Here is a 72,089-nt window from a genome sequence, read left to right on the forward strand (position 1 = left end):
CGGTGTAGATATTTCCATGTTCATCCAGAATGCTGTGTAGATATATCCATCTTCATGCAGATGGCGGTGAAGATATTTCCATGTTCATACAGATAGCGGTGTAGATATTTCCATGTTCATACAGAAAGCGGTGTAGATATTTCCATGTTCAAACAGATAGCGGTGTATGTATTTCCATGTTCATACAGTTAGCGATGTATATATTTCCATTTTCAAGCAGATAGCGGTGTATATACTTCCATGTTCAAACAGTTAGCGGTGTAGATATTTCCATGTTCATAAAGATATCGGTGTACATATTTCCATCTTTATACAGATAGCGGTGAAAATGTAGGCATGTTTACACAGATAGCGGTGTAGATATTTCCATGTTCATCCAGATGGCTGTGTAGATATATCCATGTTCATATAGATGGCGGTGAAAATATTTCCATGTTCATACAGGTAGCGGTGTAGGTATTTCCATGTTCATACAGATAGCGGTGTAGATATTTCCATGTTCATACAGATAGCGATGTAGATATTTCCATGTTCATCCAGATGGCTGTGTAGATATTTCCATGTTCATACAGATAGCGTTGTAGATATTTCCATGTTCATACAGATAGCGGTGTAGATATTTCCATGTTCATACAGATGGCGGTGTAGATATTTCCATTTTCATACAGATAGCGGTGTAGTTATTTCCATGTGTAAAGAGATACCTGTGTAGATATTTCCAAGTATATGCAGATAGCTGTGTAGCAATTTCCATTTTCTTGCAGACAACGGTGTATATATTTCCCTGTTCAAACCGATAGCGGTGTTGATATTTCCATGTTCATACAGATAGCGGTGTAGATATTTCCATGTTCATACAGATATCGGTGTAGATATTTCCATGTTCATACAGATAGCGTTGCTGATATTTCCATGTTTTTACAGGTAGCGGTGAAGATATTTCCATGTTTATACTGATAGCGGTGTAGATATTTCCATGTTTATACAGATAGCGGTGTAGATATTTCCATGTTTATACAGATAGCGGTGTAGATATCTCCATCTTAATACAGATGGCGGTGTAGATATTTATATGTTCATACAGATGGCGGTTCATATATTTCCATTTTCATACAGATGGCGGTGTAGATATTTCCATGTTCATACAGATAGCGGTGTAGTTATTTCCATGTGTAAAGAGATAGCTGTGTAGATATTTCCATGTATATGCAGATAGCTGTGTAGATATTTCAATTCTCATGCAGATAGCGGTGTATATATTTCCCTGTTCAAACAGTTAGCGGTGTTGATATTTCCATGTTCAGAAAGATAGCGGTGTAGATATTTCCATGTTTATACAGATAGCGGTGAAGATGTATGCATGTTTACACAGATAGCGGTGTAGATATTTCCATGTTCATCCAGAAGGCTGTGTAGATATATCCATGTTCATACAGATAGCGGTGTAGATATTTCCATGTTCATACAGATAGCGGTGCAGATATTTCCATGTTCATCCAGATGGCTGTGTAGATATATTCATGTTCATACTGATGACGGTGAAGATATTTCCATGTTCATACAGAAAGCGGTGTAGATATTTCCATGTTCAAACAGATAGCGGTGTATGTATTTCCATGTTCATACAGATAGCGGTGTAGATATTTCCATTTTCAAGCAGATAGCGGTGTATATATTTCCAAGTTCAAACAGTTAGCGGTGTAGATATTTCCATGTTCATAAAGATAGCGGTGTAGATATTTCCATGTTTATACAGATAGCGGTGTAAATGTATGCATGTTTACACAGATAGCAGTGTAGATATTTCCATGTTCATCCAGATGGCTGTGTAGATATATCCATGTTCATACAGATGGCGGTGAAGATATTTCCATGTTCATACATATAGCGGTGTAGATATTTCCATGTTCGTACAGATAGTGGTGTAGATATTTCCATGTTCATACAGATAGCGGTGTTTGTATTTCCATGTTCATACAGATAGCGGTGTAGATATTTCCATGTTCATCCAGATGGCTGTGTACGTATTTCCATGTTCATACAGATAGCGGCGTAGATATTTCCATGTTCATACAGATAGCGGTGTAGATATTTCCATGTTCATCCAGATGGCTGCGTAGATATATCCATGTTCATACTGATGGCGGTGAAGATATTTCCATGTACATAAAGATAGCGGTGTAGATATTTCCATGTTCATACAGATAGCCGTGTAGATATTGCCATGTACATACCGATAGCGGTGCTGATACTTCCATGTTTATACAGGTAGCGGTGTACATATTTCCGTGTTTATAAAGATGGCTGTGTAGATATATCCATGTTCATACAGATGGCGGTGTAGATATTTCCATGTTCATACAGATAGCAGTGTAGATATTTCCATGTTCATCCAGATGGCTGTGTAGATATATCCATGTTCATACAGATGGTGGAGAAGATATTTCCATGTTCATACAGATGGCGGTGTAGATATTTCCATGTTCATACAGATAGGGGTGTAGATATTTCCATGTTCATACAGATAGCGGTGTAGATACTTCCATGTTCATACAGATAGCGGTGTATGTATTTCCATGTTCATACAGGTAGCGGTGTAGATATTTCCATTTTTATGCAGAAAGCGGTGTGTATATTTCCTTGTTCAAACAGTTAGCGGTTTAGATATTTCCATGTTCATAAAGATAGCGGTGTAGATATTTCCATGTTTATACAGATAGCGGTGAAGATGTATGCATGTTTACACAGATAGCCGTGTACATATTTCCATGTTCATCCAGATGGCTGTGTAGATATATCCATGTTCATACAGGTGGCGGTGAAGATATTTCCATGTTCATACAGATAGCGGTTTAGATATTTCCATGTTCATAAAGATAGCGGTGTAGATATTTCAATGTTTATACAGATAGCGGTGAAAATGTATGCATGTTTACACAGATAGCGGTGTAGATATTTCCATGTTCATCCAGAATGCTGTGTAGATATATCCATCTTCATGCAGATGGCGGTGAAGATATTTCCATGTTCATACAGATAGCGGTGTAGATATTTCCATGTTCATACAGAAAGCGGTGTAGATATTTCCATGTTCAAACAGATAGCGGTGTATGTATTTCCATGTTCATACAGTTAGCGATGTATATATTTCCATTTTCAAGCAGATAGCGGTGTATATACTTCCATGTTCAAACAGTTAGCGGTGTAGATATTTCCATGTTCATAAAGATATCGGTGTACATATTTCCATCTTTATACAGATAGCGGTGAAAATGTAGGCATGTTTACACAGATAGCGGTGTAGATATTTCCATGTTCATCCAGATGGCTGTGTAGATATATCCATGTTCATATAGATGGCGGTGAAAATATTTCCATGTTCATACAGGTAGCGGTGTAGGTATTTCCATGTTCATACAGATAGCGGTGTAGATATTTCCATGTTCATACAGATAGCGATGTAGATATTTCCATGTTCATCCAGATGGCTGTGTAGATATTTCCATGTTCATACAGATAGCGTTGTAGATATTTCCATGTTCATACAGATAGCGGTGTAGATATTTCCATGTTCATACAGATGGCGGTGTAGATATTTCCATTTTCATACAGATAGCGGTGTAGTTATTTCCATGTGTAAAGAGATACCTGTGTAGATATTTCCAAGTATATGCAGATAGCTGTGTAGCAATTTCCATTTTCTTGCAGACAACGGTGTATATATTTCCCTGTTCAAACCGATAGCGGTGTTGATATTTCCATGTTCATACAGATAGCGGTGTAGATATTTCCATGTTCATACAGATATCGGTGTAGATATTTCCATGTTCATACAGATAGCGTTGCTGATATTTCCATGTTTTTACAGGTAGCGGTGAAGATATTTCCATGTTTATACTGATAGCGGTGTAGATATTTCCATGTTTATACAGATAGCGGTGTAGATATTTCCATGTTTATACAGATAGCGGTGTAGATATCTCCATCTTAATACAGATGGCGGTGTAGATATTTATATGTTCATACAGATGGCGGTTCATATATTTCCATTTTCATACAGATGGCGGTGTAGATATTTCCATGTTCATACAGATAGCGGTGTAGTTATTTCCATGTGTAAAGAGATAGCTGTGTAGATATTTCCATGTATATGCAGATAGCTGTGTAGATATTTCAATTCTCATGCAGATAGCGGTGTATATATTTCCCTGTTCAAACAGTTAGCGGTGTTGATATTTCCATGTTCAGAAAGATAGCGGTGTAGATATTTCCATGTTTATACAGATAGCGGTGAAGATGTATGCATGTTTACACAGATAGCGGTGTAGATATTTCCATGTTCATCCAGAAGGCTGTGTAGATATATCCATGTTCATACAGATAGCGGTGTAGATATTTCCATGTTCATACAGATAGCGGTGCAGATATTTCCATGTTCATCCAGATGGCTGTGTAGATATATTCATGTTCATACTGATGACGGTGAAGATATTTCCATGTTCATACAGAAAGCGGTGTAGATATTTCCATGTTCAAACAGATAGCGGTGTATGTATTTCCATGTTCATACAGATAGCGGTGTAGATATTTCCATTTTCAAGCAGATAGCGGTGTATATGTTTCCAAGTTCAAACAGTTAGCGGTGTAGATATTTCCATGTTCATAAAGATAGCGGTGTAGATATTTCCATGTTTATACAGATAGTGGTGTAAATGTATGCATGTTTACACAGATAGCGGTGTAGATATTTCCATGTTCATCCAGATGGCTGTGTAGATATATCCATGTTCATACAGATGGCGGTGAAGATATTTCCATGTTCATACATATAGCGGTGTAGATATTTCCATGTTCGTACAGATAGTGGTGTAGATATTTGCATGTTCATACAGATAGCGGTGTTTGTATTTCCATGTTCATACAGATAGCGGTGTAGATATTTCCATGTTCATCCAGATGGCTGTGTAGGTATTTCCATGTTCATACAGATAGCGGCGTAGATATTTCCATGTTCATACAGATAGCGGTGTAGATATTTCCATGTTCATCCAGATGGCTGCGTAGATATATCCATGTTCATACTGATGGCGGTGAAGATATTTCCATGTACATAAAGATAGCGGTGTAGATATTTCCATGTTCATACAGATGGCCGTGTAGATATTGCCATGTACATACCGATAGCGGTGCTGATACTTCCATGTTTATACAGGTAGCGGTGTACATATTTCCGTGTTTATAAAGATGGCTGTGTAGATATATCCATGTTCATACAGATGGCGGTGTAGATATTTCCATGTTCATACAGATAGCGGTTTAGATATTTCCATGTTCATCCAGATGGCTGTGCAGATATATCCATGTTCATACAGATGGCGGAGAAGATATTTCCATGTTCATACAGATGGCGGTGTAGATATTTCCATGTTCATACAGATAGCGGTGTAGGTATTTCCATGTTCATACAGATAGCGGTGTAGATATTTCCATGTTCATACAGATAGCGGTGTATGTATTTCCATGTTCATACAGATAGCGGTGTAGATATTTCCATTTTCATGCAGATAGCGGTGTATATATTTCCCTGTTCAAACAGTTATTGGTTTAGATATTTCCATGTTCATAAAGACAGCGGTGTAGATATTTCCATGTTTATACAGATAGCGGTGAAGATGTATGCATGTTTACACAGATTGCCGTGTACATATTTCCATGTTCATCCAGACGGCTGTGTAGATATATCCATGTTCATACAGATGGCGGTGAAGATATTTCCATGTTCATACAGATAGCGGTGTAGATATTTCCATGTTCATACAGATAGCGGTGCTGATATTTCCATGTTCATACAGGTAGCGGTGTAGATATTTCCATGTTGATACAGATAGCGGTGTAGATATCTCCATCTTAATACAGATGGCGGTGTAGATATTTATATGTTCATACAGATGGCGGTGCAGATATTTCCATGTTCATACAGATGGCGGTGTAGATATTTCCATGTTCATACAGATGGCGGTGTAGTTATTTCCATGTGTAAAGAGATACCTGTGTAGATATTTCCATGTATATGCAGATAGCTGTGTAGCAATTTCCATTTTCATGCAGACAGCGGTGTATATATTTCCCTGTTCAAACAGATAGCGGTGTAGATATTTCCATGTTCATACAGATAGCGGTGTAGATATTTCCATGTTCATACTGATTGCGGTGTAGATATTTCCATGTTCATACAGATAGCGGTGCTGAAATTTCCATGTTTATACAGGTAGCGGTGAAGCTATTTCCATGTTTATACTGATAGCGGTGTAGATATTTCCATGTTTATACAGATAGCGGTGTAGATATTTCCATGTTTATACAGATAGCGGTGTAGATATCTCCATTTTAATACAGATGGCGGTGTAGATATTTATATGTTCATACAGATGGCAGTTCAGAGATTTCCATTTTCATACAGATGGCGGTGTAGATATTTCCATGTTCATACAGATAGCGGTGTAGTTATTTCCATGTGTAGAGAGATAGCTGTGTAGATATTTCCATGTATATGCAGATAGCTGTGTAGATATTTCCATTTTCATGCAGATAGCGGTGTATATATTTCCCTGTTCAAACAGTTAGCGGTGTAGATATTTCCATGTTCAGAAAGATAGCGGTGTAGATACTTCCATGTTTATACAGATAGCGGTGAAGATATATGCATGTTTACACAGATAGCGGTGTAGATATTTCCATGTTCATCCAGATGGCTGTGTAGATATATCCATGTTCATACAGATAGCGGTGTAGATATTTCCATGTTCATACAGATAGCAGTGCAGATATTTCCATGTTCATCCAGATGGCTGTGTAGATATATCCATGTTCATACAGATGGCGGTGAAGATATTTCCATGTTCATACAGATAGCGTTGTAGATATTTCCATGTTCATAAAGAAAGCGGTGTAGATATTTCCATGTTCAAACAGATAGCGGTGTATGTATTTCCATGTTCATACAGATAGCGGTGTAGATATTTCCATTTTCAAGCAGATAGCGGTGTATATATTTCCATGTTCAAACAGTTAGCGGTGTAGATATTTCCATGTTCATAAAGATAGCGGTGTAGTTATTTCCATGTTTATACAGATAGCGGTGAAAATGTATGCATGTTTACACAGATAGCGGTGTAGATATTTCCATGTTCATCCAGATGGCTGTGTAGATATATCCATGTTCACACAGATGGCGGTGAAGATATATCCATGTTCATACAGATAGCGGTGTAGATATTTCCATGTTCATACAGATAGCGGGGTAGATATTTCCATGTTCATACAGACAGCGGTGTATGTATTTCCATGTTCATACAGATAGCGGTGTAGATATTTCCATGTTAATCCAGATGGCTGTGTAGATATTTCCATGTTCATACAGATAGCGGTGTAGATATTTCCATGCTCATACAGATAGCGGTGTAGATATTTCCATGTTCATCCAGATGGCTGAGTAGATATATCCATGTTCATACAGATGGCGGTGAAGATATTTCCATGTACATACAGATAGCGGTGTAGATATTTCCATGTTCATACAGATAGCCGTGTAGATATTGCCATGCTCATACCGATAGCCGTGCTGAAACTTCCATGTTTATACAGGTGGCGGTGTACATATTTCCGTGTTTATACAGATGGCTGTGTAGATATATCCATGTTCATACAGATGGCGGTGTAGATATTTCCATGTTCATACAGATAGCGGTTTAGATATTTCCATGTTCATCCAGATGGCTGTGTAGATATATCCATGTTCATACAGATGGTGGAGAAGATATTTCCATGTTCATACAGATGGCGGTGTAGATATTTCCATGTTCATACAGATAGCGGTGTAGATATTTCCATCTTCATTCAGATAGCGGTGTAGATATTTCCATGTTCATACAGATAGCGGTGTATGTATTTCCATGTTCATACAGATAGCGGTGTAGATATTTCCATTTTTATGCAGATAGCGGTGTATATATTTCCCTGTTCAAACAGTTAGCGGTTTAGATATTTCCATGTTCATAAAGGTAGCGGTGAAGATATTTCCATGTTTATACAGATAGCGGTGAAAATATATGCATGTTTACACAGATAGCGGTGTAGATATTTCCATGTTCATCCAGAATGCTGTGTAGATATATCCATCTTCATACAGATGGCGGCGAAGATATTTCCATGTTCATACAGATAGCGGTGTAGATATTTCCATGTTCATACAGAAAGCGGTGTAGATATTTCCATGTTCAAACAGATAGCGGTGTATGTATTTCCATGTTCATACAGTTAGCGGTGTATATATTTCCATTTTCAAGCAGATAGCGGTGTATATACTTCCATGTTCAAACACTTAGCGGTGTAGATATTTCCATGTTCATAAAGATAGCGGTGTAGATATTTCCATGTTTATACAGATAGCGGTGAAAATGTAGGCATGTTTACACAGATAGCGGTGTAGATATTTCCATGTTCATCCAGATGGCTGTGTAGATATATCCATGTTCATATAGATGGCGGTGAAAATATTTCCATGTTCATACAGATAGCGGTGTAGATATTTCCATGTTCATACAGATAGCGGTGTAGATATTTCCATGTTCATACAGATAGCGGTGTATGTATTTCCATGTTCACACAGTTAGCGGTGTATATATTTCCATTTTCAAGCAGATAGCGGTGTATATACTTCCATGTTCAAACAGTTAGCGGTGTAGATATTTCCATGTTCATAAAGATAGCGGTGTAGATATTTCCATGTTTATACAGATAGCGGTGAAAATGTAGGCATGTTTACACAGATAGCGGTGTAGATATTTCCATGTTCATCCAGATGGCTGTGTAGATATATCCATGTTCATATAGATGGCGGTGAAAATATTTCCATGTTCATACAGATAGCGGTGTAGATATTTCCATGTTCATACAGATAGCGGTGTAGATATTTCCATGTTCATACAGATAGCGGTGTAGATATTTCCATGTTCATCCAGATGGCTGTGTAGATATTTCCATGTTCATACAGATAGCGGTGTAGATATTTCCATGTTCATACAGATAGCGGTGTAGATATTTCCATGTTCATACAGATGGCGGTTTAGATATTTCCATTTTCATACAGATAGCTGTGTAGTTATTTCCATGTGTAAAGAGATACCTGTGTAGATATTTCCATGTATATGCAGATTGCTTTGTAGCAATTTCCATTTTCATGCAGACAGCGGTGTATATATTTCCTTGTTCAAACCGATAGCGGTGTAGATATTTCCATGTTGATACAGATAGCGGTGTAGATATTTCCATGTTCATACAGATTGCGGTGTAGATATTTCCATGTTCATACAGATAGCGGTGCTGATATTTCCATGTTTTTACAGGTAGCGGTGAAGATATTTCCATGTTTATACAGATAGCGGTGTAGATATTTCCATGTTTATACAGATAGCGGTGTAGATATTTCCATGTTTATACAGATAGCGGTGTAGATATCTTCATTTTAATACAGATGGCGGTGTAGATATTTATATGTTCATACAGATGGCGGTTCAGATATTTCCATTTTCATACAGATTGCGGTGTAGATATTTCCATGTTCATACAGATAGCGGTGTAGTTATTTCCATGCGTAAAGTGATAGCTGTGTAGATATTTCCATGTATATGCAGATAGCTGTGTAGATATTTCCATTTTCATGCAGATAGCGGTGTATATATTTCCATGTTCAAACAGATAGCGGTGTAGATATTTACATGTTCATACAGATAGCGGTGTATGTATTTCCATGTTCATACAGATAGCGGTGTAGATATTTCCAAGTTAATCCAGATGGCTGTGTGGATATTTCCATGTTAATGCAGATAGCGGTGTAGATATTTCCATGTTCATACAGATAGCGGTGTAGATATTTCCATGTTCATCCAGATGGCTGCGTAGATATATCCATGTTCATACAGATGGCGGTGAAGACATTTCCATGTTCATACAGATAGCGGTGTAGATATTTCCATGTTCATACAGATAGCGGTGTAGATATTTCCATGTTCATACAGACAGCGGTGTATGTATTTCCATGTTCATACAGATAGCGGTGTAGATATTTCCAAGTTAATCCAGATGGCTGTGTGGATATTTCCATGTTAATGCAGATAGCAGTGTAGATATTTCCATGTTCATACAGATAGCGGTGTAGATATTTCCATGTTCATCCAGATGGCTGCGTAGATATATCCATGTTCATACAGATGGCGGAGAAGATATTTCCACGTACATACAGATAGCGGTGTAGATATTTCCATGTTCGTACAGATAGCCGTGTAGATATGGCCATGTTCATACCGATAGCGGTGCTGATACTTCCATGTTTATACAGGTAGCGGTGTACATATTTCCGTGTTTATACAGATGGCTGTGTAGATATATCCATGTTCATACAGATGGTGGTGTAGATATTTCCATGTTCATACAGATAGCGGTTTAGATATTTCCATGTTCATCCAGATGGCTGTGTAGATATATCCATGTTCATACAGATGGCGGAGAAGATATTTCCATGTTCATACAGATGGCGGTGTAGATATTTCCATGTTCATACAGATAGCGGTGTAGGTATTTCCATGTTCATACAGATAGCGGTGTAGATATTTCCATGTTCATACAGATAGCGGTGTATGTATTTCCATGTTCATACAGATAGCGGTGTAGATATTTCCATTTTTATGCAGATAGCAGTGTATATATTTCCCTGTTCAAACAGTTATCGGTTTAGATATTTCCATGTTCATAAAGATAGCGGTGTAGATATTTCCATGTTTATACAGATAGCGGTGAAGAAGTATGCATGTTTACACAGATAGCCATGTACATATTTCCATGTTCATCCAGATGGCTGTGTAGATATATCCATGTTCATACAGATGGCGGTGAAGATACTTCCATGTTCATACAGATAGCGGTGTAGATATTTCCATGTTCATACAGATAGCGGTGCTGATATTTCCATGTTCATACATGTAGCAGTGTAGATATTTGCATGTTTATACAGATAGCGGTGTAGATATTTCCATGTTTATACACATGGCTGTGTAGATATATCCATGTTCATACAGATGGTGGAGAAGATATTTCCATGTTCATACAGATGGCGGTGTAGATATTTCCATGTTCATACAGATAGCAGTGTAGATATTTCCATGTTCATCCAGATGTCTGTGTAGATATATCCATGTTCATACAGATGGTGGAGAAGATATTTCCATGTTCATACAGATGGCGGTGTAGATATTTCCATGTTCATACAGATAGGGGTGTAGATATTTCCATGTTCATACAGATAGCGGTGTAGATATTTCCATGTTCATACAGATAGCGGTGTATGTATTTCCATGTTCATACAGATAGCGGTGTAGATATTTCCATTTTTATGCAGAAAGCGGTGTATATATTTCCCTGTTCAAACAGTTAGCAGTTTAGATATTTCCATGTTCATAAAGATAGCGGTGTAGATATTTCCATGTTTATACAGATAGCGGTGAAGATGTATGCATGTTTACACAGATAGCCGTGTACATATTTCCATGTTCATCCAGATGGCTGTGTAGATATATCCATGTTCATACAGATGGCGGTGAAGATATTTCCATGTTCATACAGATAGCGGTTTAGATATTTCCATGTTCATAAAGATAGCGGAGTAGATATTTCAATGTTTATACAGATAGCGGTGAAAATGTATGCATGTTTACACAGATAGCGGTGTAGATATTTCCATGTTCATCCAGAATGCTGTATAGATATATCCATCTTCATGCAGATGGCGGTGAAGATATTTCCATGTTCATACAGATAGCGGTGTAGATATTTCCATGTTCATACAGAAAGCGGTGTAGATATTTCCATGTTCAAACAGATAGCGGTGTATGTATTTCCATGTTCATACAGTTAGCGATGTATATATTTCCATTTTCAAGCAGATAGCGGTGTATATACTTCCATGTTCAAACAGTTAGCGGTGTAGATATTTCCATGTTCATAAAGATATCGATGTACATATTTCCATGTTTATACAGATAGCGGTGAAAATGTAGGCATGTTTACACAGATAGCGGTGTAGATATTTCCATGTTCATCCAGATGGCTGTGTAGATATATCCATGTTCATATAGATGGCGGTGAAAATATTTCCATGTTCATACAGGTAGCGGTGTAGGTATTTCCATGTTCATACAGATAGCGTTGTAGATATTTCCATGTTCATACAGATAGCGGTGTAGATATTTCCATGTTCATACTGATAGCGGTGTAGTTATTTCCATGTGTAAAGAGATACCTGTGTAGATATTTCCAAGTATATGCAGATAGCTGCGTAGCAATTTCCATTTTCATGCAGACAACGGTGTATATATTTCCCTGTTCAAACCGATAGCGGTGTTGATATTTCCATGTTCATACAGATAGCGGTGTAGATATTTCCATGTTCATACAGATATCGGGGTAGATATTTCCATGTTCATACAGATAGCGGTGCTGATATTTCCATGTTTTTACAGGTAGCGGTGAAGGTATTTCCATGTTTATACTGATAGCGGTGTAGATATTTCCATGTTTATACAGATAGCGGTGTAGATATTTCCATGTTTATACAGATAGCGGTGTAGATATTTCCATGTTTATACAGATAGCGGTGTAGATATCTCCATCTTAATACAGATGGCGGTGTAGATATTTATATGTTCATACAGATGGCGGTTCAGATATTTCCATTTTCATACAGATGGCGGTGTAGATATTTCCATGTTCATACAGATAGCGGTGTAGTTATTTCCATGTGTAAAGAGATAGCTGTGTAGATATTTCCATGTATATGCAGATAGCTGTGTAGATATTTCAATTCTCATGCAGATAGCGGTGTATATATTTCCCTGTTCAAACAGTTAGCGGTGTTGATATTTCCATGTTCAGAAAGATAGCGGTGTAGATATTTCCATGTTTATACAGATAGCGGTGAAGATGTATGCATGTTTACACAGATAGCGGTGTAGATATTTCCATGTTCATCCAGAAGGCTGTGTAGATATATCCATGTTCATACAGATAGCGGTGTAGATATTTCCATGTTCATACAGATAGCGGTGCAGATATTTCCATGTTCATCCAGATGGCTGTGTAGATATATTCATGTTCATACTGATGACGGTGAAGATATTTCCATGTTCATACAGAAAGCGGTGTAGATATTTCCATGTTCAAACAGATAGCGGTGTATGTATTTCCATGTTCATACAGATAGCGGTGTAGATATTTCCATTTTCAAGCAGATAGCGGTTTATATATTTCCAAGTTCAAACAGGTAGCGGTGTAGATATTTCCATGTTCATAAAGATAGCGGTGTAGATATTTCCATGTTTATACAGATAGCGGTGTAAATGTATGCATTTTTACACAGATAGCGGTGTAGATATTTCCATGTTCATCCAGATGGCTGTGTAGATATATCCATGTTCATACAGATGGCGGTGAAGATATTTCCATGTTCATACAGATAGCGGTGTAGATATTTCCATGTTCATACAGATAGCGGTGTAGATATTTCCATGTTCATACAGATAGCGGTGTTTGTATTTCCATGTTCATACAGATAGCGGTGTAGATATTTCCATGTTCATACAGATGGCTGTGTAGGTATTTCCATGTTCATACAGATGGCGGTGAAGATATTTCCATGTTCATACAGATAGCGGTGTAGATATTTCCATGTTCATACAGATAGCGGTGTAGATATTTCCATGTTCATACAGATAGCGGTGTTTGTATTTCCATGTTCATACAGATAGCGGTGTAGATATTTCCATGTTCATCCAGATGGCTGCGTAGATATATCCATGTTCATACTGATGGCGGTGAAGATATTTCCATGTACATACAGATAGCGGTGTAGATATTTCCATGTTCATACAGATAGCCGTGTAGATATTGCCATGTACATACTGATAGCGGTGCTGATACTTCCATGTTTATACAGGTAGCGGTGTACATATTTCCGTGTTTATAAAGATGGCTGTGTAGATATATCCATGTTCATACAGATGGCGGTGTAGATATTTCCATGTTCATACAGATAGCGGTTTAGATATTTCCATGTTCATCCAGATGGCTGTGCAGATATATCCATGTTCATACAGATGGCGGAGAAGATATTTCCATGTTCATACAGATGGCGGTGTAGATATTTCCATGTTCATACAGATAGCGGTGTAGGTATTTCCATGTTCATACAGATAGCGGTGTAGATATTTCCATGTTCATACAGATAGCGGTGTATGTATTTCCATGTTCATACAGATAGCGGTGTAGATATTTCCATTTTCATGCAGATAGTGGTGTATATATTTCCCTGTTCAAACAGTTATCGGTTTAGATATTTCCATGTTCATAAAGACAGCGGTGTAGATATTTCCATGTTTATACAGATAGCGGTGAAGATGTATGCATGTTTACACAGATTGCCGTGTACATATTTCCATGTTCATCCAGATGGCTGTGTAGATATATCCATGTTCATACAGATGGCGGTGAAGATATTTCCATGTTCATACAGATAGCGGTGTAGATATTTCCATGTTCATACAGATAGCGGTGCTGATATTTCCATGTTCATACAGGTAGCGGTGTAGATATTTCCATGTTTATACAGATAGCGGTGTAGATATTTCCATGTTGATACAGATAGCGGTGTAGATATCTCCATCTTAATACAGATGGCGGTGTAGATATTTATATGTTCATACAGATGGCGGTGCAGATATTTCCATGTTCATACAGATGGCGGTGTAGATGTTTCCATGTTCATACAGATAGCGGTGTAGTTATTTCCATGTGTAAAGAGATACCTGTGTAGATATTTCCATGTATATGCAGATAGCTGTGTAGCAATTTCCATTTTCATGCAGACAGCGGTGTATATATTTCACTGTTCAAACAGATAGCGGTGTAGATATTTCCATGTTCATCCAGATGGCTGTGTAGATATATCCATGTTCATACAGATGGCGTAGAAGATATTTCCATGTTCATACAGATGGCGGTGTAGATATTTCCATGTTCATGCAGATAGCGGTGTAGATATTTCCATGTTCATACAGATAGCGGTGTATGTATTTCCATGTTCATACAGATAGCAGTGTTGATATTTCCATTTTCATGCAGATCGCGGTGTATATATTTCCCTGTTCAAACAGTTATCGGTTTAGATATTTCCATGTTCATAAAGATAGCGGTGTAGATATTTCCATGTTTATACAGATAGCGGTGAAGATGTATGCATGTTTACACAGATAGCCGTGTACGTATTTCCATGATCATCCAGATGGCTGTGTAGATATATCCATGTTCATACAGATGGCGGTGAAGATATTTTCATGCTCATACATATAGCGGTGTAGATATTTCCATGTTCATACAGGTAGCGGTGTAGATATTTCCATGTTCACACAGATAGCGGTGCTGATATTTCCATGTTTATTCAGATAGCGGTGTAGATATTTCCATGTTGATACAGATAGCGGTGTAGATATCTCCATCTTAATACAGATGGCGGTGTAGATATTTATATGTTCATACAGATGGCCGTGCAGATATTTCCATGTTCATACAGATGGCGGTGTAGATATTTCCATGTTCATACAGATAGCGGTGTGGATATTTCCATGTTCATACAGATAGCGGTGTTTGTATTTCCATGTTCATATAGATAGCGGTGTAGATATTTCCATGTTCATCCAGATGGCTGTGTAGGTATTTCCATGTTCTTACAGATAGCGGTGTAGATATTTCCATGTTCATACAGATAGCGGTGTAGATATTTCCATGTTCATCCAGATGGCTGCGTAGGTATATCCATGTTCATACAGATGGCGGTGAAGATATTTCCATGTACATACAGATAGCGGTGTAGATATTTCCATGTTCATACAGATAGCCGTGTAGATATTGCCATGTACATACCGATAGCGGTGCTGATACTTCCATGTTTATACAGGTAGCGGTGTACATATTTCCGTGATTATAAAGATGGCTGTGTAGATATATCCATGTTCATACAGATGGCGGTGTTGATATTTCCATGTCCATACAGATAGCGGTTTAGATATTTCCATGTTCATCCAGATGGCTGTGAAGATATATCCATGTTCATACAGATGGCGGAGAAGATATTTCCATGTTCATACAGATGGCGGTGTAGATATATCCATGTTCACACAGATAGCGGTGTAGGTATTTCCATGTTCATACAGATAGCGGTGTAGATATTTCCATGTTCATACAGATAGCGGTGTATGTATTTCCATGTTCATACAGATAGCGGTGTAGATATTTCCATTTTCATGCAGATAGCGGTGTATATATTTCCCTGTTCAAACAGTTATCGGTTTAGATATTTCCATGTTCATAAAGATAGCGGTGTAGATATTTCCATGTTTATAAAGATAGCGGTGAACATGTATGCATGTTTACACAGATAGAAGTGTACATATTTCCATGTTCATCCAGATGGCTGTGTAGATATATCCATGTTCATACAGATGGCGGGGAAGATATTTCCATGTTCATACAGATAGCGGTGTAGATATTTCCATGTTCATACAGATAGCGGTGCTGATATTTCCATGTTCATACAGGTAGCGGTGTAGATATTTCCATGTTTATACAGATAGCGGTGTAGATATTTCCATGTTTATACAGACAGCGGTGTAGATATTTCCATGTTGATACAGATAGCGGTGTAGATATCTCCATCTTAACACAGATGGCGGTGTATTTATTTATATGTTCATACAGATGGCGGTGCAGATATTTCCATGTTCATACAGATGGCGGTGTAGATATTTCCAAGTTCATACAGATAGCGGTGTAGTTATTTCCATGTTTAAAGAGATACCTGTGTAGATATTTCCATGTATATGCAGATAGCTGTGTAGCAATTTCCATTTTCATGCAGACAGCGGTGTATATATTTCCCTGTTCAAACAGATAGCGGTGTAGATATTTCCATGTTCATGCAGATAGCGGTGTAGATATTTCCATGTTCATACAGATTGCGGTGTAGATATTTCCATGTTCATACAGATAGCGGTGCTGAAATTTCCATGTTTATACAGGTAGCGGTGAAGTTTTTCCATGTTTATACAGATAGCGGTGTAGATATTTCCATGTTTATACAGAAAGCGGTGTAGATATTTCCATGTTTATACAGATAGCGGTGTAGATATCTCCATTTTAATACAGATGGCGGTGTCGATATTTATATGTTCATACAGATGGCGGTTCAGAGATTTCCATTTTCATACAGATGGCGGTGTAGATATTTCCATGTTCATACAGATAGCGGTGTAGTTATTTCCATGTGTAGAGAGATAGCTGTGTAGATATTTCCATGTATATGCAGATAGCTGTGTAGATATTTCCATTTTCATGCAGATAGCTGTGTATATATTTCCCTGTTCAAACAGTTAGCGGTGTAGATATTTCCATGTTCATACAGATAGCGGTGTTGATATTTCTATGTTTATATAGATAGCGGTGAAGATGTATGCGTGTTTACACAGATAGCGGTGTAGATATTTCCATGTTCATCCAGATGGCTGTGTAGATATAACCATGTTCATACAGATAGCGGTGTAGATATTTCCATGTTCATACAGATAGCGGTGTAGATATTTCCATGTTCATCCAGATGGCTGTGTAGATATATCCATGTTCATACAGATGGCGGTGAAGATATTTCCATGTTCCTACAGATAGCGTTGTAGATATTTCCATGTTCATAAAGAAAGCGGTGTAGATATTTCCATGTTCAAACAGATAGCGGTGTATGTATTTCCATGTTCATACAGATAGCGGTGTAGATATTTCCATTTTCAAGCAGATAGCGGTGTATATATTTCCATGTTCAAACAGTTAGCGGTGTAGATATTTCCATGTTCATAAAGATAGCGGTGTAGATATTTCCATGTTTATACAGATAGCGGTGAAAATGTATGCATGTTTACACAGATAGCGGTGTAGATATTTCCATGTTCATCCAGAATGCTGTGTAGATATATCCATGTTCATACAGATGGCGGTGAAGATATTTCCATGTTCATACAGATAGCGGTGTAGATATTTCCATGTTCATACAGATAGCGGTGTAGATATTTCCATGTTCATACAGACAGCGGTGTATGTATTTCCATGTTCATACAGATAGCGGTGTAGATATTTCCATGTTAATCCAGATGGCTGTGTAGTTATTTCCATGTTCATACAGATAGCGGTGTAGATATTTCCATGTTCATACAGATAGCGGTGTAGATATTTCCATGTTCATCCAGATGGCTGAGTAGATATATCCATGTTCATACAGATGGCGGTGAAGATATTTCCATGTACATACAGATAGCGGTGTAGATATTTCCAGGTTCATCCAGATGGCTGTGTAGATATATCCATGTTCATACAGATGGCGGTGAAGATATTTCCATGTTCATACAGATAGCGGTGTATGTATTTCCATGTTCATACAGATAGCGGTGTAGATATTTCCATGTTCATCCAGATGGCTGTGTAGATATTTCCATGTTCATACAGATAGCGGAGTAGATATTTCCATGTTCATACAGATAGCGGTGTAGATATTTCCATGTTCATCCAGATGGCTGCGTAGATATATCCATGTTCATACAGATGGCGGTGAAGATATTTCCATGTACAGACAGATAGCGGTGTAGATATTGCCATGTACATACCGATAGCGGTGCTGATACTTCCATGTTTATACAGGTAGCGGTGTACATATTTCCGTGTTTATAAAGATGGCTGTGTAGATATATCCATCTTCATACAGATGGCGGTGTAGATATTTCCATGTTCATACAGATAGCGGTTTAGATATTCCCATGTTCATCCAGATGGCTGTGTAGATATATCCATGTTCATACAGATGGCGTAGAAGATATTTCCATGTTCATACAGATGGCGGTGTAGATATTTCCATGTTCATGCAGATAGCGGTGTAGATATTTCCATGTTCATACAGATAACGGTGTATGTATTTCCATGTTCATACAGATAGCAGTGTTGATATTTCCATTTTCATGCAGATAGCGGTGTATATATTTCCCTGTTCAAACAGTTATCGGTTTAGATATTTCCATGTTCATAAAGATAGCGGTGTAGATATTTCCATGTTTATAAAGATAGCGGTGAAGATGTATGCATGTTTACACAGATAGCCGTGTACGTATTTCCATGATCATCCAGATGGCTGTGTAGATATATTCATGTTCATACAGATGGCGGTGAAGATATTTTCATGCTCATACATATAGCGGTGTAGATATTTCCATGTTCATACAGGTAGCGGTGTAGATATTTCCATGTTCACACAGATAGCGGTGCTGATATTTCCATGTTTATTCAGATAGCGGTGTAGATATTTCCATGTTGATACAGATAGCGGTGTAGATATCTCCATCTTAATACAGATGGCGGTGTAGATATTTATATGTTCATACAGATGGCCGTGCAGATATTTCCATGTTCATACAGATGGCGGTGTAGATATTTCCATGTTCATACAGATAGCGGTGTGGATATTTCCATGTTCATACAGATAGCGGTGTTTGTATTTCCATGTTCATATAGATAGCGGTGTAGATATTTCCATGTTCATCCAGATGGCTGTGTAGGTATTTCCATGTTCTTACAGATAGCGGTGTAGATATTTCCATGTTCATACAGATAGCGGTGTAGATATTTCCATGTTCATCCAGATGGCTGCGTAGGTATATCCATGTTCATACAGATGGCGGTGAAGATATTTCCATGTACATACAGATAGCGGTGTAGATATTTCCATGTTCATACAGATAGCCGTGTAGATATTGCCATGTACATACCGATAGCGGTGCTGATACTTCCATGTTTATACAGGTAGCGGTGTACATATTTCCGTGATTATAAAGATGGCTGTGTAGATATATCCATGTTCATACAGATGGCGGTGATGATATTTCCATGTTCATACAGATAGCGGTTTAGATATTTCCATGTTCATCCAGATGGCTGTGAAGATATATCCATGTTCATACAGATGGCGGAGAAGATATTTCCATGTTCATACAGATGGCGGTGTAGATATATCCATGTTCATACAGATAGCGGTGTAGGTATTTCCATGTTCATGCAGATAGCGGTGTAGATATTTCCATGTTCATACAGATAGCGGTGTATGTATTTCCATGTTCATACAGATAGCGGTGTAGATATTTCCATTTTCATGCAGATAGCGGTGTATATATTTCCCTGTTCAAACAGTTATCGGTTTAGATATTTCCATGTTCATAAAGATAGCGGTGTAGATATTTCCATGTTTATAAAGATAGCGGTGAACATGTATGCATGTTTACACAGATAGAAGTGTACATATTTCCATGTTCATCCAGATGGCTGTGTAGATATATCCATGTTCATACAGATGGCGGGGAAGATATTTCCATGTTCATACAGATAGCGGTGTAGATATTTCCATGTTCATACAGATAGCGGTGCTGATATTTCCATGTTCATACAGGTAGCGGTGTAGATATTTCCATGTTTATACAGATAGCGGTGTAGATATTTCCATGTTTATACAGATAGCGGAGTAGATATTTCCATGTTGATACAGATAGCGGTGTAGATATCTCCATCTTAACACAGATGGCGGTGTATTTATTTATATGTTCATACAGATGGCGGTGCAGATATTTCCATGTTCATACAGATGGCGGTGTAGATATTTCCAAGTTCATACAGATAGCGGTGTAGTTATTTCCATGTGTAAAGAGATACCTGTGTAGATATTTCCATGTATATGCAGATAGCTGTGTAGCAATTTCCATTTTCATGCAGACAGCGGTGTATATATTTCCCTGTTCAAACAGATAGCGGTGTAGATATTTCCATGTTCATGCAGATAGCGGTGTAGATATTTCCATGTTCATACAGATTGCGGTGTAGATATTTCCATGTTCATACAGATAGCGGTGCTGAAATTTCCATGTTTATACAGGTAGCGGTGAAGTTTTTCCATGTTTATACAGATAGCGGTGTAGATATTTCCATGTTTATACAGAAAGCGGTGTAGATATTTCCATGTTTATACAGATAGCGGTGTAGATATCTCCATTTTAATACAGATGGCGGTGTCGATATTTATATGTTCATACAGATGGCGGTTCAGAGATTTCCATTTTCATACAGATGGCGGTGTAGATATTTCCATGTTCATACAGATAGCGGTGTAGTTATTTCCATGTGTAGAGAGATAGCTGTGTAGATATTTCCATGTATATGCAGATAGCTGTGTAGATATTTCCATTTTCATGCAGATAGCTGTGTATATATTTCCCTGTTCAAACAGTTAGCGGTGTAGATATTTCCATGTTCATACAGATAGCGGTGTTGATATTTCCATGTTTATATAGATAGCGGTGAAGATGTATGCGTGTTTACACAGATAGCGGTGTAGATATTTCCATGTTCATCCAGATGGCTGTGTAGATATATCCATGTTCATACAGATAGCGGTGTAGATATTTCCATGTTCATACAGATAGCGGTGTAGATATTTCCATGTTCATCCAGATGGCTGTGTAGATATATCCATGTTCATACAGATGGCGGTGAAGATATTTCCATGTTCCTACAGATAGCGTTGTAGATATTTCCATGTTCATAAAGAAAGCGGTGTAGATATTTCCATGTTCAAACAGATAGCGGTGTATGTATTTCCATGTTCATACAGATAGCGGTGTAGATATTTCCATTTTCAAGCAGATAGCGGTGTATATATTTCCATGTTCAAACAGTTAGCGGTGTAGATATTTCCATGTTCATAAAGATAGCGGTGTAGATATTTCCATGTTTATACAGATAGCGGTGAAAATGTATGCATGTTTACACAGATAGCGGTGTAGATATTTCCATGTTCATCCAGATGGCTGTGTAGATATATCCATGTTCATACAGATGGCGGTGAAGATATTTCCATGTTCATACAGATAGCGGTGTAGATATTTCCATGTTCATACAGATAGCGGTGTAGATATTTCCATGTTCATACAGACAGCGGTGTATGTATTTCCATGTTCATACAGATAGCGGTGTAGATATTTCCATGTTAATCCTGATGGCTGTGTAGATATTTCCATGTTCATACAGATAGCGGTGTAGATATTTCCATGTTCATACAGATAGCGGTGTAGATATTTCCATGTTCATCCAGATGGCTGAGTAGATATATCCATGTTCATACAGATGGCGGTGAAGATATTTCCATGTACATACAGATAGCGGTGTAGATATTTCCATGTTCATACAGATAGCCGTGTAGATATTGCCATGTTCATACCGATGGCCATGCTGAAACTTCCATGTTTATACAGGTAGCTTTGTACATATTTCCGTGCTTATACAGATGGCTGTGTAGATATATCCATGTTCATACAGATGGCGGTGTAGATATTTCCATGTTCATACAGATAGCAGTTTAGATATTTCCATGTTCATCCAGATGGCTGTGTAGATATATCCATGTTCATACAGATGGTGGAGAAGATATTTCCATGTTCATACAGATGGCGGTGTAGATATTTCCATGTTCATACAGATAGCGGTGTAGATATTTCCATGTTCATACAGATAGCGGTGTAGATATTTCCATGTTCATACAGATAGCGGTGTATATATTTCCATGTTCATACAGATAGCGGTGTAGATATTTCCATTTTTATGCAGATTGCGGTGTATATATTTCCCTGTTCAGTTAGCGGTTTAGATATTTCCATGTTCATACAGATAGCGGTGTAGATATTTCCATGTTTATACAGATAGCGGTGAAGATGTATGCATGTTTACGCAGATAGCCGTGTACATATTTCCATGTTCATCCAGATGGCTGTGTAGATATATCCATGTTCAAACAGATGGCGGTGAAGATATTTCCATGTTCATACAGATAGCGGTGTAGATATTTCCATGTTCATACAGATAGCGGTGCTGATATTTCCATGTTCATACAGGTAGCCGTGTAGATATTTCCATGTTGATACAGATAGCAGTGTAGATATCTCCATCTTAATACAGATGGTGGTGTAGATATTTATATGTTCATACAGATGGCGGTGCAGATATTTCCATGTTCATACAGATGGCGGTGTAGATATTTCCATGTTCATACAGATAGCGGTGTAGTTATTTCCATGTATAAAGAGATACCTGTGTAGATATTTCCATGTATATTCAGATAGCTGTGTAGCAATTTCCATTTTCATGCAGACAGCGGTGTATATATTTCCCTGTTCAAACAGATAGCGGTGTAGATATTTCCATGTTCATACAAATAGCGGTGTAGATATTTCCATGTTCATACAGATTGCGGTGTAGATATTTCCATGTTCATACAGATAGCGGTGCTGAAATTTCCATGTTTATACAGGTAGCGGTGAAGCTATTTCCATGTTTATACAGATAGCGGTGTAGATATTTCCATGTTTATACAGATAGCGGTGTAGATATTTCCGTTTATACAGATAGCGGTGTAGATATCTCCATTTTAATACAGATGGCGGTGTAGATATTTATATGTTCATACAGATGGCGGTTAAGAGATTTCCATTTTCATACAGATGGCGGTGTATATATTACCATGTTCATACAGATAGCGGTGTAGTTATTTCCATGTGTAGAGAGATAGCTGTGTGGATATTTCCATGTAGATGCAGATAGCTGTGTAGATATTTCCATTTTCATGCAGATAGCAGTGTAGATATTTCCATGTTCATCTAGCTGGCTGTGTAGATATATCCATGTTCATACAGATGGCGGAGAAGATATTTCCATGTTCATACAGATGGCGGTGTAGATATTTCCATGTTCATACAGATAGCGGTGTAGATATTTCCATGTTCATACAGATAGCGGTGTAGATATTTCCATGTTCATACAGATAGCGGTGTATGTATTTCCATGTTCATACAGATAGCGGTGTAGATATTTCCATTTTTATGCAGATAGCGGTGTATATATTTCCCTGTTCAAACAGTTAGCGGTTTAGATATTTCCATGTTCATAAAGATAGCGGTGTAGATATTTCCATGTTTATACAGATAGCAGTGAAAATGTAGGCATGTTTACACAGATAGCGGTGTACATATTTCCATGTTCATCCAGATGGCTGTGTAGATATATCCATGTACATATAGATGGCGGTGAAAGTATTTCCATGTTCATACAGATAGCGGTGTAGATATTTCCATGTTCATACAGATAGCGGTGTATGTATTTCCATGTTCATACAGATAGCGGTGTAGATATTTCCAAGCTAATCCAGATGGCTGTGTAGATATTTCCATGTTAATACAGATAGCGGTGTAGATATTTCCATGTTCATACAGATAGCGGTGTAGATATTTCCATGTTCATCCAGATGGCTGCGTAGATATATCCATGTTCATACAGATGGCGGAGACGATATTTCCATGTAAATACAGATAGCGGTGTAGATATTTCCATGTTCATACAGATAGCCGTGTAGATATTGCCATGTTCATACCGATAGCGGTGCTGATACTTCCATGTTTATACAGGTAGAGGTGTACATATTTCCGTGTTTATACAGATGGCTGTGTAGATATATCCATGTTCATACAGATGGCGGTGTAGATATTTCCATGTTCATACAGATATCGGTTTAGATATTTCCATGTTAATCCAGATGGCTGTGTAGATATATCCATGTTCATACAGATGGCGGAGAAGATATTTCCATGTTCATATAGATGGCGGTGTAGATATTTCCATGTTCATACAGATAGCGGTGTAGGTATTTCCATGTTCATACAGATAGCGGTGTAGATATTTCCATGTTCATACAGATAGCGGTGTATGTATTTCCATGTTCATACAGATAGCGGTGTAGATATTTCCATTTTCATGTAGATAGCTGTGTATATATTTCCATGTTCAAACAGTTAGCGGTGTAGATATTTCCATGTTCATACAGATAGCGGTGTAGATATTTCCATGTTTATACAGATAGCGGTGAAGATGTATGCATATTTACACAGATAGCGGTGTAGATATTTCCATGTTCATAAAGATAGCGGTGTAGATATTTCCATCTTTATACAGACAGCGGTGAAGATGTATGCATGTTTACACAGATAGCGGTGTAGATATTTCCATGTTCATCCAGATGGCTGTGTAGATATATCCATGTTCATACAGATAGCGGTGTAGATATTTCCATGTTCATACAGATAGCGGTGCAGATATTTCCAAGTTCATCCAGATGGCTGTGTAGATATATCCATGTTCATACAGATATCGGTGAAGATATTTCCATGTTCATACAGATGGCGGTGTAGATATTTCCATGTTCATACAGATAGCGGTCTAGATATTTCCATGTTCATACAGATAGCGGTGTATGTATTTCCATGTTCATACAGATAGCGGTGTAGATATTTCCATTTTCATGCACATAGCGGTGTATATATTTCCCTGTTCAGTTAGCGGTGTAGATATTTCCATGTTCATACAGATAGCGGTGTAGGTACTTCCATGTTCATACAGATAGCGGTGTAGATATTTCCATGTTCATACAGATAGCGGTGTAGATATTTCCATGTTCGTACAGATAGCGGTGTAGATATTTCCATGTTCATCCAGATGGCTGTGTAGATATATCCATGTTCATACAGATGGCGGAGAAGATATTTCCATGTTCTTACAGATGGCGGTGTAAATATTTCCATGTTCATTCAGATAGCGGTGTAGATATTTCCATGTTCATACAGATAGCGGTGTAGATATTTCCATGTTCACACAGATAGCGTTGTATGTATTTCCATCTTCATACAGATAGCGGTGTAGATATTTCCATTTTCATGCAGATCGCGGTGTATATATTTCCCTGTTCAAACAGTTAGCGGTTTAGATATTTCCATGTTCATAAAGATAGCGGTGTAGATATTTCCATGTTTATAAAGATAGCGGTGAAGATGTATGCATGTTTACACAGATAGCGGTGTAGATATTTCCATGTTCATACAGATAGCGGTGCAGATATTTCCATGTTCATACAGATAGCGGTGTTGATATTTGCATGTTCATACAGATAGCGGAGCTGATATTTCCGTGTTCATACAGGTAGCGGTGTTGATATTTCCATGTTTATACAGATAGCGGTGTAGATATATCCATGTTCATACAGATGGCGGTGTAGATATTTCCATGTTCATGCAGATAGCGGTTTAGATATTTCCATGTTCATCCAGATGGCTGTGTAGATATATCCATGTTCAAACAGATGGCGGAGAAGATATTTCCATGTTCATACAGATGGCGGTGTAGATATTTCCATGTTCATACAGATAGCGTTGTAGATATTTCCATGTTCATACAGATAGCGGTGTAGATATTTCCATGTTCATACAGATAGCGGTGTATGTATTTCCATATTCATACAGATAGCGGCGTAGATATTTCCATTTTCATGCAGATAGCGGTGTATATATTTCCTGTTCAACCAGTTAGCGGTTTAGATATTTCCATGTTCATAAAGATAGCGGTGTAGATATTTCCATGTTTATACTGATTGCGGTGAAGATGTATGAATGTTTACACAGATAGCGGTGTAGATATTTCCATGTTCATCCAGAAGGCTGTGTAGATATATCCATGTTCATTCAGATGGCGGTGAAGATATTTCCATGTTCATACAGATAGCGGTGTAGATATTTCCATGTTCATACAGATAGCGGTGTAGATATTTCCATGTTCATCCAGATGGCTGTGTAGATATATCCATGTTCATACAGGTAGCGGTGTAGATATTTCCATGTTTATACAGATAGCGGTGTAGATATATCCATGTTCATACAGTTGGCGGTGTAGATATTTCCATGTTCATGCAGATAGCGGTTTAGATATTTCCATGTTCATCCAGATGGCTGTGTAGATATATCCATGTTCAAACAGATGGCGGAGAAGTTATTTCCATGTTCATACAGATGGCGGTGTAGATATTTCCATGTTCATACAGATAGCGGTGTAGATATTTCCATGTTCATACAGGTAGCGGTGTAGATATTTCCATGTTCATACAGATAGCGGTGTATGTATTTCCATATTCATACAGATAGCGGTGTAGATATTTCCATTTTCATGCAGATAGCGGTGTATATATTTCCTGTTCAAACAGTTAGCGGTTTAGATATTTCCATGTTCATAAAGATAGCGGTGTAGATATTTCCATGTTTACACAGATAGCGGTGTAGATATTTCCATGTTCATCCAGAAGGCTGTGTAGATATATCCATGTTCATACAGACGGCGGTGAAGATATTTCCATTTTCATACAGGTGGCGGTGTAGATATTTCCATGTTCATACAGATAGCTGTGTAGTTATTTCCATGTGTAAAGAGATAGCTGTGTAGATATTTCCATGTATATGCAGATAGCTGTGTAGATATTTCCATTTTCAGGCAGATAGCGGTGTATATATTTCCCTGTTCAAACAGTTAGCGGTGTAGATATTTCCATGTTCAGAAAGATAGCGGTGTAGATATTTCCATATTTATACAGATAGCGGTGAATATGTATGCATGTTTACACAGATAGCGGTGTAGATATTTCCATGTTCATCCAGATGGCTGTGTAGATATATCCATGTTCATACAGATAGCGGTGTAGATATTTCCATGTTCATACAGATAGCGGTGCGGATATTTCCATGTTCATCCAGATGGCTGTGTAGATATATCCATGTTCATACAGATGGCGGAGAAGATATTTCCATGTTCTTACAGATGGCGGTGTAAATATTTCCATGTTCATTCAGATAGCGGTGTAGATATTTCCATGTTCATACAGATAGCGGTGTAGATATTTCCATGTTCACACAGATAGCGTTGTATGTATTTCCATCTTCATACAGATAGCGGTGTAGATATTTCCATTTTCATGCAGATCGCGGTGTATATATTTCCCTGTTCAAACAGTTAGCGGTTTAGATATTTCCATGTTCATAAAGATAGCGGTGTAGATATTTCCATGTTTATAAAGATAGCGGTGAAGATGTATGCATGTTTACACAGATAGCGGTGTAGATATTTCCATGTTCATACAGATAGCGGTGCAGATATTTCCATGTTCATACAGATAGCGGTGTTGATATTTGCATGTTCATACAGATAGCGGAGCTGATATTTCCGTGTTCATACAGGTAGCGGTGTTGATATTTCCATGTTTATACAGATAGCGGTGTAGATATATCCATGTTCATACAGATGGCGGTGTAGATATTTCCATGTTCATGCAGATAGCGGTTTAGATATTTCCATGTTCATCCAGATGGCTGTGTAGATATATCCATGTTCAAACAGATGGCGGAGAAGATATTTCCATGTTCATACAGATGGCGGTGTAGATATTTCCATGTTCATACAGATAGCGTTGTAGATATTTCCATGTTCATACAGATAGCGGTGTAGATATTTCCATGTTCATACAGATAGCGGTGTATGTATTTCCATATTCATACAGATAGCGGCGTAGATATTTCCATTTTCATGCAGATAGCGGTGTATATATTTCCTGTTCAACCAGTTAGCGGTTTAGATATTTCCATGTTCATAAAGATAGCGGTGTAGATATTTCCATGTTTATACTGATTGCGGTGAAGATGTATGAATGTTTACACAGATAGCGGTGTAGATATTTCCATGTTCATCCAGAAGGCTGTGTAGATATATCCATGTTCATTCAGATGGCGGTGAAGATATTTCCATGTTCATACAGATAGCGGTGTAGATATTTCCATGTTCATACAGATAGCGGTGTAGATATTTCCATGTTCATCCAGATGGCTGTGTAGATATATCCATGTTCATACAGGTAGCGGTGTAGATATTTCCATGTTTATACAGATAGCGGTGTAGATATATCCATGTTCATACAGTTGGCGGTGTAGATATTTCCATGTTCATGCAGATAGCGGTTTAGATATTTCCATGTTCATCCAGATGGCTGTGTAGATATATCCATGTTCAAACAGATGGCGGAGAAGATATTTCCATGTTCATACAGATGGCGGTGTAGATATTTCCATGTTCATACAGATAGCGGTGTAGATATTTCCATGTTCATACAGGTAGCGGTGTAGATATTTCCATGTTCATACAGATAGCGGTGTATGTATTTCCATATTCATACAGATAGCGGTGTAGATATTTCCATTTTCATGCAGATAGCGGTGTATATATTTCCTGTTCAAACAGTTAGCGGTTTAGATATTTCCATGTTCATAAAGATAGCGGTGTAGATATTTCCATGTTTACACAGATAGCGGTGTAGATATTTCCATGTTCATCCAGAAGGCTGTGTAGATATATCCATGTTCATACAGACGGCGGTGAAGATATTTCCATTTTCATACAGGTGGCGGTGTAGATATTTCCATGTTCATACAGATAGCGGTGTAGTTATTTCCATGTGTAAAGAGATAGCTGTGTAGATATTTCCATGTATATGCAGATAGCTGTGTAGATATTTCCATTTTCAGGCAGATAGCGGTGTATATATTTCCCTGTTCAAACAGTTAGCGGTGTAGATATTTCCATGTTCAGAAAGATAGCGGTGTAGATATTTCCATATTTATACAGATAGCGGTGAAGATGTATGCATGTTTACACAGATAGCGGTGTAGATATTTCCATGTTCATCCAGATGGCTGTGTAGATATATCCATGTTCATACAGATAGCGGTGTAGATATTTCCATGTTCATACAGATAGCGGTGCGGATATTTCCATGTTCATCCAGATGGCTGTGTAGATATATCCATGTTCATACAGATGGCGGTGAAGATATTTCCATGTTCATACAGATAGCGGTGTAGATATTTCCATGTTCATACAGAAAGCGGTGTAGATATTTCCATGTTCAAACAGATAGCGGTGTATGCATTTCCATGTTCATACAGATAGCGGTGTAGATATTTCCATTTTCAAGCAGATAGCGGTGTATATATTTCCATGTTCAAACAGTTTGCGGTGTAGATATTTCCATGTTCATAAAGATAGCGGTGTAGATATTTCCATGTTTATACAGATAGCGGTGAAATTGTATGCATGTTTACACAGATAGCGGTGTAGATATTTCCAGGTTCATCCAGATGGCTGTGTAGATATATCCATGTTCATACAGATGGCGGTGAAGATATTTCCATGTTCATACAGATAGCGGTGTATGTATTTCCATGTTTATACAGATAGCGGTGAAGATGTATGCATGTTTACTCAGATAGCGGTGTAGATATTTCCATGTTCTTCCAGATGGCTGTGTAGATATATCCATGTTCATACAGATAGCGGTGTAGATATTTCCATGTTCATACAGATAGCGGTGCAGATATTTCCATGTTCATCCAGATGGCTGTGTAGATATATCCATGTTCATACAGATGGCGGTGAAGATATTTCCATGTTCCTACAGATAGCGTTGTAGATATTTCCATGTTCATAAAGAAAGCGGTGTAGATATTTCCATGTTCAAACAGATAGCGGTGTATGTATTTCCATGTTCATACAGATAGCGGTGTAGATATTTCCATTTTCAAGCAGATAGCGGTGTATATATTTCCATGTTCAAACAGTTAGCGGTGTAGATATTTCCATGCTCATAAAGATAGCGGTGTAGAAATTTCCATGTTTATACAGATAGCGGTGAAAATGTATGCATGTTTACACAGATAGCGGTGTAGATATTTCCATGTTCATCCAGATGGCTGTGTAGATATATCCATGTTCATACAGATGGCGGTGAAGATATTTCCATGTTCATACAGATAGCGGTGTAGATATTTCCATGTTCATACAGATAGCGGTGTAGATATTTCCATGTTCATACAGACAGCGGTGTGTGTATTTCCATGTTCATACAGATAGCGGTGTAGATATTTCCATGTTAATCCAGATGGCTGTGTAGATATTTCCATGTTCATACAGATAGCGGTGTAGATATTTCCATGTTCATACAGATAGCGGTGTAGATATTTCCATGTTCATCCAGATGGCTGAGTAGATATATCCATGTTCATACAGATGGCGGTGAAGATATTTCCATGTACATACAGATAGCGGTGTAGATATTTCCATGTTCATACAGATAGCCGTGTAGATATTGCCATGTTCATACCGATAGCCGTGCTGAAACTTCCATGTTTATACAGGTAGCGGTGTACATATTTCCGTGCTTATACAGATGGCTGTGTAGATATATCCATGTTCATACAGATGGCGGTGCAGATATTTCCATGTTCATACAGATAGCAGTTTAGATATTTCCATGTTCATCCAGATGGCTGTGTAGATATATCCATGTTCATACAGATGGAGGAGAAGATATTTCCATGTTCATACAGATGACGGTGTAGATATTTCCATGTTCATACAGATAGCGGTGTAGATATTTCCATGTTCATACAGATAGCGGTGTAGATATTTCCATGTTCATACAGATAGCGGTGTATGTATTTCCATGTTCATACAGATAGCGGTGTAGATATTTCCCTCTTTATGCAGATAGCGGTGTATATATTTCCCTGTTCAAACAGTTAGCGGTTTAGATATTTCCATGTTCATAAAGATAGCGGTGTAGATATTTCCATGTTTATACAGATAGCGGTGAAGATGTATGCATGTTTACGCAGATAGCCGTGTACATATTTCCATGTTCATCCAGATGGCTGTGTAGATATATCCATGTTCATACAGATGGCGGTGAAGATATTTCCATGTTCATACAGATAGCGTTTTATATATTTCCATGTTCATACAGATAGCGGTGCTGATATTTCCATGTTCATACAGGTAGCGGTGTAGATATTTCCATGTTGATACAGATAGCGGTGTAGATATCTCCATCTTAATACAGATGGCGGTGTAGATATTTATATGTTCATACAGATGGCGGTGCAGATATTTCCATGTTCATACAGATGGCGGTGTAGATATTTCCATGTTCACACAGATAGCGGTGTAGTTATTTCCATGTGTAAAGAGATACCTGTGTAGATATTTCCATGTATATGCATATAGCTGTGTAGCAATTTCCATTTTCATGCAGACAGCGGTGTATATATTTCCCTGTTCAAACAGATAGCGGTGTAGATATTCCCATGTTCATACAGATAGCGGTGTAGATATTTCCATGTTCTTTCAGATTGCGGTGTAGATATTTCCATGTTCATACAGATAGCGGTGCTGAAATTTCCAAGTTTATACAGGTAGCAGTGAAGCTATTTCCATGTTTATACAGATAGCGGTGTAGATATTTACATGTTTATACAGATAGCGGTGTAGATATTTCCATGTTTATACAGATAGCTGTGTAGATATCTCCATTTTAATACAGATGGCGGTGTCGATATTTATATGTTCATACAGATGGCGGTTCAGAGATTTCCATATTCATACAGATGGCGGTGTAGATATTTCCATGTTCATACAGATAGCGGTGTAGTTATTTCCATGTGTAGAGAGATAGCTGTGTAGATATTTCCATTTATATGCAGATAGCTGTGTAGATATTTCCATTTTCATGCAGATAGCAGTGTATATATTTCCCCGTTCAAACAGTTAGCGGTGTAGATATTTCCATGTTCAGAAAGATAGCGGTGTAGATATTTCCATGTTTATACAGATAGCGGTGAAGATGTATGCATGTTTACACAGTTAGCGGTGTAGATATTTCCATGTTCATCCAGATGGCTGTGTAGATATATCCATGTTCATACAGATAGCGGTGTAGATATTTCCATGTTCATACAGATAGCGGTGCAGATATTTCCATGATCATCCAGATGGCTGTGTAGTTATATCCATGTTCATACAGATGGCGGTGAAGATATTTCCATGTTCATACAGATAGCATTGTAGATATTTCCATATTCATAAAGAAAGCGGTGTAGATATTTCCATGTTCAAACAGATAGCGGTGTATGTATTTCCATGTTCATACAGATAGCGGTGTAGATATTTCCATTTTCAAGCAGATAGCGGTGTATATATTTCCATGTTCAAACAGTTAGCGGTGTAGATATTTCCATGTTCATAAAGATAGCGGTGTAGTTATTTCCATGTTTATACAGATAGCGGTGAAAATGTATGCATGTTTACACAGATAGCGGTGTAGATATTTCCATGTTCATCCAGATGGCTGTGTAGATATATCCATGTTCATACAGATGGCGGTGAAGATATTTCCATGTTCATACAGATAGCGGTGTAGATATTTCCATGTTCATACAGATAGCGGTGTAGATATTTCCATGTTCATACAGACAGCGGTGTATGTATTTACATGTTCATACAGTTAGCGGTGTATATGTTTCCATTTTCAAGCAGATAGCGGTGTATATACTTCCATGTTCAAACAGTTAGCGGTGTAGATATTTCCATGTTCATAAAGATAGCGGTGTAGATATTTCCATGTTTATACAGATAGCGGTGAAAATGTAGGCATGTTTACACAAATAGCGGTGTAGATATTTCCATGTTCATCCAGATGGCTGTGTAGATATATCCATGTTCATACAGATGGCGGTGAAAATATTTCCATGTTCATACAGATAGCGGTGTAGATATTTCCATGTTCATACAGATAGCGGTGTAGATATTTCCATGTTCATACAGATAGCTGTGTAGATATTTCCATGTTCATCCAGATGGCTGTGTAGATATTTCCATGTTCATACAGATAGCGGTGTAGATATTTCCATGTTCATACAGATAGCGGTGTAGATATTTCCATGTTCATACAGATGGCGGTGTAGATATTTCCATTTTCATACAGATGGCTGTGTAGATATTTCCATGTTCATACAGATAGCGGTGTAGATATTTCCATGTTCATACAGATAGCGGTGTAGATATTTCCATGTTCATACAGATGGCGGTGTAGATATTTCCATTTTCATACAGATAGCGGTGTAGTTATTTCCATGTGTAAAGAGATACCTGTGTAGATATTTCCATGTATATGCAGATAGCTGTGTAGCAATTTCCATTTTCATGCAGATAGCGGTGTATATATTTCCCTGTTCAAACCGATAGCGGTGTAGATATTTCCAGGTTCATACAGATAGCGGTGTAGATATTTCCATGTTCATACAGATAGCGGTGCTAATATCTCCATGTTTTTACAGGTAGCCGTGAAGATATTTCCATGTTTATACAGATAGCGGTGTAGATATTTCCATGTTTATACAGATAGCGGTGTAGATATTTCCATGTTTATACAGATAGCGGTGTAGATAACTCCATTTTAATACAGATGGCGGTGTAGATATTTATATGTTCATACAGATGGCGGTTCAGATATTTCCATTTTCATACAGATGGCGGTGTAGATATTTCCATGTTCATACAGATAGCGGTGTAGTTATTTCCATGCGTAAAGTGATAGCTGTGTAGATATTTCCATGTATGTGCAGATAGCTGTGTAGATATTTCCATTTTCATGCAGATAGCGGTGTATATATTTCCCTGTTCAAACAGATAGCGGTGTAGATATTTCCATGTTCATACAGATAGCGGTGTATGTATTTCCATGTTCATACAGATAGCGGTGTAGATATTTCCAAGTTAATCCAGATGGCTGTGTAGATATTTCCATGTTAATAACGATAGCGGTGTAGATATTTCCATGTTCATACAGATAGCGGTGTAGATATTTCCATGTTCATCCAGATGGCTGCGTAGATATATCCATGTTCATACAGATGGCGGAGACGATATTTCCATGTACATACAGATAGCGGTGTAGATATTTCCATGTTCATACAGATAGCCGTGGAGATATTGCCATGTTCATACCGATAGCGGTGCTGATACTTCCATGCTTATGCAGGTAGCGGTGTACATATTTCCGTGTTTATACAGATGGCTGTGTAGATATATCCATGTTCATACAGATAGCGGTTTAGATATTTCCATGTTCATCCAGATGGCTGTGTAGATATATCCATGTTCATACAGATGGCGGAGAAGATATTTCCATGTTCATACAGATGGCGGTGTAGTTATTTCCATGTTCATACAGATAGCGGTGTAGGTATTTCCATGTTCATACAGACAGCGGTGTATGTATTACCATGTTCATACAGATAGCGGTGTAGATATTTCCATTTTCATGCAGATAGCGGTGTATATATTTCCCTGTTCAAACAGTTATCGGTTTAGATATTTCCATGTTCATAAAGATAGCAGTGTAGATATTTCCATGTTTATACAGATAGCGGTGAAGATGTATGCATGTTTACACAGATAGCCGTGTACATATTTCCATGTTCATCCAGATGGCTGTGTAGATATATCCATGTTCATACAGATAGCGGTGTAGTTATTTCCATGTGTAAAGAGATAGCTGTGTAGATATTTCCATGTATATGCAGATAGCTGTGTAGATATTTCCATTTTCATGCAGATAGCGGTGTAGATATTTCCATGTTCAAACAGATAGCGGTGTAGATATTTCCATGTTCATACAGATAGCGGTGTAGATATTTCCATGTTTATACAGATTGCGGTGAAGATGTATGCATATTTACACAGATAGCGGTGTAGATATTTCCATGTTCATAAAGATTGCGTTGTAGATATTTCCATGTTTATACAGATAGCGGTGAAGATGTATAGATGTTTACACAGATAGCTGTGTTGATATTTCCATCTTCATACAGATAGTGGTGTAGATATTTCCATGTTCATCCAGATGGCTGTGGAGACATATTCATGTTCATTCAGATGGCGGTGAAGATATTTCCATGTTAATACAGATAGCGGTGTTGACATTTCCATGTTCATACAGATAGCGGTGTATATATTTCCATGTACATACAGATGGCTGTGTAGATATATCCATGTTCATACAGATGGCGGTGAAGATATTTCCATGTTCATAGAGATGGCGGTGTAGATATTTCCATATTCATTCCGATAGCGGTGCTGATATTTCCATGTTTATACAGGTAGCGGTGTAGATATTTCCATGTTTATACAGATAGCGGTGTAGATATTTCCATGTTTATACACATAGCAGTGTAGATATTTCCATGTTTATGCAGATAGCGGCGTAGATATTTCCATCTTTATACAGAAAGCGGTGTAGATATCTCCATCTTAATACAGTTGGCGGTGTAGATATTTATATGTTCATACAGATGGCGTTTCGGATATTTCCATGTTCATACAGATCGCGGTGTAGATATTTCCATGTTCATACAGATAGCGGTGTAGTTATTTACATGTGTAAAGAGATAGCTGTGTAGATATATCCATCTATATGCAGATAGCTGTGTAGATATTTCCATTTTCATGCAGATAGCGGTGTATATATTTCCCTGTTCAATCAGTTAGTGGTGTAGATATTTCCCTGTTCAGAAAGATAGCGGTGTAGATATTTCCATGTTTATACAGATAGCGGTGAAGATGTATGCATGTTTACACTGATAGCGGTGTAGATATTTCCATGTTCATCCAGATAGCTGTGTAGATATATCTATGTTCATACAGATAGCGGTGTAGATATTTCCATGTTCATACAGACAGTGGTGCAGATATTTCCATGTTAATCCAGATGGCTGTGTAGATATATCCATGTTCATACAGATGGCGGTGAAGATATTTCCATGTTCATACAGATAGCGGTGTAGATATTTCCATGTTTATTCAGATAGCGGCGTAGATATTTCCATGTTCATACAGATAGCGGTGCAGATATTTCCATGTTCATACAGATGACGGTGAAGATATTTCCATGTTCATACAGATAGCGGTGTAGATATTTCCATGTTCAAACAGATAGCGGTGTATGTATTTCCATGTTCATACAGATAGCGGTGTAGATATTTCCATTTTCATGCAGATAGCGTTGTATATATTTCCCTGTTCAATCAGTTAGTGGTGTAGATATTTCCATGTTCAGAAAGATAGCGGTGTAGATATTTCCATGTTTATACAGATAGCGGTGAAGATGTGTGCATGTTTACACTGATAGCGGTGTAGATATTTCCATGTTTATATAGATAGCGGTGTAGTTATTTCCATGTGTAAAGAGATAGCTGTGTAGGTATTTCCATGTATTTGCAGATTGCTGTGCAGATATTTCCATTTTCATGCAGATAGCGGTGTAGATATTTCCATGTTCAAACAGATAGCGTTGTAAACATTTCCATATTCATACAGATAGCGGTGTAGATATTTCCATGTTTATACAGATGGCTGTGTAGATATATCCATGTTCATACAGATGGCGGTGTATATATTTCCATGTTCATGCATATAGCGGTTTAGATATTTCCATGTTCATCCAGATGGCTGTGTAGATATATCCATGTTCAAACAGATGGCGGAGAAGATATTTCCATGTTCATACAGATGGCGGTGTAGATATTTCCAAGTTCATACAGATAGCGGTGTAGATATTTCCATGTTCATACAGATAGCGGTGTAGATATTTCCATGTTCATACAGATAGCGGTGTATGTATTTCCATGTTCATACAGATAGCGGTGTAGATATTTCCATTTTCATGCAGATAGCGGTGTCTATATTTCCCTGTTCAAACAGTGAGCGGTTTAGATATTTCCATGTTCATCAAGATAGCGGTGTAGATATTTCCATGTTTATACAGATAGCGGTGAAGATGTATGCATGTTTACACAGATAGCGGTGTAGTTATTTCCATGTTCATCCAGATGGCTGTGTAGATATATCCATGTTCCTACAGATGGCGGTGCAGATATTTCCATGTTCATACAGATAGCGGTGTAGATATTTCCATGTTCATACAGATAGCGGTGTAGATATTTCCATGTTCATACAGATGGCGGTGTAGATATTTCCATTTTCATACAGATAGCGGTGTAGTTATTTCCATGTGTAAAGAGATACCTGTGTAGATATTTCCATGTATATGCAGATAGATGTGTAGCAATTTCCATTTTCATGCAGACAGTGGTGTATATATTTCCCTGTTCAAACCGATAGCGGTGTAGATATTTCCATGTTCATACAGATAGCGGTGCTAATATCTCCATGTTTTTACAGGTAGCGGTGAAGATATTTCCATGTTTATACAGATAGCGGTGTAGATATTTCCATGTTTATACAGATAGCGGTGTAGATATTTCCATGTTTATACAGATAGCGGTGTAGATAACTCCATTTTAATACAGATGGCGGTGTAGATATTTATATGTTCATACAGATGGCGGTTCAGATATTTCCATTTTCATACAGATGGCGGTGTAGATATTTCCATGTTCATACAGATAGCGGTGTAGTTATTTCCATGCGTAAAGTGATAGCTGTGTAGATATTTTCATGTATATGCAGATAGCTGTGTAGATATTTCCATTTTCATGCAGATAGCGGTGTATATATTTCCATGTTCAAACAGATAGCGGTGTAGATATTTCCATGTTCATACAGATAGCGGTGTATGTATTTCCATGTTCATACAGATAGCGGTGTAGATATTTCCAAGTTAATCCAGATGGCTGTGTAGATAATTCCATGTTAATACAGATAGCGGTGTAGATATTTCCATGTTCATACAGATAGCGGTGTAGATATTTCCATGTTCATCCAGATGGCTGCGTAGATATATCCATGTTCATACAGATGGCGGAGACGATATTTCCATGTACATACAGATAGCGGTGTAGATATTTCCATGTTCATACAGATAGCCGTGTAGATATTGCCATGTTCATACCGATAGCGGTGCTGATACTTCCATGTTTATACAGGTAGCGGTGTACATATTTCCGTGTTTATACAGATGGCTGTGTAGATATATCCATGTTCATACAGATAGCGGTGTAGATATTTCCATGTTCATACAGATAGCGGTGTAGATATTTCCATGTTCATACAGACAGCGGTGTATGTATTTCCATGTTCATACAGTTAGCGGTGTATATGTTTCCATTTTCAAGCAGATAGCGGTGTATGTACTTCCATGTTCAAACAGTTAGCGGTGTAGATATTTCCATGTTCATAAAGATAGCGGTGTAGATATTTCCATGTTTATACAGATAGCGGTGAAAATGTAGGCATGTTTACACAGATAGCGGTGTAGATATTTCCATGTTCATCCAGATGGCTGTGTAGATATATCCGTGTTCATATAGATGGCGGTGAAAATATTTCCATGTTCATACAGATAGCGGTGTAGATATTTCCATGTTCATCCAGATAGCGGTGTAGATATTTCCATGTTCATACAGATAGCGGTGTAGATATTTCCATGTTCATCCAGATGGCTGTGTAGACATTTCCATGTTCATACAGATAGCGGTGTAGATATTTCCATGTTCATACAGATAGCGGTGTAGATATTTCCATGTTCATACAGATGGCGGTGTAGATATTTCCATTTTCATACAGATAGCGGTGTAGTTATTTCCATGTGTAAAGAGATACCTGTGTAGATATTTCCATGTATATGCAGATAGCTGTGTAGCAATTTGCATTTTCATGCAGACAGCGGTGTATATATTTCCCTGTTCAAACCGATAGCGGTGTAGATATTTCCATGTTCATACAGATAGCGGTGTAGATATTTCCATGTTCATACAGATAGCGGTGCTAATATCTCCATGTTTTTACAGGTAGCGGTGAAGATATTTCCATGTTTATACAGATAGCGGTGTAGATATTTCCATGTTTATACAGATAGCGGTGTAGATATTTCCATTTTTATACAGATAGCGGTGTAGATAACTCCATTTTAATACAGATGGCGGTGTAGATATTTATATGTTCATACAGATGGCGGTTCAGATATTTCCATTTTCATACAGATGGCGGTGTAGATATTTCCATGTTCATACAGATAGCGGTGTAGTTATTTCCATGCGTAAAGTTATAGCTGTGTAGATATTTCCATGTATATGCAGATAGCTGTGTAGATATTTCCATTTTCATGCAGATAGCGGTATATATATTTCCATGTTCAAACAGATAGCGGTGTAGATATTTCCATGTTCATAAAGATAGCGGTGTATGTATTTCCATGTTCATACAGATAGCGGTGTAGATATTTCCAAGTTAATCCAGATGGCTGTGTAGATATTTCCATGTTAATACAGATAGCGGTGTAGATATTTCCATGTTCATACAGATAGCGGTGTAGATATTTCCATGTTCATCCAGATGGCTGCGTAGATATATCCATGTTCATACAGATGGCGGAGACGATATTTCCATGTACATACAGAAAGCGGTGTAGATATTTCCATGTTCATACAGATAGCCGTGTAGATATTGCCATGTTAATACCGATAGCGGTGCTGATACTTCCATGTTTATACAGGTAGCGGTGTACATATTTCCGTGTTTATACTGATGGCTGTGTAGATATTTCCATGTTCATACAGATAGCGGTTTAGATATTTCCATGTTCATCCAGATGGCTGTGTAGATATATCCATGTTCATACAGATGGCGGAGAAGATATTTCCATGTTCATAAAGATGGCGGTGTAGATATTTCCATGTTCATACAGATAGCGGTGTAGGTATTTCCATGTTCATACAGATAGCGGTGTAGATATTTCCATGTTCATACAGACAGCGGTGTATGTATTACCATGTTCATACAGACAGCGGTGTAGATATTTCCATTTTCATGCAGATAGCGGTGTATATATTTCCCTGTTCAAACAGTTATCGGTTTAGATATTTCCATGTTCATAAAGATAGCGGTGTCGATATTTCCATTTTTATACAGATAGCGGTGAAGATGTATGCATGTTTACACAGATAGCCGTGTACATATTTCCATGTTCATCCAGATGGCTGTTTAGATATATCCATGTTCATACAGATAGCGGTTTAGTTATTTCCATGTGTAAAGAGATAGCTGTGTAGATATTTCCATGTATATGCAGATAGCTGTGTAGATATTTCCATTTTCATGCAGATAGCGGTGTAGATATTTCCATGTTCAAACAGATAGCGGTGTAGATATTTCCATGTTCATACAGATAGCGGTGTAGATATTTCCATGTTTATACAGATTGCGGTGAAGATGTATGCATATTTACACAGATAGCGGTGTAGATATTTCCATGTTCATAAAGATAGCGGTGTAGATATTTCCATGTTTATACAGATAGCGGTGAAGATGTATGCATGTTTACACAGATAGCTGTGTTGATATTTCCATCTTCATACAGATAGTGGTGTAGATATTTCCATGTTCATCCAGATGGCTGTGGAGACATATTCATGTTCATTCAGATGGCGGTGAAGATATTTCCATGTTCATACAGATAGCGGTGTAGACATTTCCATGTTCATACAGATAGCGGTGTAGATATTTCCATGTACATACAGATGGCTGTGTAGATATATCCATGTTCATACAGATGGCGGTGAAGATATTTCCATGTTCATAGAGATGGCGGTGTAGATATTTCCATATTCATTCCGATAGCGGTGCTGATATTTCCATGTTTATACAGGTAGCGGTGTAGATATTTCCATGTTTATACAGATAGCGGTGTAGATATTTCCATGTTTATAAACATAGCGGTGTAGATATTTCCATGTGTATACAGATAGCGGCGTAGATATTTCCATCTTTATACAGAAAGCGGTGTAGATATCTCCATCTTAATACAGTTGGCGGTGTAGATATTTATATGTTCATACAGATGGCGGTTCAGATATTTCCATGTTCATACAGATCGCAGTGTAGATATTTCCATGTTCATACAGATAGCGGTGTAGTTATTTACATGTGTAAAGAGATAGCTGTGTAGATATATCCATGTATATGCAGATAGCTGTGTAGATATTTCCATTTTCATGCAGATAGCGGTGTATATATTTCCCTGTTCAAACAGTTAGTGGTGTAGATACTTCCCTGTTCAGAAAGATAGCGGTGTAGATATTTCCATGTTTATACAGATAGCGGTGAAGATGTATGCATGTTTACACTGATAGCGGTGTAGATATTTCCATGTTCATCCAGATAGCTGTGTAGATATATCTATGTTCATACAGATAGCGGTGTAGATATTTCCATGTTCATACAGATAGCGGTGCAGATATTTCCATGTTAATCCAGATGGCTGTGTAGATATATCCATGTTCATACAGATGGCGGTGAAGATATTTCCATGTTCATACAGATAGCGGTGTAGATATTTCCATGTTTATTCAGATAGCGGCGTAGATATTTCCATGTTCATACAGATAGCGGTGCAGATATTTCCATGTTCATACAGATGACGGTGAAGATATTTCCATGTTCATACAGATAGCGGTGTAGATATTTCCATGTTCAAACAGATAGCGGTGTATGTATTTCCATGTTCATACAGATAGCGGTGTAGATATTTCCATTTTCATGCAGATAGCGGTGTATATATTTCCCTGTTCAATCAGTTAGTGGTGTATATATTTCCATGTTCATAAAGATAGCGGTGTAGATATTTCCATGTTTATATAGATAGCGGTGTAGTTATTTCCATGTGTAAAGAGATAGCTGTGTAGGTATTTCCATGTATTTGCAGATTGCTGTGCAGATATTTCCATTTTCATGCAGATAGCGGTGTAGATATTTCCATGTTCAAACAGATAGCGTTGTAAACATTTCCATATTCATACAGATAGCGGTGTAGATATTTCCATGTTTATACAGATGGCTGTGTAGATATATCCATGTTCATACAGATGGCGGTGTAGATATTTCCATGTTCATGCATATAGCGGTTTAGATATTTCCATGTTCATCCAGATGGCTGTGTAGATATATCCACGTTCAAACAGATGGCGGTGTAGATATTTCCATGTTCATACAGATAGCGGTGTAGATATTTCCATGTTCATACAGATAGCGGTGTATGTATTTCCATGTTCATACAGATAGCGGTGTAGATATTTCCATTTTCATGCAGATAGCGGTGTCTATATTTCCCTGTTCAAACAGTGAGCGGTTTAGATATTTCCATGTTCATAAAGATAGCGGTGAAGATATTTCCATGTTTATACAGATAGCGGTGAAGATGTATGCATGTTTACACAGATAGCGGTGTAGTTATTTCCATGTTCATCCAGATGGCTGTGTAGATATATCCATGTTCCTACAGATGGCGGTGAAGATATTTCCATGTTCATACAGATAGCGGTGTAGATATTTCCATGTTCATACAGATAGCGGTGCTGATATTTCCATGTTTTTACAGGTAGCGGTGAAGCTATTTCCATGTTTATACAGATAGTGGTGTAGATATTTCCATGTTTATACAGATAGCGGTGCAGATAACTCCATCTTAATACAGATGGCGGTGTAGATATTTATATGTTCATACAGATGCCGGTTCAGATATTTCCATTTTCATACAGATGGCGGTGTAGATGTTTCCATGTTCATACAGATAGCGGTGTAGTTATTTCCATGTGTAAAGAGATAGCTGTGTAGATATTTCCATGTATATGCAGATAGCTGTGTAGATATTTCCATTTTCATGCAGATAGCGGTGTATATATTTCCCTGTTCAAACAGTTAGCGGTGTAGATATATCCATGTTCATGCAGATAGCGGTGTAGATATTTCCATGTTCGTACAGATAGCGGTGCGGATATTTCCATGTTCATCCAGATGGCTGTGTAGATATATCCATGTTCATACAGATGGCGTAGAAGATATTTCCATGTTCATACAGATAGCGGTGTAGATATTTCCATGTTCATACAGAAAGTGGTGTAGATATTTCCATGTTCAAACAGATAGCGGTGTATGTATTTCCATGTTCATACAGATAGCGGTGTAGATATTTCCATTTTCAAGCAGATAGCGGTGTATATATTTCCATGTTCAAACAGTTAGCGGTGTAGATATTTCCATGTTCATAAAGATAGCGGTGTAGATATTTCCATGTTTATACAGATCGCGGTGAAAATGTATGCATATTTACACAGATAGCGGCGTAGATATTTCCAGGTTCATCCAGATGGCTGTGTAGATATATCCATGTTCATACAGATGGCGGTGAAGGTATTTCCATGTTCATACAGATAGCGGTGTAGATATTTCCATGTTCATACAGATAGCCGTGTAGATATTGCCATGTTCATACCGATAGCGGTGCTGATACTTCCATGTTTATACAGGTAGCTGTGTACATATTTCCATGTTTATACAGAAAGCGGTGTAGATATTTCCATGTTCATACAGATAGCTGTTTAGATATTTCCATGTTCATCCAGATGGCTGTGTAGATATATCCATGTTCATGCAGATGGCGGAGAAGATATTTCCATGTTCATACAGATGGCGGTGTAGATATTTCCATGTTCATACAGATAGCGGTGTAGGTATTTCCATGTTCATACAGATAGCGGTGTAGATATTTCCATGTTCATACAGATAGCGGTGTATGTATTTCCATGTTCATACAGATATCGGTGTAGATATTTCCATGTTCATACAGATAGCGGTGCTGATATTTCCATGTTTTTACAGGTAGCGGTGAAGATATTTCCATGTTTATACAGATAGCGGTGTAGATATTTCCATGTTTATACAGATAGCGGTGTAGATATTTCCATGTTTATACAGATAGCGGTGTAGATATCTCCATCTTAATACAGATGGCGGTGTAGATATTTATATGTTCATACAGATGGCGGTTCAGATATTTCCATTTTCATACAGATGGCGGTGTAGATATTTCCATGTTCATACAGATAGCGGTGTAGTTATTTCCATGTGTAAAGAGATAGCTGTGTAGATATTTCCATGTATATGCCGATAGCTGTGTAGATATTTCAATTCTCATGCAGATAGCGGTGTATATATTTCCCTGTTCAAACAGTTAGCGGTGTTGATATTTCCATGTTCAGAAAGATAGCGGTGTAGATATTTCCATGTTTATACAGATAGCGGTGAAGATGTATGCATGTTTACACAGATAGCGGTGTAGATATTTCCATGTTCATCCAGAAGGCTGTGTAGATATATCCATGTTCATACAGATAGCGGTGTAGATATTTCCATGTTCATACAGATAGCGGTGCAGATATTTCCATGTTCATCCAGATGGCTGTGTAGATATATTCATGTTCATACTGATGACGGTGAAGATATTTCCATGTTCATACAGAAAGCGGTGTAGATATTTCCATGTTCAAACAGATAGCGGTGTATGTATTTCCATGTTCATACAGATAGCGGTGTAGATATTTCCATTTTCAAGCAGATAGCGGTGTATATATTTCCAAGTTCAAACAGTTAGCGGTGTAGATATTTCCATGTTCATAAAGATAGCGGTGTAGATATTTCCATGTTTATACAGATAGTGGTGAAAATGTATGCATGTTTACACAGATAGCGGTGTAGATATTTCCATGTTCATCCAGATGGCTGTGTAGATATATCCATGTTCATACAGATGGCGGTGAAGATATTTCCATGTTCATACAGATAGCGGTGTAGATATTTCCATGTTCATACAGATAGCGGTGTAGATATTTCCATGTTCATACAGATAGCGGTGTTTGTATTTCCATGTTCATACAGATAGCGGTGTAGATATTTCCATGTTCATCCAGATGGCTGTGTAGGTATTTCCATGTTCATACAGATAGCGGCGTAGATATTTCCATGTTCATACAGATAGCGGTGTAGATATTTCCATGTTCATCCAGATGGCTGCGTAGATATATCCATGTTCATACAGATGGCGGTGAAGATATTTCCATGTACATACAGATAGCGGTGTAGATATTTCCATGTTCATACAGATAGCCGTGTAGATATTGCCATGTACATACCGATAGCGGTGCTGATACTTCCATGTTTATACAGGTAGCGGTGTACATATTTCCGTGTTTATAAAGATGGCTGTGTAGATATATCCATGTTCATACAGATGGCGGTGTAGATATTTCCATGTTCATACAGATAGCGGTTTAGATATTTCCATGTTCATCCAGATGGCTGTGTAGATATATCCATGTTCATACAGATGGCGGTGAAGATATTTCCATGTTCATACAGATAGCGGTTTAGATATTTCCATGTTCATAAAGATAGCGGTGTAGATATTTCAATGTTTATACAGAGAGCGGTAAAAATGTATGCATGTTTACACAGATAGCGGTGTAGATATTTCCATGTTCATCCAGAATGCTGTGTAGATATATCCATCTTCACACAGATGGCGGTGAAGATATTTCCATGTTCATACAGATAGCGGTGTAGATATTTCCATATTCATACAGAAAGCGGTGTAGATATTTCCATGTTCAAACAGATAGCGGTGTATGTATTTCCATGTTCATACAGTTAGCGGTGTATATATTTCCATTTTCAAGCAGATAGCGGTGTATATACTTCCATGTTCAAACAGTTAGCGGTGTAGATATTTCCATGTTCATAAAGATATCGGTGTACATATTTCCATGTTTATACAGATAGCGGTGAAAATGTAGGCATGTTTTCACAGATAGCGGTGTAGATATTTCCATGTTCATCCAGATGGCTGTGTAGATATATCCATGTTCATATAGATGGCGGTGAAAATATTTCCATGTTCATACAGGTAGCGGTGTAGGTATTTCCATGTTCATACAGATAGCGGTGTAGATATTTCCATGTTCATACAGATAGCGGTGTAGATATTTCCATGTTCATCCAGATGGCTGTGTAGATATTTCCATGTTCATACAGATAGCGTTGTAGATATTTCCATGTTCATACAGATAGCGGTGTAGATATTTCCATGTTCATACAGATGGCGGTGTAGATATTTCCATTTTCATACAGATAGCGGTGTAGTTATTTCCATGTGTAAAGAGATACCTGTGTAGATATTTCCAAGTATATGCAGATAGCTGTGTAGCAATTTCCATTTTCATGCAGACAGCGGTGTATATATTTCCCTGTTCAAACCGATAGCGGTGTTGATATTTCCATGTTCATACAGATAGCGGTGTAGATATTTCCATGTTCATACAGATATCGGTGTAGATATTTCCATGTTCATACAGATAGCGTTGCTGATATTTCCATGTTTTTACAGGTAGCGGTGAAGATATTTCCATGTTTATACAGATAGCGGTGTAGATATTTCCATGTTTATACAGATAGCGGTGTAGATATTTCCATGTTTATACAGATAGCGGTGTTGATATCTCCATCTTAATACAGATGGCGGTGTCGATATTTATATGTTCATACAGATGGCGGTTCAGAGATTTCCATTTTCATACAGATGGCGGTGTAGATATTTCCATGTTCATACAGATAGCGGTGTAGTTATTTCCATGTGTAAAGAGATAGCTGTGTAGATATTTCCATGTATATGCAGATTGCTGTGTAGATATTTCAATTCTCATGCAGATAGCGGTGTATATATTTCCCTGTTCAAACAGTTAGCGGTGTTGATATTTCCATGTTCAGAAAGATAGCGGTGTAGATATTTCCATGTTTATACAGATAGCAGTGAAGATGTATGCATGTTTACACAGATAGCGGTGTAGATATTTCCATGTTCATCCAGAAGGCTGTGTAGATATATCCATGTTCATACAGATAGCGGTGTAGATATTTCCATGTTCATGCAGATAGCGGTGCAGATATTTCCATGTTCATCCAGATGGCTGTGTAGATATATTCATGTTCATACTGATGACGGTGTAGATATTTCCATGTTCATACAGAAAGCGGTGTAGATATTTCCATGTTCAAACAGATAGCGGTGTATGTATTTCCATGTTCATACAGATAGCGGTGTAGATATTTCCATTTTCAAGCAGATAGCGGTGTATATATTTCGAAGTTCAAACAGTTAGCGGTGTAGATATTTCCATGTTCATAAAGATAGCGGTGTAGATATTTCCATGTTTATACAGATAGCGGTGAAAATGTATGCATGTTTACACAGATAGCTGTGTAGATATTTCCATGTTCATCCAGATGGCTGTGAAGATATATCCATGTTCATACAGATGGCGGTGAAGATATTTCCATGTTCATACAGATAGCGGTGTAGATATTTCCATGTTCATACAGATAGCGGTGTAGATATTTCCATGTTCATACAGATAGCGGTGTTTGTATTTCCATGTTCATACAGATAGCGGTGTAGATATTTCCATGTTCATCCAGATGGCTCTGTAGGTATTTCCATGTTCATACAGATAGCGGCGTAGATATTTCCATGTTCATACAGATAGCGGTGTAGATATTTCCATGTTCATCCAGATGGCTGCGTAGATATATCCATGTTCATACAGATGGCGGTGAAGATATTTCCATGTACATACAGATAGCGGTGTAGATATTTCCATGTTCATACAGATAGCCGTGTAGATATTGCCATGTACATACCGATAGCGGTGCTGATACTTCCATGTTTTTACAGGTAGCGGTGTACATATTTCCGTGTTTATAAAGATGGCTGAGTAGATATATCCATGTTCATACAGATGGCGGTGTAGATATTTCCATGTTCATACAGATAGCGGTTTAGATATTTCCATGTTCATCCAGATGGCTGTGCAGATATATCCATGTTCATACAGATGGCGGAGAAGATATTTCCATGTTCATACAGATGGCGGTGTAGATATTTCCATGTTCATACAGATAGCGGTGTATGTATTTCCATGTTCATACAGATAGCGGTGTAGATATTTCCATTTTCATGCAGATAGCGGTGTATATATTTCCCTGTTCAAACAGTTATCGGTTTAGATATTTCCATGTTCATAAAGACAGCGGTGTAGATATTTCCATGTTTATACAGATAGCGGTGAAGATGTATGCATGTTTACACAGATTGCCGTGTACATATTTCCATGTTCATCCAGATGGCTGTGTAGATATATCCATGTTCATACAGATGGCGGTGAAGATATTTCCATGTTCATACAGATAGCGGTGTAGATATTTCCATGTTCATACAGATAGCGGTGCTGATATTTCCATGTTCATACAGGTAGCGGTGTAGATATTTCCATGTTTATACAGATAGCGGTGTAGATATTTCCATGTTTATACAGATAGCGGTGTAGATATTTCCATGTTGATACAGATAGCGGTGTAGATATCTCCATCTTAATACAGATGGCGGTGTAGATATTTATATGTTCAAACAGATGGCGGTGCAGATATTTCCATGTTCATACAGATGGCGGTGTAGATATTTCCATGTTCATACAGATAGCGGTGTAGTTATTTCCATGTGTAAAGAGATACCTGTGTAGATGTTTCCATGTATATGCAGATAGCTGTGTAGCAATTTCCATTTTCATGCAGACAGCGGTGTATATATTTCCCTGTTCAAACAGATAGCGGTGTAGATATTTCCATGTTCATACAGATAGCGGTGTAGATATTTCCATGTTCATACAGATTGCGGTGTAGATATTTCCATGTTCATACTGATAGAGGTGCTGAAATTTCCATGTTTATACAGGTAGCGGTGGAGCTATTTCCATGTTTATACAGATAGCGGTGTAGATATTTCCATGTTTATACAGATAGCGGTGTAGATATTTCCATGTTTATACAGATAGCGGTGTAGATATCTCCATTTTAATACAGATGGCGGTGTAGATATTTATATGTTCATACAGATGGCGGTTCAGAGATTTCCATTTTCATACAGATGGCTGTGTAGATATTTCCATGTTAATACAGATAGCGGTGTAGTTATTTCCATGTGTGGAGAGATAGCTGTGTAGATATTTCCATGTATATGCAGATAGCTGTGTAGATATTTCCATTTTCATGCAGATAGCGGTGTATATATTTCCCTGTTCAAACAGTTAGCGGTGTAGATATTTCCATGTTCAGAAAGATAGCGGTGTAGATATTTCCATGTTTATACAGATAGCGGTGAAGATGTATGCATGTTTACACAGATAGCGGTGTAGATATTTCCATGTTCATCCAGATGGCTGTGTAGATATATCCATGTTCATACAGATAGCGGTGTAGATATTTCCATGTTCATACAGATAGCGGTGCAGATATTTCCATGTTCATCCAGATGGCTGTGTAGATATATCCATGTTCGTACAGATGGCGGTGAAGATATTTCCATGTCCATACAGATAGCGTTGTAGATATTTCCATGTTCATAAAGAAAGCGGTGTAGATATTTCCATGTTCAAACAGATAGCGGTGTATGTATTTCCATGTTCATACAGATAGCGGTGTAGATATTTCCATTTTCAAGCAGATAGCGGTGTATATATTTCCATGCTCAAACAGTTAGCGGTGTAGATATTTCCATGTTCATAAAGATAGCGGTGTAGATATTTCCATGTTTATACAGATAGCGGTGAAAATGTATGCATGTTTACACAGATAGCGGTGTAGATATTTCCATGTTCATCCAGATGGCTGTGTAGATATATCCATGTTCACACAGATGGCGGTGAAGATATTTCCATGTTCATACAGATAGCGGTGTAGATATTTCCATGTTCATACAGATAGCGGTGTAGATATTTCCATGTTCATACAGACAGCGGTGTATGTATTTCCATGTTCATACAGATAGCGGTGTAGATATTTCCATGTTAATCCAGATGGCTGTGTAGATATTTCCAGGTTCATACAGACAGCGGTGTAGATATTTCCATGTTCAAACAGTAAGCGGTGTAGATATTTCCATGTTCATAAAGATAGCGGTGTAGTTATTTCCATGTTTATACAGATAGCGGTGAAAATGTATGCATGTTTACACAGATAGTGGTGTAGATATTTCCATGTTCATCCAGATGGCTGTGTAGATATATCCATGTTCATACAGATGGCGGTGTAGATATTTCCATGTTCATACAGATAGCGGTTTAGATATTTCCATGTTCATCCAGATGGCTGTGCAGATATATCCATGTTCATACAGATGGCGGAGAAGATATTTCCATGTTCATACAGATGGCGGTGTAGATATTTCCATGTTCATACAGATAGCGGTGTAGGTATTTCCATGTTCATACAGATAGCGGTGTAGATATTTCCATGTTCATACAGATAGCGGTGTATGTATTTCCATGTTCATACAGATAGCGGTGTAGATATTTCCATTTTCATGCAGATAGCGGTGTATATATTTCCCTGTTCAAACAGTTATCGGTTTAGATATTTCCATGTTCATAAAGACAGCGGTGTAGATATTTCCATGTTTATACAGATAGCGGTGAAGATGTATGCATGTTTACACAGATAGCCGTGTACATATTTCCATGTTCATCCAGATGGCTGTGTAGATATATCCATGTTCATTCAGATGGCGGTGTAGTTATTTCCATGTTCATACAGATAGCGGTGCTGATATTTCCATGTTCATACAGGTAGCGGTGTAGATATTTCCATGTTTATACAGATAGCGGTGTAGATATTTCCATGTTTATACAGATAGCGGTGTAGATATTTCCATGTTGATACAGATAGCGGTGTAGATATCTCCATCTTAATACAGATGGCGGTGTAGATATTTATCTGTTCATACAGATGGCGGTGCAGATATTTCCATGTTCATACAGATGGCGGTGTAGATATTTCCATGTTCATACAGATAGCGGTGTAGTTATTTCCATGTGTAAAGAGATACCTGTGTAGATATTTCCATGTATATGCAGATAGCTGTGTAGCAATTTCCATTTTCATGCAGACAGCGGTGTATATATTTCCCTGTTCAAACAGATAGCGGTGTAGATATTTCCATGTTCATACAGATAGCGGTGTAGATATTTCCATGTTCATACAGATTGCGGTGTAGATATTTCCATGTTCATACAGATAGCGGTGCTGAAATTTCCATGTTTATACAGGTAGCGGTGAAGCTATTTCCCTGTTTATACAGATAGCGGTGTAGATATTTCCATGTTTATACAGATAGCGGTGTAGATATTTCCATGTTTATACAGATAGCGGTGTAGATATCTCCATTTTAATACAGATGGCGGTGTAGATATTTATATGTTCATACAGATGGCGGTTCAGAGATTTCCATTTTCATACAGATGGCGGTGTAGGTATTTCCATGTTCATACAGATAGCGGTGTAGATATTTCCATGTGTGGAGAGATAGCTGTGTAGATATTTCCATGTATATGCAGATAGCTGTGTAGATATTTCCATTCTCATGCAGATAGCGGTGTATATATTTCCCTGTTCAAACAGTTAGCGGTGTAGATATTTCCATGTTCAGAAAGATAGCGGTGTAGATATTTCCATGTTTATACAGATAGCGGTCAAGATGTATGCATGTTTACACAGATAGCGGTGTAGATATTTCCATGTTCATCCAGATGGCTGTGTAGATATATCCATGTTCATACAGATAGCGGTGTAGATATTTCCATGTTCATACAGATAGAGGTGCAGATATTTCCATGTTCATCCAGATGGCTGTGTAGATATATCCATGTTCATACAGATCGCGGTGAAGATATTTCCATGTTCATACAGATAGCGTTGTAGATATTTCCATGTTCATAAAGAAAGCGGTGTAGATATTTCCATGTTCCAACAGATAGCGGTGTATGTATTTCCATGTTCATACAGATAGCGGTGTAGATATTTCCATTTTCAAGCAGATAGCGGTGTATATATTTCCATGCTCAAACAGTTAGCGGTGTAGATATTTCCATGTTCATAAAGATAGCGGTGTAGATATTTCCATGTTTATACAGATAGCGGTGAAAATGTATGCATGTTTACACAGATAGCGGTGTAGATATTTCCATGTTCATCCAGATGGCTGTGTAGATATATCCATGTTCACACAGATGGCAGTGAAGATATTTCCATGTTCATACAGATAGCGGTGTAGATATTTCCATGTTCATACAGATAGCGGTGTAGATATTTCCATGTTCATACAGACAGCGGTGTATGTATTTCCATGTTCATACAGATAGCGGTGTAGTTATTTCCATGTTAATCCAGATGGCTGTGTAGATATTTCCATGTTCATACAGATAGCGGTGTAGATATTTCCATGTTCAAACAGTTAGCGGTGTAGATATTTCCATGTTCATAAAGATAGCGGTGTAGTTATTTCCATGTTTATACAGATAGCGGTGAAAATGTATGCATGTTTACACAGATAGCGGTGTAGATATTTCCATGTTCATCCAGATGGCTGTGTAGATATATCCATGTTCATACAGATGGCGGTGTAGATATTTCCATGTTCATACAGATAGCGGTTTAGATATTTCCATGTTCATCCAGATGGCTGTGCAGATATATCCATGTTCATACAGATGGCGGAGAAGATATTTCCATGTTCATACAGATGGCGGTGTAGATATTTCCATGTTCATACAGATAGCGGTGTAGGTATTTCCATGTTCATACAGATAGCGGTGTAGATATTTCCATGTTCATACAGATAGCGGTGTAGATATTTCCATGTTCATACAGATAGCGGTGTAGATATTTCCATGTTCATCCAGATGGCTGAGTAGATATATCCATGTTCATCCAGATGGCTGAGTAGATATATCCATGTTCATACAGATGGCGGTGAAGATATTTCCATGTACATGCAGATAGCGGTGTAGATATTTCCATGTTCATACAGATAGCCGTGTAGATATTGCCATGTTCATACCGATAGCCGTGCTGAAACTTCCATGTTTATACAGGTAGCGGTGTACATATTTCCGTGTTTATACAGATGGCTGTGTAGATATATCCATGTTCATACAGATGGCGGTGTAGATATTTCCATGTTCATACAGATAGCGGTTTAGATATTTCCATGTTCATCCAGATGGCTGTGTAGATATATCCATGTTCATACAGATGGCGGAGAAGATATTTCCATGTTCATACAGATGGCGGTGTAGATATTTCCATGTTCATACAGATAGCGGTGTAGATATTTCCATGTTCATACAGATAGCGGTGTAGATATTTCCATGTTCATACAGATAGCGGTGTATGTATTTCCATGTTCATACAGATAGCGGTGTAGATATTTCCATTTTTATGCAGATAGCGGTGTATATATTTCCCTGTTCAAACAGTTAGCGGTTTAGATATTTCCATGTTCATAAAGATAGCGGTGTAGATATTTCCATGTTTATACAGATAGCGGTGAAAATGTATGCATGTTTACACAGATAGCGTTGTAGATATTTCCATGTTCATCCAGAATGCTGTGTAGATATATCCATCTTCATACAGATGGCGGTGAAGATATTTCCATGTTCATACAGATAGCGGTGTAGATATTTCCATGTTCATACAGAAAGCGGTGTAGATATTTCCATGTTCAAACAGATAGCGGTGCTGATATTTCCATGTTTATTCAGATAGCGGTGTAGATATTTCCATCTTCACACAGATAGCGGTGCTGATATTTCCATGTTTATTCAGATAGCGGTGTAGATATTTCCATGTTGATACAGATAGCGGTGTAGATATCTCCATGTTCATACAGAAAGCGGTGTAGATATTTCCATGTTCAAACAGATAGCGGTGTAGATATTTCCATGTTCATACAGAAAGCGGTGTAGATATTTCCATGTTCACACAGATAGCGGTGCTGATATTTCCATGTTTATTCAGGTAGCGGTGTAGATATTTCCATGTTGATACAGATAGCGGTGTAGATATCTCCATCTTAATACAGATGGCGGTGTAGATATTTATATGTTCATACAGATGGCCGTGCAGATATTTCCATGTTCATACAGATGGCGGTGTAGATATTTCCATGTTCATAAAGATAGCGGTGTAGTTATTTCCATGTGTAAAGAGATACCTGTGTAGATATTTCCATGTATATGCAGATAGCTGTGTAGCAATTTACATCTTCATGCAGATAGCGGGGTATATATTTCCCTGTTCAAACAGATAGCGGTGTAGATATTTCCATGTTCATACAGATAGCGGTGTAGATATTTCCATGTACATACAGATTGCGTTGTAGATATTTCCATGTTCATACAGATAGCGGTGCTGATATTTCCATGTTTTTACTGTAGCGGTGAAGCTATTTCCATGTTTATACAGATAGTGCTGTAGATATTTCCATGTTTATACAGATAGCGGTGTAGATATTTCCATGTTTATGCAGATAGCGGTGTAGATATCTCGATCTTAATACAGATGGCGGTGAAGATATTTATATGTTCATACAGATGGCGGTTCAGATATTTCCATTTTCATACAGATGGCGGTGTAGATATTTCCATGTTCATACAGATAGCGGTGTAGTTATTTCCATGTGTAAAGAGATAGCTGTGTAGATATTTCCATGTATATGCAGATAGCTGTGTAGATATTTCAATTCTCATGCAGATAGCGGTGTATATATTTCCCTGTTCAAACAGTTAGCGGTGTTGATATTTCCATGTTTATACAGATAGCGGTGAAGATGTATGCATGTTTACACAGATAGCGGTGTAGATATTTCCATGTTCATCCAGATGGCTGTGTAGATATATCCATGTTCATACAGATAGCGGTGTAGGTATTTCCATGTTCATACACATAGCGGTGCAGATATTTCCATGTTCATCCAGATGGCTGTGTAGATATATCCATGTTCATACAGATGACGGTGAAGATATATCCATGTTCATACAGATAGCGGTGTAGATATTTCCATGTTCATACAGAAAGCGGTGTAGATATTTCCATGTTCGAACAGATAGCGGTGTATGTATTTCCATGTTCATACAGATAGCGGTGTAGATATTTCCATTTTCAAGCAGATTGCGGTGTATATATTTCCAAGTTCAAACAGTTAGCGGTGTAGATATTTCCATGTTCATAAAGATAGCGGTTTAGATATTTCCATGTTTATACAGATAGCAGTGAAAATGTATGCATGTTTACACAGATAGCGGTGTAGATATTTCCATGTTCATCCAGATGGCTGTGTAGATATATCCATGTTCATACAGATGGCGGCGAAGAGATTTCCATGTTCATACAGATAGCGGTGTAGATATTTCCATGTTCATACAGATAGCGGTGTAGATATTTCCATGTTCATACAGATAGCGGTGTTTGTATTTCCATGTTCATACAGATAGCGGTGTAGATATTTCCATGTTCATCCAGATGGCTGTGTAGGTATTTCCATGTTCTTACAGATAGCGGTGTAGATATTTCCATGTTCATACAGATAGCGGTGTAGATATTTCCATGTTCATCCAGATGGCTGCGTAGATATATCCATGTTCATACAGATGGCGGTGAAGGTATTTCCATGTACATGCAGATAGCGGTGTAGATATTTCCATGTTCATACAGATAGCCGTGTAGATATTGCCATGTACATACCGATAGCGGTGCTGATACTTCCATGTTTATACAGGTAGCGGTGTACATATTTCCGTGATTATAAAGATGGCTGTGTAGATATATCCATGTTCATACAGATGGCGGTGTAGATATTTCCATGTTCATACAGATAGCGGTTTAGATATTTCCATGTTCATCCAGATGGCTGTGTAGATATATCCATGTTCATACAGATGGCGGAGAAGATATTTCCATGTTCATACAGATGGCGGTGTAGATATTTCCATGTTCATTCAGATAGCGGTGTAGGTATTTCCATGTTGATGCAGATAGCGGTGTAGATATTTCCATGTTCATACAGATAGCAGTGTATGTATTTCCATGTTCATACAGATAGCGGTGTAGATATTTCCATTTTCATGCAGACAGCGGTGTATATATTTCCCTGTTCAAACAGTTATCTGTTTAGATATTTCCATGTTCATAAAGATAGCGGTGTAGATATTTCCATGTTTATACAGATAGCGGTGAACATGTATGCATGTTTACACAGATAGCCGTGTACATATTTCCATGTTCATCCAGATGGCTGTGTAGATATATCCATGTTCATACAGATGGCGGTGAAGATATTTCCATGTTCATACAGATAGCGGTGTAGATATTTCCATGTTCATACAGATAGCGGTGATGATATTTCCATGTTCATACAGGTAGCGGTGTAGATATTTCCATGTTTATACAGATAGCGGTGTCGATATTTCCATGTTTATACAGATAGCGGTGTAGATATTTCCATGTAGATACATATAGCGGTGTAGATATCTCCATATTAACACAGATGGCGGTGTATTTATTTATATGTTCATACAGATGGCGGTACAGATATTTCCATGTTCATACAGATGGCGGTGTAGATATTTCCAAGTTCATACAGATAGCGGTGTAGTTATTTCCATGTGTAAAGAGATACCTGTGTAGATATTTCCATGTATATGCAGATAGCTGTGTAGCAATTTCCATTTTCATGCAGACAGCGGTGTATATATTTCCCTGTTCAAACAGATAGCGGTGTAGATATTTCCATGTTCATACAGATAGCGGTGTAGATATTTCCATGTTCATACAGATTGCGGTGTAGATATTTCCATGTTCATACAGATAGCGGTGCTGAAATTTCCATGTTTATACAGGTAGCGGTGAAGTTTTTCCATGTTTATACAGATAGCGGTGTAGATATTTCCATGTTTATAGAGAAAGCGGTGTAGATATTTCCATGTTGATACAGATAGCGGTGTAGATATCTCCATTTTAATACAGATGGCGGTGTCGATATTTATATGTTCATACAGATGGCGGTTCAGAGATTTCCATTTTCATACAGATAGCGGTGTAGATATTTCCATGTTCATACAGATAGCGGTGTAGTTATTTCCATGTGTAGAGAGATAGCTGTGTAGATATTTCCATGTTTATGCAGATAGCTGTGTAGATATTTCCATTTTCATGCAGATAGCGGTGTATATATTTCCCTGTTCAGACAGTTAGCGGTGTAGATATTTCCATGTTCAGAAAGATAGCGGTGTAGATATTTCCATGTTTATATAGATAGCAGTGAAGATGTATGCATGTTTACACAGATAGCGGTGTACATATTTCCATGTTCATCTAGATGGCTGTGTAGATATATCCATGTTCATACAGATAGCGGTGTAGATATTTCCATGTTCATACAGATAGCGGTGTAGATATTTCCATGTTCATCCAGATGGCTGTGTAGATATATCCATGTTCATACAGATGGCGGTGAAGATATTTCCATGTTCCTACAGATAGCGTTGTAGATATTTCCATGTTCATAAAGAAAGCGGTGTAGATATTTCAATGTTCAAACAGATAGCGGTGTATGTATTTCCATGTTCATACAGATAGCGGTGTAGATATTACCATTTTCAAGCAGATAGCGGTGTATATATTTCCATGTTCAAACAGTTAGCGGTGTAGATATTTCCATGTTCATAAAGATAGCGGTGTAGATATTTCCATGTTTATACAGATAGCGGTGAAAATGTATGCATGTTTACACAGATAGCGGTGTAGATATTTCCATGTTCATCCAGATGGCTGTGTAGATATATCCATGTTCATACAGATGGCGGTGAAGATATTTCCATGTTCATACAGATAGCGGTGTAGATATTTCCATGTTCATACAGATAGCGGTGTAGATATTTCCATGTTCATACAGACAGCGGTGTATGTATTTCCATGTTTATACAGATAGCGGTGTAGATATTTCCATGTTAATCCAGATGGCAGTGTAGATATTTCCATGTTCATACAGATAGCGGTGTAGATATTTCCATGTTCATACAGATAGCGGTGTAGATATTTCCATGTTCATCCAGATGGCTGAGTAGATATATCCATGTTCATACAGATGGCGGTGAAGATATTTCCGTGTACATACAGATAGCGGTGTAGATATTTCCATGTTCATACAGATAGCCGTGTAGATATTGCCATGTTCATACCGATAGCCGTGCTGAAACTTCCATGTTTATACAGGTAGCGGTGTACATATTTCCGTGCTTATACAGATGGCTGTGTAGATATATCCATGTTCATACAGATGGCGGTGTAGATATTTCCACGTTCATACAGATAGCAGTTTAGATATTTCCATGTTCATCCAGATGGCTGTGTAGATATATCCATGTTCATACAGATGGTGGAGAAGATATTTCCATGTTCATACAGATGGCGGTGTAGATATTTCCATGTTCATACAGATAGCGGTGTAGATATTTCCATGTTCATACAGATAGCGGTTTAGATATTTCCATGTTCATACAGATAGCAGTGTATGTATTTCCATGTTCATACAGATAGCGGTGTAGATATTTCCATTTTTATGCAGATAGCGGTGTATATATTTCCCTGTTCAAACAGTTAGCGGTTTAGATATTTCCATGTTCATAAAGATAGCGGTGTAGATATTTCCATGTTTATACAGATAGCGGTGAAGATGTATGCATGTTTGCGCAGATAGCCGTGTACATATTTCCATGTTCATCCAGATGGCTGTGTAGATATATCCATGTTCATACAGATGGCGGTGAAGATATTTCCATGTTCATACAGATCGCGGTGTAGATATTTCCATGTTCATACAGATAGCGGTGGTGATATTTCCATGTTCATACAGGTAGCGGTGTAGATATTTCCATGTTGATACATAAAGCAGTGTAGATATCTCCATCTTAATACAGATGGCGGTGTAGATATTTCCATGTTCATACAGAAAGCGGTGTAGATATTTCCATGTTCAAAAAGATAGCGGTGTATGTATTTCCATGTTCATACAGTTAGCGGTGTATATATTTCCATTTTCAAGCAGATAGCGGTGTATATACTTCCATGTTCAAACAGTTAGCGGTGTAGATATTTCCATGTTCATAAAGATAGCGGTGTACATATTTCCATGTTTATACAGATAGCGGTGAAAATGTAGGCATGTTTACACAGATAGCGGTGTAGATATTTCCATGTTCATCCAGATGGCTGTGTAGATATATCCATGTTCATATAGATGGCGGTGAAAATATTTCCATGTTCATACAGATAGCGGTGTAGGTATTTCCATGTTCATACAGATAGCGGTGTAGATATTTCCAAGTTCATACAGATAGCGGTGTAGATATTTCCATGTTCATCCAGATGGCTGTGTAGATATTTCCATGTTCATACAGATAGCGGTGTAGATATTTCCATGTTCATACAGATAGCGGTGTAGATATTTCCATGTTCATACAGATGGCGGTGTAGATATTTCCATTTTCATACAGATAGCTGTGTAGTTATTTCCATGTGTAAAGAGATACCTGTGTAGATATTTCCAAGTATATGCAGATAGCTGTGTAGCAATTTCTATTTTCATGCAGACAGCGGTGTATATATTTCCCTGTTCAAACCGATAGCGGTGTAGATATTTCCATGTTCATACAGATAGCGGTGTAGATATTTCCATGTTCATACAGATAGCGGTGTAGATATTTCCATGTTCATACAGATAGCGGTGCTGATATTTCCATGTTTTTACAGGTAGCGGTGAAGATATTTCCATGTTTATACAGATAGCGGTGTAGATATTTCCATGTTTATACAGATAGCGGTGTAGATATTTCCATGTTTATACAGATAGCGGTGTAGATATCTCCATCTTAATACAGATGGCGCTGTAGATATTTATATGTTCATACAGATGGCGGTTCAGATATTTCCATTTTCATACAGATGGCGGTGTAGATATTTCCATGTTCATACAGAGAGCGGTGTAGTTATTTCCATGTGTAAAGAGATAGCTGTGTAGATATTTCCATGTATATGCAGATAGCTGTGTAGATATTTCAATTCTCATGCAGATAGCGGTGTATATATTTCCCTTTTCAAACAGTTAGCGTTGATATTTCCATGTTCAGAAAGATAGCGGTGTATATATTTCCCTGTTCAAACCGATAGCGGTGTAGATATTTCCATGTTCATACAGATAGCGGTGTAGATATTTCCATGTTCATACAGATAGCGGTGTAGATATTTCCATGTTCATACAGATAGCGGTGTAGATATTTCCATGTTCATACAGATAGCGGTGTAGATATTTCCATGTTCATACAGATAGCGGTGCAGATATTTCCATGTTCATCCAGATGGCTGTGTAGATATATTCATGTTCATACAGATGACGGTGAAGATATTTCCATGTTCATACAGAAAGCGGTGTAGATATTTCCATGTTCAAACAGATAGCGGTGTATGTATTTCCGTGTTCATACAGATAGCGGTGTAGATATTTCCATTTTCAAGCAGATAGCGGTGTATATATTTCCAAGTTCAAACAGTTAGCGGTGTAGATATTTCCATGTTCATAAAGATAGCGGTGTAGATATTTCCATGTTTATAAAGATAGCGGTGAAAATGTATGCATGTTTACACAGATAGCGGTGTAGATATTTCCATGTTCATACAGATGGCTGTGTAGATATATCCATGTTCATACAGACGGCGGTGAAGATATTTCCATGTTCATACAGATAGCGGTGTAGATATTTCCATGGTCATACAGATAGCGGTGTAGATATTTCCATGCTCATACAGATAGCGGTGCTGAAATTTCCATGTTTATACAGGTAGCGGTGAAGCTATTTCCATGTTTATACAGATAGCGGTGTAGATATTTCCATGTTTATACAGATAGCGGTGTAGATATTTCCATGTTTATACAGATAGCGGTGTAGATATCTCCATTTTAATACAGATGGCGGTGTAGATATTTATATGTTCATACAGATGGCGGTTCAGAGATTTCCATTTTCATACAGATGGCGGTGAAGATATTTCCATGTTCATACAGATAGCGGTGTAGTTATTTCCATGTGTGGAGAGATAGCTGTGTAGATATTTCCATGTATATGCAGATAGCTGTGTAGATATTTCCATTTTCATGCAGATAGCGGTGTATATATTTCCCTGTTCAAACAGTTAGCGGTGTAGATATTTCCATGTTCAGAAAGATAGCGGTGTAGATATTTCCATGTTTATACAGATAGCGGTGAAGATGTATGCATGTTTACACAGATAGCGGTGTAGATATTTCCATGTTCATCCAGATGGCTGTGTAGATATATCCATTTTCATACAGATAGCGGTGTAGATATTTCCATGTTCATACAGATAGCGGTGTAGATATTTCCAAGTTCATCCAGATGGCTGTGTAGATATATCCATGTTCATACGGATGGCGGTGAAGATATTTCCATGTTCATACAGATAGCGTTGTAGATATTTCCATGTTCATAAAGAAAGCGGTGTAGATATTTCCATGTTCAAACAGATAGCGGTGTATGTATTTCCATGTTCATACAGATAGCGGTGTAGATATTTCCATGTTAATCCAGATGGCTGTGTAGATATTTCCATGTTCATACAGATAGCGGTGTAGATATTTCCATGTTCATACAGATAGCGGTGTAGATATTTCCATGTTCATCCAGATGGCTGTGTAGATATATCCATTTTCATACAGATAGCGGTGTAGATATTTCCATGTTCATACAGATAGCGGTGTAGATATTTCCAAGTTCATCCAGATGGCTGTGTAGATATATCCATGTTCATACGGATGGCGGTGAAGATATTTCCATGTTCATACAGATAGCGTTGTAGATATTTCCATGTTCATAAAGAAAGCGGTGTAGATATTTCCATGTTCAAACAGATAGCGGTGTATGTATTTCCATGTTCATACAGATAGCGGTGTAGATATTTCCATGTTAATCCAGATGGCTGTGTAGATATTTCCATGTTCATACAGATAGCGGTGTAGATATTTCCATGTTCATACAGATAGCGGTGTAGATATTTCCATGTTCATCCAGATGGCTGTGTAGATATATCCATGTTCATACAGATGGCGGTGAAGATATTTCCATGTACATGCAGATAGCGGTGTAGATATTTCCATGTTTATACAGATAGCGGTGAAGATGTATGCATGTTTACACAGATAGCGGTGTAGATATTTCCATGTTCATCCAGATGGCTGTGTAGATATATCCATGTTCATACAGATAGCGGTGTAGATATTTCCATGTTCATACAGATAGCGGTGCAGATATTTCCAAGTTCATCCAGATGACTGTGTAGATATATCCATGTTCATACAGATGGCGGTGAAGATATTTCCATGTTCATACAGATAGCGTTGTAGATATTTCCATGTTCATAAAGAAAGCGGTGTAGATATTTCCATGTTCAAACAGATAGCGGTGTATGTATTTCCATGTTCATACAGATAGCGGTGTAGATATTTCCATTTTCAAGCAGATAGCGGTGTATATATTTCCATGCTCAAACAGTTAGCGGTGTAGATATTTCCATGTTCATAAAGATAGCGGTGCAGATATTTCCATGTTTATACAGATAGCGGTGAAAATGTATGCATGTTTACACAGATAGCGGTGTAGATATTTCCATGTTCATCCAGATGGCTGTGTAGATATATCCATGTTCACACAGATGGCGGTGAAGATATTTCCATGTTCATACAGATAGCGGTGTAGATATTTCCATGTTCATACAGATAGCGGTGTAGATATTTCCATGTTCATACAGACAGCGGTGTATGTATTTCCATGTTCATACAGATAGCGGTGTAGATATTTCCATGTTAATCCAGATGGCTGTGTAGATATTTCCATGTTCATACAGATAGCGGTGTAGGTATTTCAATGTTCATATAGATAGCGGTGGAGATATTTCCATGTTCATCCAGATGGCTGAGTAGATATATCCATGTTCATACAGAAGGCGGTGAAGATATTTCCATGTACATGCAGATAGCGGTGTAGATATTTCCATGTTCATACAGATAGCCGTGTAGATATTGCCATGTTCATACCGATAGCCGTGCTGAAACTTCCATGTTTATACAGGTAGCGGTGTACATATTTCCGTGTTTATACAGATGGCTGTGTAGATATATCCATGTTCATACAGATGGCGGTGTAGATATTTCCATGTTCATACAGATAGCGGTTTAGATATTTCCATGTTCATACAGATAGCGGTGTAGATATTTCCATGTTCATACAGATAGCGGTGTAGTTATTTCCATGTGTAAAGAGATACCTGTGTAGATATTTCCATGTATATGCAGAAAGCTGTGAAGCAATCTCCATTTTCATGCAGACAGCGGTGTATATATTTCCCTGTTCAAACCGATAACGGTGTAGATATTTCCATGTTCATACAGATAGCGGTGTAGATATTTCCATGTTCATACAGATAGCGGTGTAGATATTTCCATGTTCATACAGATAGCGGTGCTGATATTTCCATGTTTTTACAGGTAGCGGTGAAGTTATTTCCATGTTTATACAGATAGCGGTGTAGATATTTCCATGTTTATACAGATAGCGGTGTAGATATTTCCATGTTTATACAGATAGCGGTGTAGATATCTCCATTTTAATACAGATGGCGGTGTAGATATTTATGTGTTCATACTGATGGCAGTTCAGATATTTCCATTTTCATACAGATGGCGGTGTAGATATTTCCATGTTCATACAGATAGCGGTGTAGTTATTTCCATGCGTAAAGAGATAGCTGTGTAGATATTTCCATGTATATGCAGATAGCTGTGTAGATATTTCCATTTTCATGCAGATAGCGGTGTATATATTTCCATGTTCAAACAGATAGCGGTGTATGTATTTCCATGTTCATACAGATAGCGTTGTAGATATTTCCATTTTCAAGCAGATAGCGGTGTATATATTTCCATGCTCAAACAGTTAGCGGTGTAGATATTTCCATGTTCATAAATATAGCGGTGTAGATATTTCCATGTTTATACAGATAGCGGTGAAAATGTATGCATGTTTACACAGATAGCGGTGTAGATATTTCCATGTTCATCCAGATGGCTGTGTAGATATATCCATGTTCACACAGATGGCGGTGAAGATATTTCCATGTTCATACAGATAGCGGTGTAGATATTTCCATGTTCATACAGATAGCGGTGTAGTTATTTCCATGTTCATACAGACAGCGGTGTATGTATTTCCATGTTCATACAGATAGCGGTGTAGGTATTTCCATGTTAATCCAGATGGCTGTGTAGATATTTCCATGTTCATACAGATAGCGGTGTAGATATTTCCATGTTCATACAGATAGCGGTGTAGATATTTCCATGTTCATCCAGATGGCTGAGTAGATATATCCATGTTCATACAGATGGCGGTGAAGATATTTCCATGTACATGCAGATAGCGGTGTAGATATTTCCATGTTCATACAGATAGCCGTGTAGATATTGCCATGTTCATACCGATAGCCGTGCTGAAACTTCCATGTTTATACAGGTAGCGGTGTACATATTTCCGTGCTTATACAGATGGCTGTGTAGATATATCCATGTTCATACAGATGGCGGTGTAGATATTTACATGTTTATATAGATGGCGGTGCAGATATTTCCATGTTCATCCAGATGGCTGTGTAGATATATCCATGTTCATACAGGTGGCGGTGAAGATATTTCCATGTTCATACAGATAGCGGTGAAGATGTATGCATGTTTACACAGATAGCGGTGTAGATATTTCCATGTTCATACAGATAGCGGTGTAGATATTTCCATGTTCATACAGATAGCGGTGTAGATATTTCCATGTTCATCCAGATGGCTGCGTAGATATATCCATGTTCATACAGATGGCGGAGAAGATATTTCCATGTACATACAGATAGCGGTGTAGATATTTCCATGTTCATACAGATAGCCGTGTAGATATTGCCATGTTCATACCGATAGCGGTGCTGATAATTCCATGTTTATACAGGTAGCGGTGTACATATTTCCGTGTTTATACAGATGGCTGTGTAGATATATCCATGTTCATACAGATGGCGGTGTAGATATTTCCATGTTCATACAGATAGCGGTGTAGATATTTCCATGTTCATACAGATAGCGGTGTAGGTATTTCCATGTTCATGCAGATAGCGGTGTAAATATTTCCATGTTCATACAGATAGCGGTGTATGTATTTCCATGTTCATACAGATAGCGGTGTAGATATTTCCATTTTTATGCAGATAGCGGTGTATATATTTCCCTGTTCAAACAGTTAGCGGTTTTGATATTTCCATGTTCATAAAGATAGCGGTGTAGATATTTCCATGTTTATACAGATAGCGGTGAAAATGTATGCATGTTTACACAAATAGCGGTGTAGATATTTCCATGTTCATCCAGAATGCTTTGTAGATATATCCATCTTCATACAGATGGCGGTGAAGATATTTCCATGTTCATACAGATAGCGGTGTAGATATTTCTATGTTCATACAGAAAGCGGTGTAGATATTTCCATGTTCAAACAGATAGCGGTGTATGTATTTCCATGTTCATACAGTTAGCGGTGTATATATTTCTATTTTCAAGCAGATAGCGGTGTATATATTTCCCTGTTCAAACAGTTAGCGGTTCAGATATTTCCATGTTCATACAGATAGCGGTGTAGATATTTCCATGTTTATACAGATTGCAGTGAAGATGTATGCATATTTACACAGATAGTGGTGTAGATATTTCCATGTTCATAAAGATAGCGGTGAAGATATTTCCATGTTCATCCAGATGGCTGTGTAGATATATCCATGTTCATACAGATAGCGGTGTAGATATTTCCATGTTCATACAGATAGCGGTGCGGATATTTCCAAGTTCATCCAGATGGCTGTGTAGATATATCCATGTTCATACAGATATCGGTGAAGATATTTCCATGTTCATACAGATAGCGGTGTAGATATTTCCATGTTCATACAGATAGCGGTGTAGATATTTCCATGTTCATACAGATAGCGGTGTATGTATTTCCATGTTCATACAGATAGCGGTGTAGATATTTCCATTTTCATGCACATAGCGGTGTATATATTTCCCTGTTCAGTTAGCGGTGTAGATATTTCCATGTTCATACAGATAGCGGTGTAGATATTTCCATGTTCATACAGATAGCGGTGTAGATATTTCCATGTTCATACAGATAGCGGTGTAGATATTTCCATGTTCGTACAGATAGCGGTGTAGATATTTCCATGTTCATCCAGATGGCTGTGTAGATATATCCATGTTCATACAGATGGCGGAGAAGATATTTCCATGTTCTTACAGATGGCGGTGTAGATATTTCCATGTTCATTCAGATAGCGGTGTAGATATTTCCATGTTCATACAGATGGCGGTGTAGATATTTCCATGTTCACACAGATAGCGGTGTATGTATTTCCATCTTCATACAGATAGCGGTGTAGATATTTCCATTTTCATGCAGATCGCGGTGTATATATTTCCCTGTTCAAACAGTTAGCGGTTTATATATTTCCATGTTCATAAAGATAGCGGTGTAGATATTTCCATGTTTATACAGATAGCGGTGAAGATGTATGCATGTTTACACAGATAGCGGTGTAGATAATTCCATGTTCATACAGATAGCGGTGCAGATATTTCCATGTTCATACAGATAGCGGTGTAGATATTTCCATGTTCATACAGATAGCGGAGCTGATATTTCCATGTTCATACAGGTAGCGGTGTAGATATTTCCATGTTTATACAGATAGCAGTGTAGATATATCCATGTTCATACAGATGGTGGTGTAGATATTTCCATGTTCATGCAGATAGCGGTTTAGATATTTCCATGTTTATCCAGATGGCTGTGAAGATATATCCATGTTCAAACAGATGGCGGAGAAGATATTTCCATGTTCATACAGATGGCGGTGTAGAAATTTCCATGTTCATACAGATAGCGGTGTAGATATTTCCATGTTCATACAGATAGCGGTGTAGATATTTCCATGTTCATACAGATAGCGGTGTATGTATTTCCATATTCATACAGATAGCGTTGTAGATATTTCCATTTTCATGCAGATCGCGGTGTATATATTTCCCTGTTCAAACAGTTAGCGGTTTAGATATTTCCATGTTCATAAAGATAGCGGTGTAGATATTTCCATGTTTATACAGATAGCGGTGAAGATGTATGCATGTTTACACAGATAGCGGTGTAGATAATTCCATGTTCATACAGATAGCGGTGCAGATATTTCCATGTTCATACAGATAGCGGTGTAGATATTTCCATGTTCATACAGATAGCGGAGCTGATATTTCCATGTTCATACAGGTAGCGGTGTAGATATTTCCATGTTTATACAGATAGCAGTGTAGATATATCCATGTTCATACAGATGGTGGTGTAGATATTTCCATGTTCATACAGATAGCGGTGTATGTATTTCCATATTCATACAGATAGCGGCATAGATGTTTCCATTTTCATGCAGATAGCTGTGTATATATTTCCCTGTTCAAACAGTTAGCGGTTTAGATATTTCCATGTTCATAAAGATAGCGGTGTAGATATTTCCATGTTTATACAGATAGCGGTGAAGATGTATGCATGTTTACACAGATAGCGGTGTAGATATTTCCATGTTCATCCAGAAGGCTCTGTAGATATATCCATGTTCATTCAGATAGCGGAGAAGGTATTTCCATGTTCATACAGATAGCGGTGTAGATATTTCCATGTTCATACAGATAGCGGAGCTGATATTTCCATGTTCATACAGGTAGCGGTTTAGATATTTCCATGTTTATACAGATAGCGGTGTAGATATATCCATGTTCATACAGTAGGCGGTGTAGATATTTCCATGTTCATGCAGATAGCGGTTTAGATATTTCCATGTTCATCCAGATGGCTGTGTAGATATATCCATGTTCAAACAGATGGCGGAGAAGATATTTCCATGTTCATACAGATGGCGGTGTAGATATTTCCATGTTCATACAGATAGCGGTGTAGATATTTCCATGTTCATACAGATAGCGGTGTAGATATTTCCATGTTCATACAGATAGCGGTGTATGTATTTCCATATTCATACAGATAGCGGCGTAGATATTTCCATTTTCATGCAGATAGCCGTGTAGATATTTCCTGTTCAAGCAGTTAGCGGTTTAGATATTTCCATGTTCATAAAGATAGCGGTGTAGATATTTCCATGTTTATACAGATAGCGGTGAAGGTGTATGCATGTTTACACAGATAGCGGTGTAGATATTTCCATGTTCATCCAGAAGGCTGTGTAGATATATCCATGTTCATACAGATGGCGGTGAAGATATTTCCATTTTCATACAGATGGCGGTGTAGATATTTCCATGTTCATACAGATAGCGGTGTCGTTATTTCCATGTGTAAAGAGATAGCTGTGTAGATATTTCCATGTATATGCAGATAGCTGTGTAGATATTTCCATTTTCATGCAGATAGCGGTGTATATATTTCCCTGTTCAAACAGTTAGCGGTGTAGATATTTTCATGTTCAGAAAGATAGCGGTGTAGGTATTTCCATATTTATACAGATAGCGGTGAAGATGTATGCATGTTTACACAGATAGCAGTGTAGATATTTCCATGTTCATCCAGATGGCTGTGTAGATATATCCATGTTCATACAGATAGCGGTGTAGATATTTCCATGTTCATACAGATAGCGGTGCGGATATTTCCATGTTCATTCAGATGGCTGTGTAGATATATCCATGTTCATACAGATGGCGGTGAAGATATTTCCATGTTCATACAGATAGCGGTGTAGATATTTAAATGTTCATACAGAAAGCGGTGTAGATATTTCCATGTTCAAACAGATAGCGGTGTATGTATTTCCATGTTCATACAGATAGCGGTGTAGATATTTCCATTTTCAAGCAGATAGCGGTGTATATGTTTCCATGTTCAAACAGTTAGCGGTGTAGATATTTCCATGTTCATAAAGATAGCGGTGTAGATATTTCCATGTTTATACAGATAGCGGTGAAATTGTATGCATGTTTACACAGATAGCGGTGTAGATATTTCCAGGTTCATCCAGATGGCTGTGTAGATATATCCATGTTCATACAGATGGCGGTGAAGATATTTCCATGTTCATACAGATAGCGGTGTATGTATTTCCATGTTCATACAGATAGCGGTGTAGATATTTCCATGTTCATCCAGATGGCTGAGTAGATATTTCCATGTTCATACAGATAGCGGTGTAGTTATTTCCATGTTCATCCAGATGGCTGCGTAGATATATCCATGTTCATACAGATGGCGGTGAAGATATTTCCATGTACATACAGATAGCGGTGTAGATATTGCCATGTACATACCGATAGCGGTGCTGATACTTCCATGTTTATACAGGTAGCGGTGTACATATTTCCGTGTTTATAAAGATGGCTGTGTAGATATATCCATGTTCATACAGATGGCGGTGTAGATATTTCCATGTTCATACAGATAGCGGTTTAGATATTTCCATGTTCATCCAGATGGCTGTGTAGATATATCCATGTTCATACAGATGGCGGAGAAGATATTTCCATGTTCATACAGATGGCGGTGTAGATATTTCCATGTTCATACAGATAGCGGTGCAGATATTTCCATGTTCATACAGATAGCGGTGTAGATATTTCCATGTTCATACAGATAGCGGTGTATGTATTTCCATGTTCATACAGATAGCGGTGCAGATATTTCCATGTTCATACAGATAGCGGTGTAGATATTTCCATGTTCATAAAGATAGCGGTGTAGATATTTCCATGTTTATACAGATAGTGGTGAAGATGTATGCATGTTTACACAGATAGCCGTGTACATATTTCCATGATCATCAAGATGGCTGTGTAGATATATCCATGTTCATACAGATGGCGGTGAAGATATTTCCAGGCTCATACAGATAGCGGTGTAGATATTTCCATGTTCATTCAGGTAGCGGTGTAGATATTTCCATGTTCACACAGATAGCGGTGCTGATATTTCCATGTGTATTCAGATAGCGGTGTAGATATTTCCATGTTGATACAGATAGCGGTGTAGATATCTCCATCTTAATACAGATGGCGGTGTAGATATTTATATGTTCATACAGATGGCGGTACAGATATTTCCATGTTCATACAGATGGCGGTGTAGATATTTCCATGTTCATACAGATAGCGGTGTAGTTATTTCCATGTGTAAAGAGATACCTGTGTAGATATTTCCATGTATATGCAGATAGCTGTGTAGCAATTTACATTTTCATGCAGATAGCGGTGTATATATTTCCCTGTTCAAACAGATAGCGGTGTAGATATTTCCATGTTCATACAGATAGCGGTGTAAATATTTCCATGTACATACAGATTGCGGTGTAGATATTTCCATGTTCATACAGATAGCGGTGCTGATATTTCCATGTTTTTACAATAGCGGTGAAGCTATTTCCATGTTTATACAGATAGCGGTGTAGATATTTCCATGTTTATACAGATAGCGGTGTAGATATTTCCATGTTTATACAGATAGCGGTGTAGATATCTCCATCTTTATACAGATGGCGGTGTAGATATTTATATGTTCATACAGATGGCGGTTCAGATATTTCCATTTTCATACAGATGGCGGTGTAGTTATTTCCATGTTCATACAGATAGCGGTGTAGTTATTTCCATGTGTAAAGAGATAGCTGTGTAGATATTTCCATGTATATGCAGATAGCTGTGTAGATATTTCAATTCTCATGCAGATAGCAGTGTATATATTTCCCTGTTCAAACAGTTAGCGGTGTTGATATTTCCTTGTTCAGAAAGATAGCGGTGTAGATATTTCCATCTTTATACAGATAGCGGTGAAGATGTATGCATGTTTACACAGATAGCGGTGTAGATATTTCCATGTTCATCCAGATGGCTGTGTAGATATATCCATGTTCATACAGATAGAGGTGTAGGTATTTCCATGTTCATACAGATAGCGGTGCAGATATTTCCATGTTCATACAGATAGCGGTGTAGATATTTCCATGTTCATACAGATAGCGGTGTAGATATTTCCATGTTCATACAGATAGCGGTGTAGATATTTCCATGTTCGTACAGATAGCGGTGTAGATATTTCCATGTTCATCCAGATGGCTGTGTAGATATATCCATGTTCATACAGATGGCGGAGAAGATATTTCCATGT

Source organism: Gorilla gorilla, chromosome 4 (genome assembly GCF_029281585.2).
Source record: "Gorilla gorilla gorilla isolate KB3781 chromosome 4, NHGRI_mGorGor1-v2.1_pri, whole genome shotgun sequence".
Taxonomy (NCBI): domain Eukaryota; kingdom Metazoa; phylum Chordata; class Mammalia; order Primates; family Hominidae; genus Gorilla; species Gorilla gorilla.